Here is a 72089-nt window from a genome sequence, read left to right as displayed (position 1 = left end):
GACTATGTAAAATTTAAAGCTATAGTGCTTGATTCACAAAGTGGTGCAAACTGTTTAGCACGTGAAGTGCCATTCGCGGACTTTTGTGCGCGCAAAGTGCCGTGATTTGCGCTATTGCGGTCTTTTGCGTGCGCGATTTGTGCAATCGCGGCACTTTGCGCGCGCAAAAGTCTGTGAACGGCACTTTACGCGCTAACTGTTTAGCGGTTAGCACAACCGTGCTTAACAGTTTGCACCGCTTTGTGAATCAGGCCCATAGGCTTGCTTGACTTACCAAGGGTGAAAAGGAATAATTTGCATATTTAGCAGCGGTGCATTGTGGGTAACCACAAATGTTCACTTATAGCTGAATTATTGCAGATTTGCTTCTGTTTTAAGAAGGCAAATTACACCAAGCTTTGCTTTTTTTAGTAGGAGGGATTTTTGGTCTCTTTTATCCTCCTATATACATTCCGAGTGGTTTGGGTCACCCTGAGCTGCTTGGTTACTCTGTTGTACTGGTCCAAGCCCTATCTCATACAGCCATATCAATCCCAGCTATGTACTGATGAGGACTGAAAGTCTGAAACAGGCTGTCACATGTGGGTTTGATATGGCTGTGTAAAATTTAAAGCTATAGGCTTGCTATACACTAGTGGTTCTGGATGCTTGCTTGGCTTACTAAGGGTGAAAATGAATTATTAGCATACTAGCTGGATGCCTGGCATTGCCTGAGTATGTATTTGAATAGTGTTGGCTCTGCCCACTTTTCCTAACCCTAATACACAATTACTTAATGTCCAAGTATGTGAGCTTTGCAGTCTTTGGCATCAATAATTTGCAATGAAATAAAATTAATCTGATTGGATGTGGCTCCACCCCTTCTCTGAATTTGAACCCTAATCACCCAATGGCCTACTGTACCAGGTACAGGTGATTAACAGTGAAAGAATGGCAGCAATTAAATATTCCCCTTAAAAATCAATAGGTGGGAAAGTTTGGATGGTTGGATGTTTGGATGTTTGTTACTCGATCACGCAAAAATGGCTGAACGGATTTGAATGATATTTGGCACACACATAGTACATTACCTGGAATAAAGTATAGGATACTTTTTATTCCCATAACCAAAAAGGGGGCGGAGACAAATACAAATTTCACTGGAAAATGTAAACTGCAGCCATTCTTACACTGTTAATGGTAGGTTTCTCAAGCTTGGCACAGTTGGTCACTGGGTTACTGGGATTAATATTCAGAAAGGTGGGAGGAGCCTACAAAAGCCAATCATAATTCACCTATTGATTTTCAAAGGGAATATTTACATTGCTGCCATTCTTGCACTGTTAATGGCACAAGCCTCAAACCTGGTACAGTTAATCATTGGGTACTGGGGTTCAATTTCAGAAAGGGGGAGGAGCCACAAAAAGCCAATTAGATTTGTTTCATTCCAATGCAAATTATTGACGCCAAACACCGCAAAGCTCACAAACTTGGTAATTGAGTAAATGATTAATTGTGTGTGAGGGTTAGAAAAGTGGGCTCAGCCAACACCAGTCAAATGTATAAGCGGGCAACGCGGGGTCATAAGTGGGCAGATACAAATACAAATTTTACTGGGAAAATGTAAACTGCAGCCATTATTACACTGTTAATTGTAGGGTTCTCAAACTATGCACAGTTAATTATTGGGTGACTGGGATTAAGATACAGAAAAGTGGGTGGAGCCTACAAAGCCAATCAAAAATTATGTATTGATTTTTAAGGGGAATATATCATTGCTGCCATTCTTGCACTGTTAATGGCACAAGCCTCAAACCTGGTACAGTTGATCATTGGGTGACTTGGTTTTGAATTGATAACAGGGGGTGGAGCCACAAACAGCCAATCTTATTTGTTTCATTTTAACACAGGTTATTAATGCCAAAAACTGTAAAGCTCACAAACTTGGTCATTGAGTAATTGAGTAATAGTGTGTTAGGGTTAGGAAAAGTGTGCGCAGCAAACACCAGCCAAATACATAATCAGGCAATACCGGGTCATAAGTGGGCGGAGACAAATACACATTTCACTGAGAAAATGTAAACTGCAGCCATTCTTACACTGTTAGTGGTAGGGTTCTCAAACTTTACACAGTTGGTCACTGGGTGACTGGGATTAATATTCAGAAAGGTGGGTGGAGCCATCAAAAGACAATTAAAATCCACCTATTGATTTTTAAGGGGAATATTTAATTGCTGCCATTCTTGCACTGTAATGGCACAAGCCTCTTGCACTGTTAATCACCTGTACCTGGTACACTTGGCCATTGGGTGATTGGGGTTCAAATTCCGAAAAGTGGTGGTGCCACAGCCCATCAGATTTATTTTATTTCAATGCAAATTATTGATGCAAAAGACCGCAAAGCTCACAAACTTGGTCATTAAGTAATTAAGTAATTGTGTGTCAGGGTTAGGAAAAGTGGGTAGGGCCAACACCAGCCAAATACATACCCAGGCAACGCCGGGCATCCAGCTAGTACCTTTTAAAACACCAAAAAAGCAAAAATATGTGCAAAATAATTTTTATAGTACTTTTTAACCAACTTTTTGGTACTTTTTCCATTGCAAAGTGCTGAAAAGTTATTCTAAATTGAAGTAGAAATATTATCTCCTTGGAGAAAACTTAGGAGAAAAAGTTAATTGCATAGGGTCCCTTGACCTGTATGCATTTAACTTTTTCTCCTGAGTTTTCTCCTAGGGGATATTTTCGGATTTGTGAATAAAATGCCCTTTAAACCACAAAAAAAAAAATTACTCCAAATACTGTTGATAGCACATTATCACTACTTTTTGGTACTTTTTCCATTGCAAAGTCCTGAAAACGTATTCCAAATCAAAGTTGAATAATTATCTTATAGGAAAAAACTCAGGAGAAAAAGGTAACTCCATATAACCCAACTTATAAATAAATCACCCTTTGAACTACCAGCGAGCACATGTTGGTACTTCTTCAAGTGCTGAAAAGGTCTTAAACAGAAGATTAAAATTATCTTCTAGGAGAAAAAATGGGAGAAAAGGTGAATTGAATAAAGGACCCTTATAGGCTCCTAATTTATTTTCTGCTTGGTTATTTTTTTTTTTCTCTTTTTTGAGGGGGTAGAGGACGAAAAGTTTGATGCCCCAAAATATTGGTTGTGATTAAATAAGCAAATGCAGTCACACACACTCTCTCGCCCATGCAATTTAATTAATTGCTTATCCCAAATAGTATTGCCAGTTGGTAGCCTGAAATTATATAATTTCCAGAGTAATTTTCCACATGTCAAATAAACAGCCAGCAGGATAATAATGGCTTAATCTGTCAAAAATTAGACAAAGAATTACTTTAGGTCAGTATTTTTCCTCTAGTTAATGAATATATTAAGTCACTTTTAGAAGAAAACCTTTAGAAACACTCCAGGGCTAAATACATTCGAGAGTTGCCTTAACATGAAGGCTACATAATCTTTTTAAAGGGCTTAGCGCTCTTTCCATTAGTCTTGTATTTTTAATTACAGCACAGGACAGAAATACAACAATGGTGAAATTGCCGACTAGATAGAGAAGTTCTTTTTTTTCCCCTTTCAGGGGATTTTACATAACCAAGTTCTCAGAAATGTTCATTTCCGAATCACGCAATATGCTTGTTCCACTTCCATTAAAATATTTCTTTTTCTTTATAGCTCCTCTGAAATTATAATTTGTATTACTTTTTTTTCAAACTACTTTCCAAATCCAATTACGCTTGCCCCCCTTTTTTAAATGTCACTGATAAAATGTGTATAATTTTGCAAGCACTCAAGCATGTATTTTGCAAGCAGTCACGCTCGTGGCAAAGTAAAAAGCAAGCTACAGGATTATTTTTTTTATTTTTTTTTTTAACAGTTATTCAGGAAAATGTATGCTATTACTCCTTTACACAGGGTAATAGCAATTTACATATTTTTTAAACAATATTGCTACAAAACAATCTATTTTTTTCCCATTTGATTTTAATTCACATAGTACAATCATAGTTTATTGTGTTAGGCAGACAGAGCAAATACATTATAGCTAACTTATACTGAGAGATTGTGAAAGCTTAAATTGCTGGCTTCATTCTACTAAAACAGCTAACTGCCTGGCTGTCAGGATGATGTTTTGGATTCAGTCGTTTCCGAGTTGCATGCCTCCAGCAATCAGGCAGCTAGTTCAAGCAGAGTGGAGTAAGAACACCTGAGCTGCAGACTCATTTTGTGAAGCAGTTTGTTTTGCGCATGGTGCTCAGTGGCAAGCACTGAAACTAGGTGCCCCACAGCAATAATGTAATACTGCATGTTGCGCGCAAGGGTGATTTGGGGCTCTGATGGTTGCTGGACCCCAAATTAAATCTCCCTTGGAGTTGTAACAACTCAGATAGGGAATAGTATTTACTGTATATTCTGATGTATAACCCTCGAAAATCTGAAAATTCTGGGGTCGGCTTATATGCCAGGTGTCATTGATGCCGGGTGATACGCCCTAATCTGTTACTGTCTCTCATATCTCATTGCTGAGGACTGTAGTGAAGCGGCGCAGGCGCACATGTGTGAGATCTGAGAGGCAGAGAAGGAGGTAAATAGGATACAAGGGTGGGCCAGACGTGTGAAAGAGGCGTGTTCTATGAGCACAGCGTGATCTATTCTTCCATACCGCTCTGATAAACAGGTAGACAAGGAGAGCTGACCAATCCACTTAGGGAGAGGGAGACCAATCCAACCAGTCCGTCGCCTATATACTGTTATATGGGTACCTCATACAGTACAGCACCAGTATCTGTTCATACATAGCACCAATCTATGATTTTTTTTAATTTTTATTTGGTGTGCATTGAAAGAGGGGTAGTCTTATCCCAAACTCTATATTTTAACTGGAAAAGTTGGGGGTTGTCTGATACGCCGAGTCGTCTTATACACCGGAATATATGGTAATGCCACCAGGGAGTTTTGCGGCAGCAGTGAGAGACATCATTCGCCCAAAAAACGGGCGACACATACATATGTACGCTCACATTGAGCTAATCATCCCAAATGTAATAAAATCAAATGATATCCAATAAGAGCCAGGCCGGCTACAAAGGATTCTATAAATGTCATACACAATGATAGCTTTCAGAATTGGTTTACATTGGCCTTAATTCACTAAGCTTTACCAAACACTTTATTAAACGTTTGATAATTTACCTCATGGGTAAAATCTAATTTTGAATTCATTAAGGTGTTATAGATTTATTGAACGTTTTATCGATAAAACATACAATAAATATATAACACCTTAGTGAATTCAAAATTAGGTTTTACCCATGAGGTAAATTATCAAACGTTTGATAAAGTGTTTGAAAAAGCTTACTGAATTGAGGCCTATGTGTCCTTGTACAAAATACGTCATGATTGGGGATGGCCGGAAATGCCGGTTTCCGGTTCTCTGGAAATTCCGATTTCCGCCAATGCTGATGACCTATTCTGCGGATTTCCAATTTCTGTTTTCTGAATTCTGACTTTTCCGAGGAGTCTTTTTTGTTTTTGGTAATGTTTCGCATTGTCTGATTGGCAAAATACTCTCGAGTTGACCTTGAGTTCTGAGTTCTGTGATTGGGCTAAAATTACCAAGTTGTGGTAATGCTGTATTTCCACAGAAATCTGATTTCCGATTAGAAATGCGGGAGTTTCAATTCCAGGAAAACCAAATGAACCACCTTAATCACGGTAGTGTTTTATGCTTCTTAAAGGGGCACTATGGCGAAAAATTGTAAATTTTAAAATATGTGCAAACATACAAATAAGCAGTATGTTTTTTTCCAGAGTAAAATGAGCCATGAATTACTTTTCTCCTATGTTGCTGCCACTCACAGTAGGTATTAGAAATCTGACAGAAGTGACAGGTTTTGGACTAGTCCATCTCTTCATAGGGTATTCTTAGCAAGGCTTTTATTCTTTATAAAGATATTCCCTAAAAAGGATTTGAGCAATGATGCTGGCCAGCTTCCCTGCTCGCTATGCAGTTTTTTGGCAGTTAAACAGAGCAACTGACATCCACTAAGTGCTTTTGAAAATAAATAAATCCCTGAGAATCTCCCATGAAGAGATGGACTAGTCCAAAACCTGTCACTTCTGTCAGATTTCTACTACCTACTGTAAGTGACAGCAACATAGGAGAAAAGTAATGTATGCCTCATTTTACTCTGGAAACAATGTACTTCTTATTTGTATATGTTTGCATATATATGTATTTTTTTTTACAATTTTTCGCTATAGTGCCCCTTTAAAGTCAAATTGCAAAAACATATAGTAGAATGTAATAAATGATTCAGGATTCTTCAAATTTTACGTTAAATATCCTGATTTCAAGAAAACAAAAGTCATGTCATCTGATCAAATGAACCATCTGCAAATACAGTAAATGGAGAAAAAGTAGAAGTTGAAACAGATTTCATCTTCCTGGGATCTAAGATCTCTGCAGATGGTGACTGCAGTCATAAGGTTAAGAGACATTTATTATTTGGAAGTAACGCAATGGCAAGTTTGGACAAGACACTAAAGGATACAGATGTCACTTCGCCATTTGCCAACAAAGATCAGGATAGTTAGAGCCATAGAGGACCCATAAACTTTTCCTTCTGAAAGGAAATACTTTTTCATTTTCTCTTTAATTAATAAATGCTGACATACTTACCTGGGATGTGCGGCAGCTGCAGACAGAGCTTTCTGGAAAAAGGAGCAAGCGGCTGGGTTTGTGATGTGAGAAAGACGGAGTCCTCAGAGGACTGGAGCGTACAGCAGAAAGAGGAAAGAGCAGTTTGGTAGCAGGATCAGGTGAGATCTTCACTGAAGGTGTAGTGTAGTGTCCCAGGGGGCAGCAGGGGTTAGAGTAGTGTGTAGTGTAGTGTATTGTAGTGTAGTGTAGTGCTGTGTAACTGGTGGGAATCAGGTGTAAGTGTAGTTTAGTGCAGTGTAAGTGGGGTGGGGGGATCAGGGGTTAGTGAAGTGTAGTGTAGTTGTTGGGGGAAGCAGGGGCTAGTGTAGTATAGCTGGTCGTTATAGAGAGACAGTTTGGGGGGAAAAGGTCCATTATACACCTCTGCACCATAGTCACAGCAAGATTCATATTTTTTTTCCCCCTGATTTATTAACCTCTAAACCTAGGTGCATTTTATAGCCTGAAAAATAGGGTAAATAGACATTTTAGCAGTATGTATCTTACTGGTAAAATCTACATTTTTGCAGGAAAATGTTCCACTGGAAAATGTCTCCGCTGTGCCACCGTCAATGGTATTGTCAGGGATAAACAGTGTACTGCTTTTTGTGAATAAAATTGTCGCTTTTATGTTGTGGTTCCCGCGAACAGCATAATCAGGTAAATTGCTGGCTTTAAACATTAATGTTGCATCGTGAGTCGTGATCTTTCTTTCGTTGTGTCAGGGGCTTTATTTTTTTCTTTTCACAAAATAAACTTGCATAAATAAAAGATCCCTTCGGTTCTGATAATACAAGATTGTACAGAAAAGCAACATAAAGACTTCTCCTTTCCCCTCCAAAAAACATGAATACCAAGTAGCATAGTTGTCGTGCAAAGTTCCACGGATTAAAAGAGGCTCATTTGAAACTCATATAAGCCTTTTCTTCTCCTGGGAGATGTCACAGACCTTAACCGTTATTTTTTTAGTAGCTCTGCATCAAAGCTCCAGGGCTGTAATTGGTGCTTTATCAGAAGAACAGTAGTTGATGGTAGGATAAAAAAATGAATGCTACATGGCACGTACTATAAAAGCTTAAAATGAAAGTCAAGGAGCAGATTTAATGGCTTCTTATTTGTATCTTTAAGAAAGTCACTAGTCAGAGTTACAGACTGCCTTATCTCGGTAGCAGCTTTAGCACATAAAATAGGATGTAGTACATGTACAAAGGAAGTTCAGAATTTTCTAAACTCGAATTGTTCACTTTTAGGTGGTACTGTTCTGCCTTTTAGTTACTGCACCGACTTATTGACTTATTCATGTAGGTATATAAAGGGAAGGGTCACCAATAAGGTATGTAGGACCGCACTCCAATGATGCAGGGGTCAGTGTGCTTCGGATCTACCCGTGTACCTCCTGGGTCTATCATGCAATGTCTCCAAGATGATCCGGCACAGCTCTTTTACCAAAATTGCTTTAATGGATCTTAAAAGACAGACATAAAAGCTGCAGAGTGCCACAGTTATGGTTTGTAAAATGTTTCTCAAATTCCACAGAAAAACATCCTTCAGATGATGCCGTAGCGAAACCGGTTGGGTGAGCGTCTGGTTGGCGGATTGACTGTGTCCTTGACATTTCATGTGTTCTTCACTAATCAGGTCCCTGTCATAAGGGCCTGGAAGTAAGTGATGTTTTTGTGTACTGGCTTCTGTTGTCTTTTCTGTGTGTACTAGCTTTTTATGAGGAATTAAATTAAATTGAATTTATCCTAAAACAGTGCACACTTAGAGTTTTTTTTATTTTGATCCCTATGCATTACTTATATCATCTGTGATCATTGGACATAATGTGATAAAAGGAATGATTAGCTGAGGGAATTAGAATCACCTGTTCTACCATTTGAGACATATATATACGTGCAGACCTTGATCGCATGGTAAGCCTGCTCTCTAAAGGGTGTTTGATGTGCTGAAGCTATTGATACATTTTGAAGAGGGTCTTATATTAAGACTTGAGTTTTGGCAGCTTTATGGACTCTTGATCTCCAGCACAAATACTTATTTATTGTTTTTGTAAAACGTTTCTGTCAATCACTGTCTGACCTTCTCATTGCCTTGTATAATAGAAATTTGAATCTAGGAGGAGCAGGCCTATTGCAAAATAGCTTCATGTATTATACCACCTTGCAACCAATTTACTCGTGTGTAAATTATTTTTTTAAAATTGTATTTGTAGAATAAAAATACCAAACAAAACTAAAAAAAAACCTAATTCTGGTGTGTCACCCATCTTTCCTGGGTGCAAGGGTATAGTTAAAGTGGACCCAAATTAAAAATACAAGATTTCAGAAATAAAATCTATTTTCTAAATTATAATAATAAATAGCAGCCTTTTTTCAGCTGCATGATGACAAATATAAAATATTTTACATTAATTGGAGGAAGCCCTCCCTTCCTTTCAAATTGCCTGGACAAAATCCGGCAAACTGGTGGAGTAGGAGGTGTCCGGCAATGGAGGAATTGCTAATGGCTGCCACCTGTATAAGCCTAGTTATGAAAAGAGAAGGGTGAAAAGCATGCACTGAATTGCTCATAGGCTGGAAGGAGTGTTTATTTATCTTTGTATGTGTCAGAGTGGTGCAACTAAATATTTTTAATTTAAAAAAATGTTTGGTTTGGGTCCGCTTTAACTGCTTTAAAAACTACACAAGACTCAGTGTTTGGGCATTGTGTAGTCACAGTTTCTTTTTATAGTAGATATTAATAGTTGTGTACATCACTGCATGAATGAGGCAGGACCATTGCTAAGATCCCAAAAGACCTATGTACAGTTCTATTCTTGCATAGATAGTGAATGTGTTCCTTTTTTGTTTTTCTCACTGTAAGGGTAAGAATTCAGCTATGCAAATGACAGATCACCTCCAGTCAGACCTAAACAGAATATATCATAACTCTCACTGATAATTTATTACAAGCTATAACACGTTTGCCTGGCAGAGAATATCTTTTGAGTGCAAAAGTGTGAAAAAGTTAAAAAGGTCAAAATTGTGGCTCTGGAACATTAAAAGATTATGTCATTCAGCGGAGACTATAAAACATGCGACATACGTTTTTAATTAGGAGTGTAAGGATATAATTGTTTATCTTATCAGTTTATTTTCAGTTCAGGCTTGCGTTAACAGCAGAACAGCAGAGCAGCAGAACTTTGGTTACGTGAATAAGGTGTTGTGGGCACCGCCATAGGAGCACATGTTAATAGCCATGATCAATGTCTATGGGCTTGATTCACAAAAGAGTGCTTTGTTTGCGAAAATCGCGTTTCCGCGCGAAAACCGTTATCATTTTGCGTGAAAATTCACGATCGCACGAAATGTGAACATTTGCGTGAAAATGGCCGTGCTATCAGTTAGCACTCTTTTGTGAATCAGGCCCTATAAATGAAAATTTGGGCACTGGAGGCACCTGAAGAAATACCGAGTTCTGGGCCTGCCCGCTATGCAAGCTGCTCGGGGAGGTAATAAAATCATGTGTCAGGTGAGACAACATACACACACACATACATACACACAGACATGCACAGACACACACGCACACACACATGCACACACACATATAGACACACACATGCACACACACTCCCTCACACACACACACATAACACACACACACAGACACACACATGCACAGGCACACACACACACACACACACACACACACACACACACACACACACACACACACACACACACATACACGCACACATATAGACACACACATGCACAGAAGCACACTCACGCATGCACAGACACACACTCACGCACAGAAACACACTCCTCACGCATGCACAGACACACACACACACAAACACACATGCCTGCCCGCTATGCAAGCTGCTCGAAGAGGTAATAAAATCATGTGTCAGGTGAGCCAACACACACACACACACACATACATACATATACACACAGACATGCACAGACAGACAGACACACACACACACACCATATACGCACACACACACACACGCACGCACGCACGCACACACAACACACACACACAGACACACACATGCACAGACACACACAGACACACACACATACATACACATACACACAGACATGCACAGACAGACAGACACACACACACACACACCATATACGCGCGCACACACACACACACACACACACACACACACACACACACACACACACGCACACGCACACGCGCACATACACACACTCCCTCACACACACAACACACACACACAGACACACACATGCACAGACACACACAGACACACAGACACAGACACACACACACACACACACACACACACGTATACACACACACATGCACAGAAACACACTCACGCATGCACAGACACACACTCACGCACAGAAACACACGGACACACACACACAAACACACACACGCACAGACACACACACACACACAGACACACACAGACAAACACACACACGCACAGACACACACACCAGGGGCTTGATTCACTAAACCAGGATATGACAAATAGCACACCTTATCAAAGATATCACACCTTATCAACGTTAACACACCTTATCAGAATAGCATAGTGAGTGCTAAGAACCCACAGGGGCTCAGGGCAGGACGATACTCTGAGAAGGTGTAATATCTTTGATAAGGTGTGATATTTGTCATATCACGTTTTAGTGAAGCCCCATATACGCACACACACACATGCACAGACACACAGACAGACAGACACACACACACACACACTCACACACACATGCACAGACACACACACACACACACACACACACACACACACACACACACACACACACATCACTTAAAGGACTTATGAGGCCAAAATGGCTAAAAAAGCCAAGTACCTGCAAGATGTTTAAATGCACGGAGGACGCCGTCCGCGCCCTCCGTTCAGTTCTGCCGGGTCCCCTTCCTGAAATCGCCCCCGTGCCGATCGCGACCCAACAGGCCGGGTTGGGCTCTCATGCCGCTCCTAATATGGCTGCCAGAGCTGGCTGCCGCTGCGCAGTCTGCATTGCCGTGAGTGCAGCTGCGCAGCTCTAGCGCCAGCCCCCCCCGAACCACGCACTGTTTTTTCAATAGGAAGAGTGTCCTGACACATCAAACTTATTGGGAATTTCACAACAAAAACAATGGTGTGCTTGGTTTTAACATAACTTTATTCTTTCATGAGTTATTTACAAGTTTCTCTTTGTTTACAGCCATTGACATGTCGCCGAGATTAACATGTGAGGAGTGGATAGAAATTGTGTTGATGTCTGGTGAACGCACTAACCGGGTCATTGCAGCAGATTTCAATGCAAGATCCCCTACTAGACAACCCATCTCCCATGTTACAGTTAGCAAACTGCTTGCTAAGTTTCGTGAAACCGGTTCAGTGTTGGCTTTGCTAAAATATGGACACATGAAATCTGTCACTAATGAAGAAACATCCGTGGCTGTCCTAGCTTCATTCAGCAAGAGCCCACAGCATAGCACTCGCCGCATGTTACTGCAGAATGACATTAGTCTAACATCCCTTCGGCGGATATTAGTCCGTTTCAAATCCATATCACAATCACGGCTTATCCGGATTTTAGGACTGCCTGGCCGGATTTATTCGAATCCGTGATCGGGGGTACCAGAGCAACACTAGCAGTAGAGTGTTGTACCGTGTTAGCCATCAAGAATTCAGCTAAGCTGGGTAAATGTTGTCAGTCAGTATATGCAAGAACCAAGTCCGATGATGGCTTATTAGCCGAAAGCTTACTTTTTATTTATCTCTAAGTTAGCCAATAAATGGTATCATACTGATTCAAAACTTCTTGCTTTTCATAAATCCAACAAATGCAAGTAGCTCATCATGTCCCCAAAAGATAAGATCAAGTTGAAACTTTCCTCCCTGGACTGGGCTATTTAGTCCATCCAAGGATTTATTACTAAATTTCAATCACCTTTCCCAATTATGTGTCCCTCACAGTCTAACAGCTTTGTTGCTAACATTCATATCCCTACATTCATATCCCTAGGCTTTAGCCTATGACAGCGGATTACCCCTGAGTCTGCCAGGGGAACAGCTGTGTCACACGGGTGTTCCCAGTACAGCGCTGCCATGGATCACAGCGATGTACAGCAATAAAAAAAAGCTGTGATCGCCGCTGAGAGACTGAAGGCGGAGCTCTGTTATTCATGCGGAGATGCGCGCAATCCCCTGCAATCCCCGCCCTCAGCCATTCACTTGTGGAGTGGTCCTGGGGCTGCCGCTGCGCTCAAGCCAATTGGCGTGGAGCGGTCGGCAAAGGGTTACATTTTGCGTCACTTCATTTGAAGCAATGTTACCCAACCACCAACAACTCCAAACTCCAATATGTCAGAATTCTGCTTCAGCTGTTTTTAATTTTTACCTACATTACTATCACTAGCGTAACAATAGGGGAAGCAGCCCCTTACCCCGCGGGGCCCACTCATGGCTATTTTGGGGGGGGCAGGAGGGGTCGCAGCAGGAGGGGAGAGCTTTGCACATCAGCGGGGAGGGGGGACGCCCCCCCCCCCCTCGATCCCTCACCTCGGGCTCTCCCCTCTGCGCTCCCCTCCTGCATCTAACCAAGTGCCAGCAGCGGCGGCAGCAGCTATAATCACCTCGGAGGTTGCCGATCTGCATGGGCTTCACACTACTTCCTGTTAACAGGAAGTAATGTGAAGCCCTTGCAGAGCGGAGACCTCCGGTGGTGAATGGAGGTGATTATAGCTGCTTCTGCCGCCACCACTGCTGACACTTAAATATATGCAGGAGAGGAGCGCAGAGGGAAGAGCCCGAGGTGTGGGAGGCGGGGGGGGGCGTTCCCCCTCCCCGCTGATGTGAATAGCTCTCCCCTCATGCTGCAACCCCTCCTGCCCACCAAAACGGCCATGAGCGGGCCTCAGGGTGGGGTGGGGGGGGCATGCTCAAATTCTTACAGGGGGGCCCGGGGACTTCTTGTTACGCCCCTGATTACTATACAGAATTCCATTAAAATCTGTCTGTCTTATTCAAGTGAATAAATATCGAATTAGCATGCAAAATTATGTAATTATAATGATTTTTAGCTCTTTAGTTTTTAATAAAGCCGCACTTGTCTTGGAGGAAAGTTTCTCTGTAGCGTATGCTTCAGTAAGCATGTGATGATGATGTTTTCCCATCTCTCACTGCACGGGAGTTATAAACGGGGGACATTTTTGTCATAGATGCTGAATGAAAAGTGAAAATTAGAGCAGCAAATTGGTCCATGAATGAAGGGAAACACATTATAAGACAGCTAATTTGCTATTTCCACAAGTTAATGGAGCAGCCCCGATCCCATGTGTCATTCTCTCTTCTCCCGCATTAAATCATTGGAGCACAAGAAGCTCTCACAATTAAATGTGCCCAAAAACTATAATTGTCTTGCAACATTGAAAAGACATATTAGCTAATGAAAGGCAACAGCTCAGTGGAAGATGATTGGGATGATGATAACACAACATATAAATCAATGCATTGGATGCAATGGTCTTACTGTGTCAGGGCTGATTCTGGCCTAGTTGGCACCCCAGGCAATGCATCTCCCCCCGTCCCTCGCACCGATAAATCAGATATCTGTGATATGCAGATTTTTTTTGGATGGGTGGAACACTCTCTTTCCAAGTTAAAAATGGATAAAGTTTGTGTTAGCATAAAAGTAGAGCAGCGCTCAGGCCATGGCAATTCAGTTAGGGGATAAACAAAAACAATGTTACCTCAGCGCAAAGGACAATATCGGTGGTAACACTCGCCGCTGGTCGCACAATAGAGGGTTACAGTACCTTATCCTGTAGTGTTCAGCGCATGGATCAAACAGACATGCACTGTATATAGATGTATCTTGCTGTAATCCCAACCAATCCACGCTGCACCGGCAAAGGCAGCGTATGCGGTGATCAGCTGAAAAGCTTCCTCCTATCGGATCTGCATGTCAGAGTGGTTAGCAAACTGACTCCAAGCTGGGTAATAGGCTGACAGCGCTTCCTGGCTTACTGTGCTCTCTCTTCTCTCTCTCCACTAACCCTGACTTTTTGATCCATGCGCTGAACACTACAGGATAAGGTACTGGAACCCTCTATTGTGCTGACCAGCGGTGAGTGTTACCACCACCGATATTGTCCTTTGCGCTGAAGTAACATAGTTTTTGTTTATCCCCTGACTTTTGGGCCTGGAGCCGGCCCCTACCTCTTAGCAGCAGAAAGATCCATCATTGTGCTACTCTGTGTTGTTTTTTCAGTTATTAACCCTCCTGGCAGTCTATTAAAAACCGCCAGGGGGCAGCGCTGCCGTTTTTTTGTTTGTTTTTTTTTAAATCATGTAGCGAGCCTAGGGTTCGCTACATGATAGCCGCTGCTCAGCGGCATCCCCCCAGCCCCTCCGATCGCCTCCGGCGATAGGCGATCAAAGAACGTGATTTCCTGGAGGGCTTCCCCGTCATGGACGTCGTGACGTCTAAGGGAGACCCGATCCACCCCTTAGCGCTGCCTGGCACTGATAGGCCAGGCAGCGCAGGGGTCTGGGGGGGGGGGCTCTTCGGCGGCGCGGATAGCAGCGAATCGGCACGGGGCGGCGGCGATCGGTGTGCTGACACAGCTAGCAAAGTGCTAGCTGCGTTCAGCAAAAAAAAAAAAAAAAATTACGCAGATCGGCCCAGCAGGGCCTGAGAAAACCTCCTGCGTGGCTTACCCCGAGGGTTACCGCCAGGAAGGTTAAAGGGCTACAATCTCTGGTGCCAGTGCTGACAATGGTAAGACTTAGTGATGATCAACATTTTTCACAATTACTGCCATATGTTATAACAATTTTAACATTCAATTAATTTTATGTAATCAATTTATACTTTTGCATAATTACACATAATGTTGCATAATTGTGTGCGGACTTTCGTTGTTTATCATGACCAAAATGAAAACATATGTTAAAGAGAATCGTAGAAATGGAACAGAGGCACATTATCAGAGCTGCTTATTATACTGATAACACTGATTATTTTACTCAAGTTAATGTTCATATACGTTTAGTAATATTTAGTAATATTCCATCAAAGTAGAACTAAACTATGAATTTCCTTTCTGCCCAAAAAGATTAGCCACAGCATGATAGCATTTATGAGGGAAAAAAATCTTCATTACAATGTATGGAAATCCTAAAAAACCCTGACGTTTTACTTGGTTTCACATTTGCCGGAGGCACTGGAAGGGTTAAGCCTCAGTGTTTACCTATGTTGGTAAAGCTCTCCTGCACTATATTCACAGATGCTGCTAAAAATAATTAAACTAGGTTCTCTGCCTATACAAACACAGAATAAAGAAAAGTGAATTTCTTCAGTAACTATATATTTCTAAAGACTTTTCATTGTGTACTGTGCAAGAGTTCGCTTTAAGATATGCAGTGAAATCTGTGTATACCTGTAAGTAAAATCCATCCGTTTAATTTATACAGAATGGTTCTGTACTTCTCACCGTCAGTTACAGATGAATAGCAGAGTTCCCCCATTTTTGCTGTTCGACCACATTCTGCTATTCTGACTCAAAATCTGGAATACAGCAATGAAATCTCTGTTCTGGTTTCTGGTGTCAACTTTCAGAGTTAATTGAAAAGCCCTCAAATATGCTATCATCACCAAATTTTCTTTGCATTTCAGAGCCAGTTTTGGAACCTACAAAAAAAAAATGTACAAAGTCCTTCAGTTTTTTGCAACCCTTGATTTCAAACTTTTGGTGACAAAATACATTTTTTCATCCACAGCAGGGTCAGATTGTAGAGCATTCATGCTCATTAGCTTCACCATACTTCAATTTAAAATAGTATTTCCCTCCACAAAAGCTGGTATTCCTAAAAGGATCCAGTTCCATTGTGCCAGTCTGCCAGAGGCTTCATGGATCCACTTACAGTCTAGCATTCCAGTTCTGGGTCCTTCTAAACATGTTAAACCAATGCTTGTCGAAAGTATTTATTGTGGCCATGCGCCTGATGGGTGGCAATCCTGACCAGGCACGCACAAAAAAAAGTCTGCACATGCCCAGTGGAATAAAACTGCTCATGCATGGCATTTTACCTTCGTGCATTAGCACTTCCTTCTACTGGTCATGTATGGACCTTACTCACGGCCACGCATGACACGTACGAATACATTCATACACAGATAGGAGCGTGGATTGAAGAAAAAGAAGAAGGTCCTGAGCAGCAATGAAGAGTTAGAAGACAATCAGGGCAGCTTATGGGTCGTCCTGAGACTTCTCAATACTGAGGTAAGTATTCATAATTGAACCCCTTCCTTGTAACTTGCTTTAATGTTTTCAAGGTTATTGAACTAGAGAACTTATAGTAAAGTTTTACAAAACATTCACTCTGGCCAGAGAGAGCCAGCAAGGGCACAAAAAAACACAAGTTCAAGTGCAATATAATCAGTTTATAATCATAGTAAAAGATGCAAATGAATGTTTTTATTTTTTTTTCTCCTTTTACTTTCTGTTTATAGCCATAACGATGGAAATTATTTATTCTAACGGCTTCAGAAACGGCAGATTTTATTTATACGAAATCATTCTAAATGAGTTGAGATGTTACATATTCAGACAACTGCAAAATGAAACAAATTGGCCCATCGCATTTGCATTAGTGCTGCTCAATCGGAATCAATATCCTTGACACGAAAGGCTCTTCACGGGACAGAAAGATCGTGTCTCAATGAATGCGCCATCATGAACACACTCAATGAATGTGCTTCATTTTTAAAAGCTTAATGACAAGCTAACAATAGTTGAAAAACATTTTGATTTGATGAAATGGAAAATCAAACCTACTTAGCATGCGCTGGCCCTCTTCAGTAAACAAGGTATGATTTGCGGCAATGAAGAGGGGGACGTCATAAATCTGACGGATTAAAAATGGACAAAGATTAATTAATGCAAGTGAAAGATCAAGAATGTGTTTTTCCAAACAGCAATTAGTTTGATACACTGTCACAACAAGCAAACTGAAGAAAAAATAATAATATAAGAAACTACTTTTCTCTTGAGTTACTTGTCTCATTCTCCGAGGCTGACAAGTTAGTCTTCAGCTTGTCAAGGAGAATAAAAATAAGGGTATACAAGATTGACTATCAGAAGCTAAAGACTCCTAGTCCTAAATCGTTTGGCATTGTAAAGCACCTGGCAATACTTAATCTTAAAGGGATACTGTAGGGGGGTCGGGGGAAAATGAGCTGAACTTACCCGGGTCTTCTAATGGTCCCCCACAGACATCCTGTGTTGGCGCAGCCACTCACCGATGCTCCGGCCCCGCCTCCAGTTCACTTCTGGAATTTCTGACTTTAAAGTCAGAAAACCACTGCGCCTGCACGCCCGTGTCCTCGCTCCCGCTGATGTCACCAGGAGTGTACTGCGCAGACACAGACCATACTGGGCCTGCGCTGTGCGCTCTTGATGACATCATCGGGATTGAGGACACGGCAACGCAAGTGCAGTGGTTTTCAGACTTTAAAGTCTGAAATTTCAGAAGTGAACCGGAGGCGGGGCCGGAGCATCGGTGAGTGGCTGTGCCAACACAGGATGTCTGCGGGGGACCGTTAGAAGCCCCTGTTAAGTTCAACTCATTTTCCCCTGACCCCCTACAGTATCCCTTTAAGCTAAATGTTATCCCAATGTTTGAAATTTCTTTGGTCGAAGAAGGGAAAGAAAATGAGCCTATCAAAGGCACCAGCCAGACTCAATTTAAATCCTTTCCAGTATGAGTCTTATGTGTGATTTTTTTTTTCTCGAAAAACGTAGAGTAGGGGAATTTAGCTGGATGATATACGGTGGGGTGCGAAAGTTTGGACAACCTTGTTATGATTTTCCTGTATAAATCGCTGGTTGTTACGATAAAAAATGCCAGTTAAATATATCATATAGGAGACACACACACAGTGACATTTGAGAAGTGAAATGAAGTTTATTGGATTTACAGAAAGTGCCCAATAATTGTTTAAATAAAATTAGGCAGGTTCATAAATGTGAGCACTGTTGTCATTTTATTGATTCCAAAACCCTTAGAACTAATTATTGGAACTCAAATTGGCTTGGTAAGCTCCGTGATCCCTGACCTACATACACAGGTGAATCAAATTATGAGAAAGAGTATTTAAGGGGGTCAATTGTAAGTTTCCTTCCTCTTTTCGTTTTCTCTGAAGAGTAGCAACATGGGGGTCTCAAAACAACTCTCAAATGATCTGAAGACAAAGATTGTTCACCATCATGGTTTAGGGGAAGGATACAGAAAGCTGTCTCAGAGATTCCAGCTGGCTGTTTCCACAGTTAGAAACATACTGAGAAAATGGAAGACCACAGGTTCAGTTCAAGTTAAGGCTCAAAGTGGCAGACCAAGAAAAATCTTGGATAAACAATAGTGACGAATGGGGAGAACAGTCAGAGTCAACCCACAGACCAGCCCCAAAGACCTACAACATGATCTTGCTGCAGATGGAGTCACTGTGCATCGTTCAACTATTCGCCGCACTTTACACAAGGAGATGCTGTATGCGAGAGTGATGTGGAGGAACCCTTTTCTCCGCCCACAACACTAACAGAGCCACTTGAGGTATGCTAAAGCACATTTGGACAAGCCAGCTTCATTTTAGAATAGGGTGCTGCGGACTGATGAAACTAAAATTGAGTTATTTGGGCATAACAAGAGTTATGCATGGAGGAAAAAGAACACAGCATTTCAAGAAAAACACCTGCTAACTACAGTAAAATATTGTGGTGGTTCCATCATGCTGTGGGGCTTTGTGGCCAGTGCAGGGACTGGGAATCTTGTCAAAGTTGATGGATGCATGGATTCCACGCAGTATCAGCAGATTCTGGAGACCAATGTCCAGGAATCGGTGACAAAGCTGAAGCTGTGCCGGGGCTGGATCTTTTAACAAGACAATGACCCTAAACACTGCTCAAAATCCACTAAGGCATTCATGTAGAGGAACACGTACAACGTTCTGAAATGGCCATCTCAGTCCCCAGACCTGAATATAATTGAAAATTTGTATGTCAGCCTCCATACACCTTTTACTTTAGTTGTCCTTTAAAATGTTAAATGCACTTGTATTCATATGTATAAAATGTACAGTTACTTAATTTTCCTGTGTTGGTGATGATATATTTTGTGTTAGTTGCCAATAGGACCATGACATTTTTAGTGTGCTGTTATCGACAATTTGGTGATTTTCACTTTTTTTAAATTGTCCAAAATAATACCTTTTTTTCTACTCTACTTCCCCCTTCCTATTTTATTTTTTTTTGTATCTATTCTCTGTAGTACAGATAATTATCAATATGCAAATCACAAGCTCACTTAGAAATAAATGATGGTAGAGAAGTAGAGGACATGGTCAAACTGAGTCTAAGTGAAGAATATAGCTGCCACCTGTGCTACTGTGGGATGTCTTCAGACTATAAACCAAAAGAGAACTGTCAGGTCTTCGGATCTTACCAATGCTGCAGCTGCCAGCAGCGTGTCCGTGACTTCCGGGTCGTCTGCTCGTATGGCTAGGGATGACGTCAGCTGCGCTCTGGCTGGGCTTCCTATGCATAGAGTGGAGGGTGGACGCACGCGCTGTCAGCGTCACTCCTCTTATTCACTCAAGAAGCGTGTCAGCTGACAGCTGGTCAGCTGACACGCATGGGTCCACCTCCGGATCCGGATTGGCCAAGCGGTTTGGGAGCGGGTTCTCCTGCTTACCCGGGCTTCTTAAGCGCTGCTTTGACCCTTGCTCACTGTCTGCTCTAGCTAACACTTTACAGTGAAGGCTTCAGACCTTAGTCAGTTCGTGTGTGGCTTGAACCGACAGGACCTCGGGGATTCCATACTAGATCAGCTTATTATTATATTGATTACTTGTGTTTGACTTCTGCCTGTTTCTCTGACTTCTCTTTGCCTGCCGATTCTGTACCTTTGCCTATCTGATCTGTTGCCGACCTCTGCCTGATTATTCACTTTGTTTTTGCCTGACGATTGTGTACCTTATCTGTCTGATCTGTTGCTGACCCGATTTGTTTGACTATTCTCTGTACCTGTATTCAGTGTTAGTACTGCCTTCTATTGACACTGTCTGTAGACACTTCCCTTTCCTGGGAACGTCTATAACTGTCTGTCTGCTAGTGCCCTCACACACTAGCAGATTGTTACAAGAACATGTCTTTCTATTTACAAAAGAGATGTACATAGACATTAGAAGGTTGATTAATTTTTCTGACTTCTGTCTTGATATCTTAAGCGACACTGCAAACCTAGCCTATATTTATTTAAAATATTACTGCAGGGGTGGAATTCAATTCATATGACTGCAACCCTATACAACAACAACAAATAACATTTGTAAAGGGCTTGTTTTCCCCGTAGGACTCAAAGTGCATAAGCATGGCTCAGACCAATAGTTGGTTGATTTGTTAATTGCGGTACAGAGCAAGAACTCTATAAGTCTGGAAATTCCACGCTAAACAAGTGGCTTTTCAGTGTGGATTTGAATAACTCCAGGGAAGGGGCTGTCTTTTCTGGGTTTGGTAGGGATTTCCAAAGGGTAGGGGCGGCATGACAGAAAGCTCTGGCTCCAAAGGTTTTGAGGTGCTCTCTGAGAGTGACCGAGTTTATGAAACCTGCTGATCTGAGGTTGTGAGAGGTGTGGTGCAGTTTCAGTAAGTCCTTCATTTAAATACAACTGACCCAACCTTTCAAAAGCCCTCACTACAGTCCCTAAAGGAGAAATGAAAATTAGTACCATTTACAAGTGAAACTTGAAAAATTGGTGCAATCATGCAAAAGTCCATTTATTTCAGTAATTCAACTTAAAAGATGAAACTCGTGAATTAAATAGACTCATTAATTGCAAAGCAAATTGGTATTTCAAGCCTTTATTTGTTATAATATTGATGAGTATGCTTATTACAGCTTATAAAAACCCAAATCAAAATCTCAGACCATTGGAATATTATGAAAATGTTCAATATTCTAGGCTTAAAGTGTCAGACTCTAATCAACTAATAAATCCAAAACACCAGCAAAGGGTTCCTATTTCATATATTAGTTTCACCTTTTAAGTTGAAGTACTGAAATAAATAGACTGTTGCACGATATTCAAATTTTTTGAGTTTCACTAGTAGTTCAATAAAATGAGATCATGTTTTTAGGAGATTTCCAGCTTAAACGGGCTTCAATACATCCCGGAACCATCAATTATCAACATGTTGCAGTACAGAATTCCTACATGCAATATCAAATTCTTCTATTGGTGTCTCTATGGTTCCATCCTCACCCATTGACCACATGGATGATCTTATACTCTCTACAGCTTGCAAAGATCAGCCTGTGAATGGCAGCCCTAATTTAGTTTCTTGTTCTTCAAATGAATTTAACTGCACGTCAAAGTGCACAATAGTCTCCTTCTACCTCCGAAAATATGGAATCACAAATACATAATCAAAACTGCAAATGAGCAACGTCCATTCACAAGCATGGCAATTGCTTCCTGCTAAACACATTTTGGATTGTGACCAAGTAATTGTGTGGAGCTGGTCTGCCAGACGCCAGCGTGTATCTATCGCATCTACAAGTGAAAGAGGTATATTAATGAAAGCAAAGAGCTATTAATCAGTATGAATGGGATGGCTGCTTATCTCGAGAGTAAGTAATCATTGAAAAGACATTTTTCGAACTCATTTTTCTAGCGGTGCTTTATCAAGCAGCCTTCAAGGTTTCCTGACAATTTAACGAGAACACTCAGGAATTTATTTTAATCTCTGTCTCTTTAAGTTAGTTTCAAAGATTTTTAAGTTTTGGACCATTTTCAGGAATGATTAATTTACTGTGCCCTCGGAAAATCCTTTACTGTTGACTAAGGCGAGATAAAATAAAGCAAAAACTGCTATCTGTTCAGCCATGGACAAGGGCAATCAAATAATCATTGAAGGCATCCAGTGCCAGGAAGCAGGAAATTGTAAAGCATTTTGGTAATCAAAGACTACAGTCCAGTAGGAATAAGATAACAGAACTGCTGAGCCGTGTCTCGGTCTGGGTTACTAAATTTTGAAAATGTTTTGTGATCCTAAAAAACACGAAGGCTTCACGGTTTCCAAGTGCTGCCACTTGCTTGTGATCTGAGTTAAAGTTGAATTCCTGGCAGACAGCTGAATACACTGTTGAAAAACAGTTTATCAGAAATGTCTCACCTGCTAAAAGATTTGCAATTCTCGGTAGGCAGTCCCATGTCTCAAATCTCCTAACCAAGTAAAAACCAACACCTCCTTGTTGGATGATGTAGAGCTTTTAGATATACATCGTGAACAGGGCCGGTTCTAGCTACAATGGGGCCCCGGGGAAAAGTAACTTTGCCCCCCCCTCCACACACACCCCCAACCAAATCACCCCCCGGCCCCAGGGCCCCTGAGCCAACTTCCAGGCCCGATCAAATACACTCCCCCTTTTCCCAGTCACACAATATCATTAGGTGTCCATGATCTGTCCCCTAGCATTTTTATGGTTAATCTTCTTCTTTATCTATACAGAATAGAGACACAACATCCCCACTGTCATGGGTCGCCATAGATGGATTGGTGGAGGCGCACATTGGAGGGTCCCCACAGGCTCTGGAGGCCTGGGGCAATTTCCTCCTTTGCCTCTTTGGAAGCACCAGCCCTTATCGTGAACCCAATGTTTTGGAATCTTTCAGGATCTCTTTATCAAGGCAAAATAAGGTCAAAGCCCAAGTCTGCAGAAACCTACAGCACACTCTGGTAAAGGATTTTCCTATTGGATGTAAGGACACCTCTAGGCACTTGCCAAAGATCAATGTGCTGTTTGAGAGGCAGCAGGCTGCAGCCACTCAAAACATGCACATTTGTTTTCAGAGAGTACATAGAGGTTTTAGAGGGCCATGGGCAAAATTAATGTGGGGCCCTTTTTATTTTCATGCTGTACTGACAGTATACTTATGAGTTGTGACCTTTACGGTTCCTGTCTTGTGGATCCTCTAAGGAACTTAGGTCCAGTGATGAGCGAAAATGCTCATATTCTTTTCGTATTCATTTTTTTGAAAATAATGTAAAATTCGACTTTTGAGAAAATGGCATCAAAAATCATTTTTAAACTATTAGCTTGTTTGTGATTTTCAACATTTTTCACATTAAAATAAATGATTTTCACAATATGCATGAATTTTCACATTAAAATAATGATTGTTTATATTATTTGTAAATTTTCGCATCGGAATGAAAAAAGTAATTTTCTTACTTCTTATTTCCATATTACAAAAATACAATGTATTGAAATCAAAAATTGAATCTTTGATGCAAAAATTACTTTGGTGAAAATTTGCAAGCAATACAACTTGCGTCCTTAGGAATTGCCCAGTTTGACCCTGTGGAAGCGCCGCCCCAAACATCATTCTGTCCTCTTTTCCAGTAGCTAGCTTCCAATGGAGAGAGCACTCTTCAAGGCAGTTGATTTTCACTAGTAGCTCATAGTTCAATTATAGTGCTATCATACTGCCAATAACTCCATTTGCAAGGACTAACCATCAAAATCGAACTCCACATTAGGTGATTGATGTCTCCATTGAGCCATGCCATTAGTGCAAACTTATGGACTAACTCAAATGCCTTATTCAAATGCAGCACCACTGTGACCCATTGGCCCATGAGTGTCCAATCTAAGACAATCACATAGTAATCTAGCAAGGTGGGTATGCTAACAGCGTCTAATAGAGCACAGTATTGCCCTTCTTGGTCTACCAAGCTTCTTCCCCATGTTGAAATTAAAAACTACCTAAGTCTTCTGGCCACAAGAAGGCGCAGGGAGTATTTTTTTGCTTTTTACTGTGGAAAACAAGACCTTACTCTACATTTCATTTTTCTTCTGTCCTCCGGTGACAACATTTTTTTAAAGGCTTGCATGTTAATTAAAGTTCAGGAATGCTTACATTGAAATACCAAGGTGCAACAATTCATAATCAGGGTAAAAATACTTAAATAATGTCATCTACATTTATGTCTGTGCACATCTAAGGAACACCATCAACTTTTGCCTAAATCTCCTTTTCAGCTTAACTGACAAACTCCCAAAACCGTTGTTTTTTTCTGCTCAGCTGCCAAGTTATTTATTATTATTAATATTTTGTATTTATAGCGCTGACATCTTCCACAGCGCTGTACAAAGTATAATGTCTTGTCACTTAACTGTCCCTCAGAGGGACTCACAGTCTAGTCCCTACCACAGTTATTTGTCTATGTGTGTATCGTGTAGTGTATGTATCGTAGTCTAGGGCCAATTTAGGGGAAGCCAATTTATGTATCTGTATGTTTTTTGTTTTGGGGGGAAGGAAACCAGAGTGGCCAAAGGAAACCCACGCAGACATGGTGAGAACATACAAACTGATTAATCAGAATAGGCTAACTTGCCTGTTTAGCGCTTGCTCCTTTAAGAAATCATCATGTACATTAGCAATAACATGTGAGAATTGCTCCCCATAAACTAAAGTGACCAGCTGTGTAAACTCCACACTTGGTAACCAGCTGTCCTTTACTTTGAGCCAAATTTAACAATAATTACCCAACAGCATGGATATGCCTTTCCTCTTCATCCCAGCAAAAGAGCCAGATTTTTCTTGAATAAAAATCAACTGGAGACATTTCACACAAAACATCTGTTTCCATAAGTGTTTAGTTTACCCAGAAAAAGGATTGGGATTCGGACTTGTCTAAAACTGCAGCAGAAATTTTCTATCTCTCATCTTCCAAAAATAAGAAAAGTCTGCACTTGCTATTTTAAACATCAGACAGTTCAAGTGAAAAAAAAATGTTACTAAAAATATAAAAATAAAAGTATTAAATTGAAAGCCTAACTACATAAGAAGACTGCCAGCCAATGCAGCAATGTGTTCATTAAAATCAGTATGTTCTTTTAAATCCAGGCAGTCAATTTTCTGATCTGCAGGAGAATGCGTTGCTGTGTCCTCATCCTGTGCATATCGTTTCTCATCCCTCCTTCCTCCAGCTAAAGTTAGGTGTGTAATCTTGCTTTATATTCTTGGAAGAGACAGAACATGTATAAGGCTCCCTGCACACTGCATGCATTTCCGATTCCGATTCTGCTTTTTAATCAGTTTTTACCTCCGATTCCGATTCAAATTTTTAATCTTTACTGCATGCTGCTTTTTTGATCCGTTTTTCTGTTGAATGTATTCAGGGAAAATCGGAATTGAAAATCAGAAACGGAATCGGAACCGGAATCGCAAAACGGATTTGCAGTGTGCAGGTAGCCTAAAGCCTCGTTCACATTGCTTTCCGATCGCATTAGCATTCCCGTTGTATGTTTTTTGAAGCTATTTTTTTTCCCTTTCCGGCGATTTCTGTTCGTTGTACATGTTTGGTAAGGATTTTAGTAAGCATTTTCGCAGAGCGAATGCATTTTTTTCACCTCCTGACGTCAGTGAACTCTTTGATCCAGAAAATAATAAATACAATGTATTTATTCTTAAAAATGCGAATGTAATCACAGCACAAAGCAATTTTGTGAGTGTATTGCATTTTTCCTATACCTTACATTGTAGCAAAATTGCCCTGAAAATGGTCCATGCAGCGTTTCTCTAATCGGAAAGAGGATAAACTGGCCTAATCTGAACTAGTGCATAGAATAGCATGGTGTAAGCTTTTTCAGGGCAATTTTGAAAAATTGCAGGCGCTTAAAAAATCCAAAATGCCTCCAGTGTGAATGAGCCCTAAAAGTTGATTTTAGCACTGGTACAGGTGTTGGACTATGTTAAGGTTAACCTTTCCTGAAGCCTATTTTTACATTCTACCCTTAAAGAGGAACTTTAGCAAAAAGAGGAAAAAAATAAATCAATACATTACAAAGTGAGAAGTTAAAGAGAACTTGTAACATAAAAAAGTTCCCTTGGGGGGTACTTTCCTCAGGGGGGAAGCCTCTGGATCCTATCAAGGCTTCCCCCATCCTCCTCCGCCCCACGGTGGTTTTGCTAGATGTCTCCAAATAGTGGGCATGTAAATATGTACCTTTCCGGCTCGAGCGAAGGTGCAGTAGGCATGGGCGTAACAATAGGGGATGCAGCCCATGCACCCGTGGGGGGGGGGGGCTGCTCTAGCTATACAAGTGCAGCGAGCAGAGGGGCGGGCAATGGCAGACAAACATACCTTCCGTGCGTTCCAGCGCGGACACTTCTCACTCTAGTGACTGACGCGACTTCCTGTATAGAACAGGAAGTCGCGTCAGTCACTAGAGCGAGAAGCGTCCGGACGCATGGAAGGTATGTTTGCCTGCCGCTGCCCACCGCTCCACTCGCTGCACTTGTATAGCTAGAAGCTGGAGGGGAGCACGGAGGGGAAAGCCCGAGGTGAGGGAGGGGGGGGACCTTCCCCCCTCCCCGCCGAGTGTGGCCATAGCTTTCTCCTCATGGTGCGACCCCTCCAGCCCCCCAAAACAGCCACGAGTGGGCCCCGGGGGGAGGGGGGCCTGGGGGGAGGGTGGCCCGCTCACAATTTCTGCAGGGGGCCCGGGGGCTCTTAGTTACGCCCCTGGCAGTAGGGGCTCTTGGCTTGAGCTAAGGCGGAAATTGCCAATACCAATCGTGTCTGCTCTACTACTACTTACTGGGATGAAGGTCAATCCTTGGTAATAATTCCTCTTTAATGCTGAACCCTTCCTTATGTCTAATTCCAACAGTCCTCTTAATCTTAACTTCTTCCTAAAACCTAACCTAACATTCTGGTGAGAACTGCCAGGTGTGCAAGATGGTTTTAGAAGAGGGAGAGGCACAAGGAACCATATTGCCAAAACCAATGGATAATAGAGAAAGCAAGGGGAATCCCAGAATACTTTACTTTAGCTTTATTGACTATTCAAAATCTTTTGGGGGAAGTGTGATAGAGAGCACACTATATTAGGGTTGCTGTACAGAAAAACAAAAAACATTCAATTCAGAATAATAATGAGCATACTATTAAAAGGCACTAGAATAAGAAGACATTATAATGAAGGTCACTGTAATGGGGGGGGGGGAGTAGTGACAAACAACCACACCAGCTTTTAAAGACCATGCTACCTGCAAAATAAATTCAGGGGTTCCTGGAGATCCAAAAATTACTTGCAGGGGTTCCTTGAGAGATCCAAAAAGTATTTGCAGGGTACCTCCAGGGTAAAAAGGTTGAGAAAGGCTGGTGTAGATCCTGATAGACATGTGGCAGATTCTCATGGGAATGGGGATACCAGGCCATCTCATGGTCCCTTTGTGGAATCTATATGCAAACTAAGAAGCAACAGTTAGAGCTGAATATGAAATAACTGACTAAATGGTAAAGTAGAATGACAAGGTGTCCCCATGTGTCCCCTTCTGTCCTCCATGTGTCCCCCCACATGTCCCTCTCTGTCCCCATGTGTCCCCTTCTGTCCTCCATGTGTCCCCAACATGTCCCCTTCTGTCCCCATGTGTCTCCTTCTGTCTCCCATGTGTACCCTTCAGTCTCCCATGCATCTCCTCCCCTTTCCGATGTGTCCACTTCTGTCCCCATGTGTCTCCTCCACTCCCCCATGTGTCCACTTCCTTCCCCCATGTGTCTCCTCCACTCCCCCATTGATTAGGTTAGCCATGCTGCCGTTGCTTTCATTTATTTGGGTGGAGCAGAGGAGGACACAGGGGAGTAGAGAAGGCATAGGGACAATGCAGGAAGTTGTATTGGGGGGGGGGGGGGGCTGTTCGTAAGTCGAGGACTCCCTGTTTTTAGCATATAAGATGCAGTGACTTTTTCTCCCCATTTTGGGGGAGAAAAAGTCCAACTTATAAGCCAACAATTATGGCACTTACAGTATATACACACTAAGATTTATTTAAAGAGGAACTCCAGTGAACTGAAAAATGTAATAAAAAACTGCATCATTTTTACAATAATTATGTATAAATTATTTAGTTAGTGTTTGCCCATAGTAAAAGCTTTCCTTTCCCTGATTTACATTCTGACATTTACCACGTGGCGACATTTCTACTGTTGGCAGGTGATGTCAGAGGAAGGAGATGCTGCTTGCTTTTTTTTGGTTGGAAACAGCTGTAAACAGCTACAGTATTTCCCACAATGCAAAGAGGTTCAAAGACAGGAAACGGTCAGGAGTCAGGACCATGGTCCTGACATCACACTGTGGGAGGGGTTTCACCACAATATTAGCCATACAGACCCCTCCCCCCCCCCCCCCCCCCCCCGATGATCTGTTTCAGAAAAGGAAAAGATGTCTCATGGAAAAGTGGGTATCAGCTACTGATTGGGATGAAGTTCAATTCTTGGTTACAAATTCTCTTTAACTCACATGTGATACCATGCACACATACACAAAAACAGTTTAAACTCAGCATAGCGACTGAAATTTAGATTTAAAGAAAACAGAGTTTTTTTTATCTGCCGACTCTATAATTCTTGTTTCACTGCACTATGTTGAGAGCAAGTTAGAGTGTACTGCAGTAGCAGCAGCAATTCCCCAGACGGTATGTGAAAACACCACTAAGGTGGTGGAGATCATGTTAAATTTCCCATAATGAAGGCAGAATAAATACCCATATGGCCAGGGACCACCAGCAGGCCAATAACTTTTGAAGGGGAATTATTATAATTGCACTGAAGAGTGTAATTCCCCTAACTGTAGAACTATGTATCACAATTTGTAAAACCTACACAGACATTTAGAGACCTACAGGGAGAAGCTGGTGTTGCGGCTGTAATAGTGAGAAAAGGCATCTTGGTCTGGCCGGCTTAATTTGGAGGCGTATTTGTGTTTTATGCTTGCTGCTAATGCTTTATAAAATAATGAAGGCCGCTAGAAGCAGTGGACAGTGCCAGTGATGCAGTTCTGCAGATAAAACAGATTTTAGACCTACTCTAAACCAGGGAAGTAACTAAAAATCACTAAGCCCCCCTGCAAAACTTTGAATGCCCCCAACCTCTCCCCACCTTGCTTTCTGCACAGGTAAACAACTGAGATCCAATGTTATTCAATTGGCTAGTGCACACTTGAATGTGTTTTCCCCATGCAGATAAAAACAGACAGCAGTGAAGCACTACACGCATTTTTGCAATCAATTACATTAGCTTCTGTAATAAATGTGCATGCTTTCATACATACAGACACACGTGGTGTGCAGAAAACGCATACAGAAAACCAACAGACGAGTGTGCTCCTAGCTTCAGCTTATTACACTCACTCTGTCCATCTCTGATGGAGCAGAACAGGCTCTGCAGCCTTCGCCAGCATGACTACAGTACAGAGCACTTGGGGAGAGGTAGAGAGGTTGGGAGCTGAGCTCTGTACACAAGACCCTGCTGAACACTGAATAGGGGCTGTCTACAAATCTTTGTCTGCAAAACTGTGCATGATTCCTTCTCAGTGGCTAAGCAGATGCAGTCATTAGAACAATTGTGCAGAGAGCAGAAATGTTTTTTCTCTTTGTGCCCTTAGTTATCAGTCTCCCCCATGGAGCCCCCTGGGGCTTCTGGGCCCAGGGCCGGCGCTACCATAGAGGCAAAGGGGGCAATTGCTCCAGGGCCCCATAGCTTGTAGGGGCCCCCAGTGGCTACAAGAGGAAACATTTTTTTCAAAAAGACCTTATAGTTTTTGAGAAAATCGATTTTAAAGTTTCAAAGGAAAAAAATACACATTTATAAACCCGCCATCTTTAATGGTTAATAGAAAATCCACCTTAAATGCTAGAAACCCTAAATTTGTAGGGTATGTTAAGGAGATCATTGGAAATAAGAGGAAAAAACTATTTTTCAAAAAGACCCTATAGTTTTTGAGAAAATCAATTTTAAAGTTTTGAAGGAAAAAAGTATACTTTTAAATGCGGTAAATGTCACTTTTAGTAGCAAACCTAACGGTAGTGTAATTTTACATGCATCAAAAGAAAGAGCAATACATTTCCTGACGGGGTTTCCAGGGGGTCCATACGCAGCCAGGGATTGCTATACAGCCGCAATATGGCTGTATGAAGATCCCTGGCATTTTTTCCTATTTTCCCCCCAAAAATTTTATGTTTAGAGTGTGGGAATTTTTAAAAAAAAAAAATTATGTGGGGTCCCCCCTCCTGAAACTTTTTAAACCCTTGTCCCCAATGCAGGCTGGGGTAGCCAGAATGTGGAGCTCCTACCGATTGAGGCTTCACACCCTGACTACACCAGCTGCAAAAAAAGGTCCCTTAATGCCGATTTTTTTGTTCCGGGGTATCTGTTGGGGGGCCCCCAGGTTTATTTTGCCCTGGGGCCCCATTGCTGCTTAAACCGGCCCTGTCTGGGCCCCCTCCGGCTGCATTTCTTGCAGGGTCTAATGTTGTATGCTGTAAACACAAATTGCATTTGATAAACATAAACAACGCAATTATTATTGCAAGCCTGATATCAGTCTCATCTCTTCATCCTTCACTGCCTTATTTAGCTTGAAAGTGCCTAGATTTCTATGGGTAGAGAATGAAAGACAGGGCTCACTCTGTTTGGTTCTGCAAATTCCAATAAGAACTGGCAAAGAAAATATCACGGGCTTAGATCCACATGTAAAAGTAAAGTTCATTGCAATGAACAAGGGATATGCAAAGAACAAGATAAGCTCAATTACAAACATTTTTTTTCTGAAAGAGGTTTATTTGAAAGATTGGTTGTTTGACAGTCCTAGTATAGGAAAGTGTCAGTTGTGACAACAAGCAAATCCTTTTAGGCACTGATAGGTAATTACCTGTGTTCCTCTCTTATCTCTTATCTTTCATGTTAAAGTTAAAGTGGACCTGAACTCATGCATTTGACCCAAGGAAAACACAGATTAATCCACCCTGTTTGTGTTTAGAGTGAACAGCCTGTCTAATTCCCCCTCAGCTGCAGTGGTGGGCCGAAATTTCGCCTATGCAAAATTTTGCATCAAAATTTGCAATTACGCATCATATTGCAGAATTTCAGGGAAATCGGAATTGATTTCTTATGTAATAGTAATATTTCATAATTTTGTGTAATTTTTTGCATAATTTTCATGAAATTTTGCCTACTTTTGCGCCGAATTTAGTGGTTAATAGCAAAGCCTCCATACATGCTATTGACACTAAAAGTGCTGCATATGTTAAAAAGCATAGTCAGTACAACTCAACAAAAAAAATTTCGACAAGACCTTGTACTTTTTGAAAAAAATTGATTTTAAAAATGCATAGAAAACATTTTTTCTTTGCATTTTTAAAATCAATTTTCTAAAAAACTATAAGGTCTTTTTGGAAAATACATATGTAGCAATTGCTAATGGTGTTAAATATAGTTGTATAGTTTATAGTTGTTAAAATGGTGTTATAGCATGTATGGGGACTTGGCTATTCACTGCCAAAGTCAGCACAAAATTACACAAAAATTACGTGAAATTTTATGCGAAATTACGAATGACTATACAAAATCAAATGTACAAATCGTAATTACGTATATGTGAAATTGCAAAAATTTACACAAAAATTTGCGTAATTGTAATCAGCTGATTTCAATCATCACTACTCAGCTGCAAGTAATCACAATTGTAGTTTCATCTCTCAGCTGGGTCAGGAAAGGAATCTCGGTGACTGAAACTGCTGCTAGGGGTTGGAAGAAGCCCCAGGTGAGTAAAATCTGTTTAACCACTTCCCCTCCCCCGGGACGAGTAACTACGTCCCTGTGAAATGCCACAACTATGTGCAGGGACGTAGCTACTACGTTCTTCCCCGATGCGCATTCCCGCTCGCCCCCACGCTCGTTACCGCCTCTAGGTAGCCGGTAGAGCAATGAATGGAAATTCCCATCCATTGATCGAAATCCCCATGTGAATAAACACCGCCGTCTAGTAGACGGCGCCACCTTCATTTATAAAGACCGTCCACACAGTGCTTCCAGTTTGTGTACTAATGGTACGCATACTGAAGTCACCTACGAGGACATCTTGTATCCAAATTGTAAAATTACATCTACATGGGAAAAAAACTCTTCGAGGTGAAATGATTAATCCATCTTGCCTCAGAAGTCCTTTAAAGGGATACTGTAGGGGGGTCAGGGGAAAATGAGTTGAACTTACCCGGGGCTTCTAATGGTCCCCCGCAGACATCCTGTGTTGGCGCAGCCACTAACCGATGCTCCGGCCCCGCCTCCGGTTCACTTCTGGAATTTCAGACTTTAAAGTCTGAAAACCACTGCGCCTGCGTTGCTGTGTCCTCGATCTTGCTGATGTCACCAAGAGCGCACAGCGCAGGCCCAGTATGATCTGTGTCTGCGCAGTACACTCCTGGTGACATCAGCGGGAGTGAGGACATAGTAACGCAGGCGCAGTGGTTTTCTGACTTTAAAGTCAGAAATTCCAGAAGTGAACTGGAGGCGGGGCCGGAGCATCAGTGAGTGACTGCGCCAACACAGGATGTCTGCGGGGGACCATTAGTAGCCCCGAGTAAGTTCAACTCATTTTCCCTCGACCCCCCTACAGTATCCCTTTAAGACATAGTAAATGCTAGGAGACCCACTGTTGGAGATGTTCTAAAATGTAGTCATGCCCCTAGACCTGGCCACAAAAAGGGAGGTGGGGTGGGGATCCTCCTCTCTGAACACTGCTCCTTTAAGCCACTCACACCACTGCCCGCACTCTCACTCTCATCCTTTGAAGTTCATGCTGTGCGTCTCTACTCTCCATACCACATTCAGATTGCTGTTATCTACCACCCGCCCGGTCCAGCCTCTACATTCATTGATCACTTTTCAGCATGGCTTCTCCAGTTCCTCTCCACTGATATACCCTCTATCATCATTGGAGATTTTAATATACCCATCGACACTAACTGCCCTACTACCACCAAACTGCTCTCTCTCACCTCCTCATTTGACCTCGCCCAATGGTCCTCCACTTCCACCCACAAAGACGGCCACACTCTTGACCTCGTCTTTACCCGCCTCTGTTCTATTTCAAGCTTGCATAACACTCCTCTTCCCCTCTCAGACCACAACCTTCTTACCTTCTCAATCAATTCTTCTCTACCATCAACTCCTCCAAAACGACACCATACAGTCATGCGCAGGAACTACCGCAACCTGGATCTGAATACCCTGACTGAGGCCTTGCAACCTCTAAGTACTCTGTCATCCTACACTGACCCAGAGGCAGCATCCAGTTACTTATTTAGTGTAGTGTCCTCTGCCATGAATTCAGCTGCCCCAATCACCACCACCTGCCCCCGCCAAACTAACAGGCAGCCCTCGCTCACTGAACAAATCAAACAGCTGAAAAGGCGCTCCAGGGTGGCAGAAAGGTGCTGGAGAAAGAGCACTTCTGCAGAGGACTTCCACCACTACAAACAAACTATGCAGGAGCTCAGGGATGCCCTCACATCTGCTAAGCAGTCTTATTTCTCCTCGCTCATTTCCTCACAGTCCCACAACCCAAAACAATTGTTCAACACCTTTAACTCCCTACTTCGTCCCCCACCTCCTCCCCCTACCACATGTCTGTCCGCTGACGACTTTGCATCATACTTTACAAGCAAGATTGATAAAATACGTAATAGCTTCAACATGCACCCACCTTTACCAGCTCAACCATCACCTGTAGATTCCCTCTGTCCGACTGCACCCTTGCCCACTACTAACTGCCTTCCCCCCGATCCACAAGACCACTCTCCCACTCTAATACCTTTCACCACACTCACTGAACAGTGTCTTTCCTCACTAATCTCCAAAGCACATCTCACTACCTGTGCCCTGGACCCCATTCCCTCCCATCTAATCCCCCAGCTTTCCTCCTCCCTTAATCCCGCTCTAACAACTCTATTCAATCTTTCTATCTCCACTGGCACTTTTCCTTCCTTATTCAAACAAGCTATCATCACACCACTTATCAAAACTTATCCTGTCTTGCTCCTCCCCATTGCTTCTAAACTGCTGGAACATCACATCTATTCAGAATTGTCTGCCTTTCTCTCTACCAACTCCTTACTTGACCCCTTTCAATCTGAATTCCGCACACACCATTCCACTGAAACTGTCCTCACGAAAGTTTCTAATGACCTACTGGTAGCTAAATCCAAAGGCCAGTTCTCCATTCTAATACTCCTTGACCTTTCTTCTGCCTTTGACACGGTTGATCATGCTCTGCTTCTGCAGACACTGTCATCTTTAGGAATCAAGGGACAAGCACATTCCTGGATCTCCTCTTATCTCTCTGGACCCTCTTATACTGTGTCCTTCTCTAACACCAATTCCTCCCCACACCCACTGTCTGTTGGTGTTCCTCAAGGCTCTGTTCTTGGGCCAATTCTTTTCTCAGTCTACACTCGTGGCCTGGGACAACTAATTAACTCTTTTGGCTTCCAGTATCACCTCTATGCGGATGACACCCAAATCTATCTCTGAGCTCCTGATCTGTCATCACTACTATCTAGAGTCCCCAACTGTCTACATGCCGTTTCTGCATTTATGTCCTCCCGCTTCCTCAAACTCAGCATGAGTAAAACGGAAATTGTGATTTTTCCACCATCGCTATCTACAACCCCACCAATTGCAACCATAATGGTAGACAACACCCCAATAACCTCAACCACTAAGGCCCGCTGCTTGGGGGTTATACTTGACTCAGAGCTCTCCTTTAAACCTCACATTGCCTCATTAACCACCACCTGCTATTTCCAGCTAAAGAATATATTCCGTATCCGTCCCTTCCTCACACAAGAGGCCACCAAAATGCTTGTACATGCCTTAATCATTTCCCGCCTAGACTACTGCAACACCCTGCTCTGTGGTCTACCAAAAAAAAGGCTAGCACCTCTCCAATCCCTACTAAATTCAGCTGCCCACCTCATTCACCTCTCCACACGCTCTTCCGATGCAGCTCCACTGTGCCGTTCTCTCCACTGGTTACCCATTACCTAGAGGATCCAGTTCATATTTCTGACTCTAACATACAAAGCCCTCCGTGAGTTGTGCCCTCCATACATCTCATCACTAATCTCAAGATATTGTCCCTCCCGCAACGTCCGCTCCTCCCAAGAAATTCTCCTGGCCTCTAAGCTGATCACCTCCTCTCATGCTCGCATCCAAGACTTTACACGAGCATCACCCCTCATCTGGAACTCTCTTCCACAGCCTGCTCGTCATGCTCCAAACCTGGACATCTTCAAACACAATCCTAAACACACCTTTTCAGACAAGCTTATAACATTCTATAGCCCTTATTTACTTATCTGACACAATGTAATCAGAGGCAAAGGGTCACTGCCTCATCCATCCTCCACCCCTTTACCTAGTGTGTCCCCCACTACCCATTAGATTGTAAGCTCGCAAGGGCAGGGTCATCCTCCTAATGTTTACCGTTTTTGTCACAATATTTGTGCTGCTTGGAACTCTGTTGTACATTTTGTTAGTGTATCTATGTTGCCCTTGTCATCTTTTTGTGCTTTGTAAAGCACTGTGGAATATGTTGGCGCTATATAAATAAAAAATAATAATAATAAAATAATAAGCCTGCTTTACAAATTCCCACTTACTACATTCTCAGGTAGAGTTCAAGTGTTATTTTTGATATTTGCTTAGCTTGTTTTCTGTAAAGAAGGTAAGCTAAGACTTCTGTAAAGTAGGCTCAGAATGCTTGTTTTCATTGCAAAGTGGAACTAGTAAGCATAATAATAAGAATAAGAATAAATATATGTATATATACAGGTCCTTCTCAAAAAATTAGCATATTGTGATAAAGTTCATTATTTTCTGTAATGTACTGATAACCATTAGACTTTCATATATTTTAGATTCATTACACACAACTGAAATAGTTCAAGCCTTTTATTGTTTTAATATTGATGATTTTGGCATACAGCTCATGAAAACACAAAATTCTTATCTCAAAAAATTAGCATATCATGAAAAGGTTCTCTAAACGAGCTATTAACCTGAATCAACTAATTAACTCTAAACACCTGCAAAAGATTCCTGAGGCTTTTAAAATTTCCCAGCCTGGTTCATTACTCAAAACCGCAATCATGGGTAAGACTGCCGACCTGACTGCTGTCCAGAAGGCCATCATTGACACCCTCAAGCAAGAGGGTAAGACACAGAAAGAAATTTCTGAACGAATAGGCTGTTCCCAGAGTGCTGTATTAAGGCATCTTAGTGGGAAGTCTGTGGGAAGGAAAAAGTGTAGCAGAAAACGCTGCACAACGAGAAGAGGTGACCGGACCCTAAGGAAGATTGTGGAGAAGGACCGATTCCAGACCTTGGGGGACCTGCGGAAGCAGTGGACTGAGTCTGGAGTGGAAACATCCAGAGCCACCGTGTACAGGCATGTGCAGGAAATGGGCTACAGGTGCCACATTCCCCAGGTCAAGCCACTTTTGAACCAGAAACAGCGGCAGAAGCGCCTGACCTGACCTGACCTACAGAGAAGCAGCACTGGACTGTTGCTCAGTGGTCCAAAGTACTTTTTTCAGATGAAAGCAACTTTTGTATGTCATTCGGAAATCAAGGTGCCAGAGTCTGAAGTCAGACTGGGGAGAGGAAAATGCCAAAATGCCTGAAGTCCAGTGTCAAGTACCCACAGTCAGTGATGGTCTGGGGTGCCATGTCAGCTGCTGGTGTTGGTCCACTGTGTTTAATCAAGGGCAGGGTCAATGCAGCTAGCTATCAGGAGATTTTGAGCACTTCATGATTCCATCTGCTGAAAAGCTTTATGGAGATGAAGATTTCATTTTTCAGCACGACCTGGCACCTGCTCACAGTGCCAAAACCACTGGTAAATGGTTTACTGACCATGGTATTACTGTGCTCAATTGGCCTGCCAACTCTCCTGACCTGAACCCCATAGAGAATCTGTGGGATGTTGTGAAGAGAAAGTTGAGAGATGCAAGACCCAACACTCTGGATGAGCTTAAGGCCGCTATCAAAGCATCCTGGGCCTCCATAACACCTGAGCAGTGCCACAGGCTGATTGCCTCCATGCCACGCCGCATAGAAGCAGTAATTTCTGCAAAAGGATTCCCGACCAAGTATTGAGTGCATAACTGAACATAATTATTTGAAGGTTGACTTTTTTTGTTTTAAAAACACTTTTCTTTTATTGGTCAGATGAAATATGCTAATTTTTGGAGATAGGAGTTTTGGGTTTTCATGAGCTGTATGCCAAAATCATCAATATTAAAACAAATAAAAGGCTTGAGCTACGTCAGTTGTGTGTAATGAATCTAAAATATACTGTATGAAAGTCTAATGTTTATCAGTACATTACAGAAAATAATGAACTTTATCACAATATGCTAATTTTTTGAGAAGGACGTGTGTGTGTGTCTGTCTGTGTGTGTGTGTGTGTGTGTGTCTGTGTGTGTGTGTGTGTGTGTGTGTCTGTGTCTGTGTCTGGTGTGTGGTGTGTGTGTGTGTGGTGTGTGTGTGTGTGGTGTGTGTGTGTGTGGTGTGTGTGTGTGTGGTGTGTCTGTCTGTCTGTCTGTCTGTCTGTCTGTCTGTCTGTCTGTCTGTCTGTGTGTGTGTGTGTGTGTGTGTGTGTGAAGTTTGGTTCTTTAACCACTTGCATACTTACAGACTCTGGCCCCTTAAAGTATAACTGTCAGGCATAAAATAAAAAAATCAATTCTTTATTTTTCCCGGTAAACAAGAAATAAGAATGCTAACCAGGCAATCCAAAAGTTAAAATCACTTTTCTTGTTGATAAATGATCATTACCCAGTTTACCTGACTCTTCTTTGGTACACACAAAATTTGGTACACAAAGAGGAAGTTGCAGGGCATGCTGGATTGTCCTTTTTTGCTTCTCTACTTTCCCCCTTAGATTAAAGGGATACTATCGATTAACATGTTTTTTTTCACTTGAGATAGGAAATGTTGGGGAAGTGCTGCTAAGTACTGGTGTATATGTTTCACTGCTTTTCTATTTGTTTACTGTTATCTAGTTCCTTTCACATTTTTGTCTGATGGCAGTCTGCTGAAATTTTGACAGCAGACTCAGCCACGAGGGGAGGGGGAATTCCCTCACAGTGTATCAGTTAGCCCTGTGTGTGCAGAGATCTAAGTCAGAGACAGGCATAGCTTTCTCCCACAGAGAGCATAGGACATTTATCGTATGTGCAACATAAACATTTGTAATACTGTAGTGTGTGAAACCTGATACCTGTTTTCAAATAATCTGCTTCAATATTACACTGCTCTTAGCATGTCACACAGCAGGGATTCATACCTCTGCAAATGAGACATTCCAAATGTAGCTAAAATCTACACACAATGAATTACAGCTTTTGCCTCTGATATTTAACATGAAAAGTAGGAAAATGTTAACACAGCTACTTAGACATTATTTGTACTTTGTCATTTTAGAACACTTGGGCATTGATAGTATTCATTTAAGTAAACAGCCTGATGCCTCTTTCCCTCCTGTTTTCCCCTCCCACACCTCTGTTCCTCTCTGATTGGCCAATATTTCTCATGCTGAGACAATGCACTTTCTATAGTGAAGGTCGGGCAATGCATACACAATCAGGCAGAGGAGAGTAAAGAAGGAAATTACTTCAGGATTGGCTTCAAAATAGCCACAGTTAAAATGAGAAATGCTAAGAAGGATTTTCTCTTTTTTTGGTGTAGAAAAATCACTAAAATCAAAACATGGACAGTACAATGCATCTGTTATATAAGCAGAGCAAGTATTTATCTACTTATATATGTGTTTTTGTGTTGTTGTTTTTCTGAGATAGTATGGCTGACAGCTCCTCTTTAAAGGGAACCTGAGGACTCAAGGGCAAGATTAGCTGCATGCTTGTTTCAGGTATAAGATTTAGACCCTACTGACCAGAAAGATCAGCAGGACTGCCAGGCAACTGGTATTGTTTGAAAGTAAATAAATATGGCAGCTTCCATAGGTCTCGCACCTTGGGTTCCTTTTAAGGATCAGATACTTTTTTTCTAAAATCGAGCTGTGATCACTGTGATTGACGGCAATAAAATTTGCTCCTGACCAGCACACAGCGCTCCGCTGTCATTATGTCAGCAGAGCGATCAGGCCGCAGCAATGTCAGAGTGCAAATGGTGAGAGCGACGGTACTGCGAGGTGAAAGAGATTGAAATCTACACCCTGGCAGGGATAACGGCTGCCAAGCAGAGAGCAGATCTGGTAGAGATCAAAGCAAGTATGAGGTCACTGTACTCCTCAAAAGAAAGCACAGAGACAGTGGGAGCCCAAATATTGCAATATGTTACTAAGTCTAACATCTGTTTAAAAAAAAAAAAAAAAGCAAGTGATACTCACAAAGGTGGGTTGCAGGAAGGAGCGCTGTGGGTGCCCAAAGTTCCACTGTGTACCGGCAATTCAATGGGCCTCTATGGCAGCACCCTAAAATTGTGGTGGGGACGGTTAAGGTTAGCCATGGGGGGGAGGGGTTAAGGTTAGCCACAGCAGTAGGAATATTAAGGCAAGCAGTGGGGTGAGTGGTTAACGTTAGCCATGGGGAATGGGTGGGTAAGGCTAGACATGGGGGGTGGTTAAGGTTAGTTGTAGGGGATGGGCGAGTAAGGTTAGGCATGGGGATGGGTGGTTAAGGTTAGGCATTGGTAGTGGAAGGGTTCAGTTTAAGAATAGGTTTAGGTTTAGCTGTATTAAAATATCGGTATTTCATTCTGCTATACTGATATTTTACTATTATTTTTTACCACTTGAATAGTAGAACACAGTGGAATCTCATTATAGTAAACTGTTCTATAGTAAACCTCTGGATATAGTCAACTCAGTTAGTAGGACCCAGCAAATGTGTCTGTATAAACCTACAATGTATGACCAATTGTGATATAGATAATTTCTGATATAATTAACGACTTTTACTGGTCCCCTGGAGTTTACTATAAAGGTATTCTACTGTATCAATTTTTCTATATTCTATCAGCTTTTCTGGGTGCTCAAATTTCCATGCACCCTTTTTTGACGTATGCAGTGAATATTCTCTTTTTCCACCTAAGAAACATCGCAAAAAAGTACGGGCTTATACCTCCAGACAATCTTTCAACCCTAGTTCATGCCTTCATCACATCACAGCGCTCTTTATACAGGCCTTCCAAATAAAGACCTTCTCCACCTGCAATTAGTACAGAATGCTGCTGCAAAGCTGTTAGCAAACCAAGCCCGCCATTGCCACACACTCAACACCGATCTTTTGCTTACTCCTCCACTGGCTACACATAAAATGGAGAATCCTCTTCAAGTTTGGCATACTAACATTTAATTACTTTATCTACACAATTAAAGGAAACCAGAGCTGATGAAACACAAAAGTTTTATAAAAACCTGGGGTTTTCTCCAGACCCATAAATTCGGATCGCTCGCACGCCGCCATCCTCCACTGCCCGCAGCTCCGATACCGTGTCCCGTTACTTCAGCCAGTCGTGGCCAGTCTGATATAAGAGATGTGCGCCCCTTGCGTAACTCTCCAGCAGGTGCACTTCTCCTGCGTAGACTGGCCCCGACTGGCTGAAGTGACAGGATCTAGTACCAGAGCAGGGGGCAACAGAGGACGGCGGTGTGGGAGCGATCCGAGTGTATGGGGGCTGGAGGAAGCCCCAGGTATGTATAAAACTTTTGTGTTTCATCAGCTCTGGTACACTTTAAGACTGTACTGAAAGATTAGTTGCAACTGCATCACACTTCCTACAACCTCAGATCAACTGGATCTAAAACTTGGTCACTCCCAAACCTTTGGAGAAGGAGCCTTCGGTCAAGCTGTCCCTACGCTTTGGAACTCCTTGCCACACCCAATCAGGACACCTCCATCCCTGAAGGCATTTAAAGAGACACTGTAACAAAATGTTCAGCCTTAGTTCTTCTATCCTATAAGTTCCTTTACCTGTTCTAATGTGCTCTTGCTTACTGCAGCTTTTCCTAATTGCACAGTGGCTGTGTTATCTCTGTTATATGATCTAATCTGTTTTCTTCTGTCGGCTCTGTCAGGCTAGGCTGGAATGTGTGGAATGTGCAGGGCTGCTTGTGATTGGATAGAAGCGATACACACCCTCTGCAGGCCCCCTGCAGGCTCTTGTATGACTCACACACTCTGCTTATGTGAGCCTATCACAAGCTGGTTAGTTTGTTTGTAAACACTGCCTAAAACTGGCAATTACAAGCCAGGATTGCAGCAGAGAGTGGCAGAAACAGCACAGAGGGGCCCAGGAGAACATAATGAATAGAATGGTATGCTTTTTGCTGTAAAAATTTTAGAGTACAGATTCTCTTTAAGTCCAAACTGCAAAGCCACCTGTTTAGTTTGGCATTTATGAACACTCCCGTGTAACACAGTCGACCCTACAACTATGTATTGATCTGAGACATATTTATGCACTGGGGAGAAAAGCACTTTACAAATGTTGTAGCATTGTATTGTATTCTATTGTATATTGTATTGGTAATCAAAATATTAGTATTAATATGTTTTATTGTTTAGCACTTATATCTTCCACAGTACTGGACCAATGATTGACATGCAGTGCATAACACATGGAAGTACACAAACTCGGTTAAAGGGATACTGTAGGGGGGGTCGGGGAAAAATGAGCTGAACTTACCCGGGGCTTCTAATGGTCCCCCGCAGACATCCTGTGTTGGCGCAGCAACTCACCGATGCTCCGGCCCCACCTCCAGTTCACTACTGGAATTTCTGACTTTAAAGTCAGAAAACCACTGCGCCTGCACGCCCGTGTCCTCACTCCCGCTGATGTCACCAGGTAGTGTACTGCGCAGACACAGACCATACTGGGCCTGCGCTGTGCGCTCTTGATGACATCAGTGGGGTCGAGGACACGGCAACGCAGGCGCAGTGGTTTCAGACTTTAAAGTCTGAAATTCCAGAAGTGAACCGGAGGCGGGGCCGGAGCATCGGTTAGGGCTGGAACCCACAAGAGCGGTTTTGTGAGCATTTTGGCAGCGCTGCGATACGCTAGCGTTTTGCCAAAACGCTCAGCTAATGCTAATGGATGGGGCAACTTCCACAGGAGCGTTTGCGTTTCCCAAAATCGCAAACGCAGGACATGCAGCATTTTTGGAGCGTTAGCGCTTCAATGTTAAGTATGTAAGCGCTGCGCAATCGCTGTGCAAACGCAATTGCGCGCGTTTTGTGAGCGTTTTCAAAATTCAGAAAGTACCCAGAAGGCTTACAGCTTCCCAGAATGCTATAAGATAAGGTTTCTGTTTCCTGTTGACGGCTTGTGGTACAACGGAAGTGCGACAGAGCTGCAGGCTGTGTGAAAAGTGGCTTCTTCAGGGCAATGTCTCGAAAAAAATGGTTTACAACGGAGGATGTCATCTCCAAAGTGCAGCCACATGAAGTTCTGTACAAGAAAACGAGCAGAGACTACAAAGTGAACCAGCTAGCCAACGAATTATGGGCAAAAATAGCAAAGGAGCTGTATGAGGAGGCTGGATTGACATGGAATATGCTGTCACCCAAACTTCAGGATACGAAAAGTGAGTACCTTTTGTATGTATAAATGATGTCAAGAGTCCCTCTCTGTCTGTCTGTCTGTCTGTCTGTCTGTCTGTCTGTCTGTCTGTATATATATATATATATATATACACACACACACACACACACACACACACACAATCGATTGATGATGTTACATTGCCTTCTTTTTGGATAGTGTGTGAGGTTGTAATGGAGCAGGTGGAAGTTATTCATGCACAATGATGTCCTATTTATCCCGCACACAATTATGTAGGACACATGCAGCCTTTACAATTGTCACAGCATTTGCAGTGTTATAATGGTTGTCCTGCCCGGTTGATACTGGTAGTGCAATGACACATATGTATGTACAATAGCGCGAAACCTGTCACATATTTTAATACTGTTTTTATATTATTTTACAGTACAACAAGTGAAAACTCGCTGGAAGTCCATAAAGGATAACTTTAGAAGGGAGCTGCTGGAAGAGAAAGTGGAAAGCAAAAGTGGTTCGGGGGCATCCAATAGGACAAAATATAGCTTCACTGCAGAACTAGCATTCTTAAGACCATGTATGGAATTGGACGAGTAAGTGTATAATTATTTTTGAATATTCTTAACATCCATTCACTTTCTGTACAGGCCAACACACACATCTCTCAACACATTTCTTGTTCACACTTGCAATACTTAACAACCTTTGTCCTTCCATAGGACACAAGATAACATGCCGGCTGATCCTGTGGTGACAGTTGATGACGAAGATGCAGAAGAAGACAGGGGAAATACTACTGTATCTTTATTAAGCACCTCAGACACACCAAGTGATGATATGTCTCATAGTAGCAGTGCTACTGTATTGTCTCCTGCGCCTCCTACTACCTCCACTACAAAACAGACCAAACAAATAAGCAGAGGAAGGCGACAAGGTGGAGGTGGCAGATCACAAAGCAGTTTTGAAAGTGGTGTATTAAGTTCTATGCAGGAAGCTGTAGGTGCTTTACATCATGCTAGCTGCGATCACTACAATTTTGCTGTAAGTCTTGTCCCATACATGAAAAAAGTACCAGAGGATAGAATTTTAGATCTCAGACAGGCGATCATAGATCTAGTTAAAAAAGCTATCAAAAATACACCCTCTACCTCTGCTGAACAATCACAGAGCTCTTCTTCATCCTCAACACCCTCACCATCCCCTCCAGTGGCAATTCCACCATATCACAAGCAAGCACCATATGGCACCTTTCCATACCATCACAGCTATTATCCGGCTGAAAATGAGTATGCCTACCAAAATTATCCATATAGGCCCCAAAGCAACATGGGCTATTTCCCCCCTTACCAGGGACAACCAACCAATAATGAGCCAACCCAAGAACCACTGTTATATACAGATATTGCACCAAGAAGGCCTCAACCAACAAGTGACAATACTGGCCCAAAAGCACCATGTTTTATGGATTTGCTATCACGAGATGAAAATTAGTTATGTGTAAGGAGTTTGACACAATCGCTATGTGTTTACAATGTTATTGCTTTGGCCTTCATGGGCGTACATATGACGCCCATGACTTTTTTTTTTTTGGATGTTACTGTTCTATTATTTATTAATATAACATTGTAATAGCAATCAATACTGTATATATGACATCGGGCACAATAATTAGTGTCTTGAAAGCCATGGTTATAAAAAAATAACATATGTTAACGTACATATTGGTACACAAAACAATGTTTGACATGGAAGGACAACTGAAGTGAGAGGGATATGGAGGCTGCCATTTTTATTGTAAACGAATCAATGCCAGTTGCTAATAATCTGCCTGTAACACTATTAACCATAGCCCATAAACACACAAACAGCATATCATGGATTGATGACCTTAATATCAGACTTCAGTACAGTAGCTGCATGGTTGTTTATTGTGTTATTCAGATACTACTGCAGCAGGGCTGCCAGACAACTGGTATTGATTACAACAAAATAAATATGGCAGCCTCCGTATACCTCTCACGTAACTTCAACTTTATTACTGTTGCAATGTTAAACAGATATCTTTCTTTCTATTATGCATGAACAATCGATATGAACAACAATTACTACTTTATGCAAGCATGCAAGTAAGCATGCATGTTATACTTCCTGTAAGGCCACAAACTGCTGGTTTGTTTACAACTTTTCTTGTACAGTTGTTACAGTAAACTGAACTCCTGTTTTAGTGATTGTGTTAGTTGACATGACATTAAAAAGAAGAAGAACATATTGGCCTGTTTTATTTTTTGAGTGTATTTCCAGCTAAATTATACGATATATTGATGACATATATTGAGTAACCATTGTCAAGTGTGTTTATTCCATTAGTTACATTATGTCATTTCTCACATGGTGACAGTTTCACTGCTGGTAGGTGATGTTCCTAATCCTTTTTTGTTTGCACATTGCAAAGAAAATTAAACAGCTATTGCCCACAATACAGCAAGGTTGACATACAGTAAACTTCACAAAGTAGCTACTTTTCTTGCTTCTTGAGGGAGGGGTTTCACCACAATATCAGCCACAATATCAGCCATACAGCTCCCCCTGATGGTCTGTTTGATAAAAGGAATATATTTCACATGTAAAGGGAGGTATCAGCTACTGATTGGGATAAAGTACTATTCTTGGTCTGTGTTTCTCTTTAAATCTTGGCCAAACCTGACATCATTTGAAACAACCAATAAAATAACAAAACGCTTTGCTACAATCGCTAATCGCAAACGCTGACAAAACGCTCATCATTTTGCAAAAAACGCTCCAAAAAACGCCAGAAAACGCTTCAGTTATCGCTGGTAAAACGCGCATACCAAACGCTAGTGCTTGCGATTAGCGATTGCGTTGTGCAGTGGGTTCCAGGCCTTAGTGGCTGTGCCAACACAGGATGTCTGCGGGGGACCGTTAGAAGCCCCGGGTAAGTTCAGCTCATTTTCCCCTGACCCCCCTACAGTATCCCTTTAATAAAGACAAAAACACAACACAACAAAGTAGAGAGAAAGGTAATTTCTAAGAGAACAAGGCAATGCTTTGATATTAAATAAACAATTAACTGCAGCACCATTAATGTAGTTCACGTACTGGATTGCCCTTGTGGCCTTCAGCATGCAGTAAGAAAAGCCAGAAAATGGAAAACAAGAACAAATGAACATATTTACAACATAAACAAGGGGTTTAAAGATCACATTGTTTCCGGTTATTTTAGAGTATAACACAATACGAATCTGAATAGCGTGAAAATGTTTGCAGCACAGAAACGTTTACAGATTCGTTGGGAGGTGGTGTGATAAAGAAGCAGGGGCGCTTCTAGCCTTTTTGTCACTCCAGGCAAGAAATCCTGTGGTGCGCCCCCTCCCCCCCCTCCCCCCCCCCCCCACACACACTATAAAAAATAAATACACATATTATCCTATATAATAATTGGCAAGTGTCTCTGTGTCCCATGTCCCTATGTCAGTGCTTTTGCGCTACCGCCCATGTGCCACACTGACAGCCGTTGGGACAGGACGAGGACAAGCAAAAGGGCCGGGTGGGCGCATGCGCGCTGACATGCCGCGGTGACAGACCTAGAGACGTTTTTAAAAGGGCTTAGGTCAACTAATAGAGGATATAAAGCATAACTATGAAATGGGGCCCTAGGCAAGATAACACATTTTGCCCTTCACTGATGGTCACCTAGCTTATTTAGGGAGATTTGGTGGGGGCTAGCAATCGCCAGGCCCCTAAACTCTCTCCAGGTCCTGGGCAACTGCCTAGGTTTGCCATACAGCACATGCTGAAGCTATGCACCTCAAAAACAGCACCCTCACTACAAGTCCCAACATCATGTCCCCACAGAACAATTTAAGGTATCATGTCCTTTACATTTCAGGATCAGATTATCAAGTAAAACGGTATTCATTTCAGAATACTTTTTCACAAGCATTATGGCATATGCAAATATGTTACCGCCTGTTAGGATAGGACTGAAGTGGTTATATCATGACATTGAAATGCTACAAAATTAATGTTTTAATCCTGTCCCCCACAGATCAAATGCAGATATCCTGCCCCTCCCCCCCTAGATCAAATGCAGATATCCTGCCCCCCAAAGATCAAATGCAGATATCCTGCCCCCTACAGATCAAATGCAGATATCCTGCCCCCCAAAGATCAAATGCATATACCATGTCCCCCCAGATCAAATGCAGTTACCATGTCCCCCCAGATCAAATGCAGATATCCTGCCCCCCCCCAGATCAAATGCAGATATCCTGCCCCCCCATATATCAAATGCAGATATCCTGCCCCCCCTAGATCAAATGCAGATATCCTGCCCCCCAAAAGATCAAATGCAGATATCCTGCCCCCCACAGATCAAATGCAGATATCCTGCCCCCCAAAGATCAAATGCAGATACCATGTCCCCCCAGATCAAATGCAGTTACCATGTCCCCCCAGATCATATGCAGATATCCTGCCCCCCCCACCCCGATCAAATGCAGATATCCTGTCCCCCACAGATCAAATGCAGATATCCTGTCCCCCATATATCAAATGCAGATATCCTGCCCCCCACAGATCAAATGCAGATATCCTGCCCCCCCTAGATCAAATGCAGATATCCTGCCCCCCATATATCAAATGCAGATATCCTGCCCCCCAAAGATCAAATGCAGATATCCTGCCCCCCCCCCCCCCCCTAGATCAAATGCAGATATCGTGCCCCCCAAAAAATCAAATGCAGATATCCTGCCCCCCACAGATCAAATGCAGATATCCTGCCCCCCACAGATCAAATGCAGATATCCTGCCCCCCACAGATCAAATGCAGATATCCTGCCCCTTAAAGATCAAATGCAGATATCCTGCCCCCCAAAGATCAAATGCGGATATCCTGCCCTCCAAAGATCAAATGCAGATACCATATCCCCCAAGGATCAAATGCAGATACCATGTCCCCCCAGATCAAATGCAGATATCCTGTCCCCCCCCCCCCCCCCCCGATCAAATGCAGATATCCTGTCCCTCACAGATCAAATGCAGATTTCCTGTCCCCACAGATCAAATGCAAATACCCCCCCCCCCCGCCCCCCCTTAGATCAAATGCAGATATCCTGTCCCCCACAAATCAAATGCAGATATCCTGTCCCCCCACAGATCAAATGCAGATATCCTGTCCCCACAGATCAAATGCAGATATCCTGCCCCCCCCCCCCACCCCCGACCAAGTGCAGATATCCTGTCCCCACAGATCAAATGCAGATATCCCCCCCCCCCTTAGATCAAATGCAGATATCCTGTCCCCCACAGATCAAATGCAGATTCCATGTCCCCAAAGATCAAATGCAGATATTCTGTCCCCCACAGATCAAACGCAGATATCCTGACCCCTGTGGGAGGCGTCAAGGTGAGAAAGTTCACCTGTGGGTGCTGCTGAGAGGTGTGAGAGTTCATTGTGGCTGCTGCTAGGGGAAGAGTGCGGTTGAGGCAGATATGGGGGTGGGGGTGGGAGGTGGTCACTGCGGTTGCTGTAAGAGTAGGAAAGGGTTACATGGTGCTCCCAAGGTGTGGGGAAATGTCACTGGGTGTTTGGGGGAGGGGGGGTTGTACGCAGAGGTCACAGGATACTGCTTGGGGTAGGAAGAGGTCACTGGGTGCTGCTAGAGGGAGGGGTCACTGGGTGATGCAGAGGAGTGGATGTAGGTCACTGGGTGCTGCTGGGAGGGGGGGGAAAGGTCATTGGATACTGCTGGGGGGTAGGAAGAGGTCACCGGGTGCTGCCAAGAGGTGGAGGAGGACACTTGGGTGCTGCTGGGCGGAGAGGTCACTAGGTGCTGCTGGGGGGTAGGGGGGAGAGGTCACTGGGCGCTGCTGGGGGTAGGGGGGAGAGGTCACTGGGGCGTGCTGCCGTGGGTGGTGGGAGGTCACTGACTGCTGCTAAGGGGGTAGAAATCACTGGGTGCTGCTGAGTAAAGGGAGGAGGTCAAAGGGTACAGCCTGGGAGTGGAGGGAGAGGTCACATGGTACTGCTATGAGTGTGTGTGTGTGTGTGTGTGTGTGTGTGGGGGGGGGGAGTAAGGGTACTATTAGGGGGTGGAAGGAGAGGTTACTGGGTGCTGCTAGGGAAGGGGGAGAGATCACAGGGTGCTGTCAGGTGTGAGATTGGAAGGTTACAGGGAGCTACAGTTTTTAGAGAGGCACCACACAATATTGCTGGGCTGCCACACACTATTGCTGTGGCAGGCTTTTACTGGGTGTGAGCAGTACATTTACCGGGTGGGGAGGTGGAGCCTATGATGGAAGGGGGCGGGACTTCGCGGCAGGGGGCGTGGCTTCGCCCGTGACTGGCGATTGGCACTTACTGTTAGCAGCATGATGTGCAGATCAAAGGGCCCTCCTGCAGGTCCACTGTTTAGAAGTACGCTCCACTTTATAGTCACGGGAGCCAGGCTGAACGATGCCTGCAGAGCGCCTGCTCCTCTCTCCCTTCCCTGCTTTACAAGCATGAAGCATCCTTCCCGCTCTCCACTCCTCCGACAAAACGTGCAGAGGGCGGAGCCTAACGATCCTGCAGGCTCTTCACACCCTCTTCACTGATTGGCCGGCGGCAAGGGTAACAAATCCATCAGCGTGAGAGGGGAAGTGTAATGTATGCACGCAGCCTGCAGAAGCATGCAGCCAGCGTGAGCCCCAGCCGATGGAGCTCTCCTGGCTTATAGTGTTGTCCGGATCATGAACGATTCGGATCTTTGATCCGAATCTATTTTATGAGTCGATCATCCGAATCATCAAAATGAGTGATTCGGATCGCAAAAGGGGCGGGGCCAGGAGCGACACGCCCCCTATCAGCGGGCAGCGGGGTCTTGGAAGCAGAGCAGAGATGGTTGCTCTGTTGGAAGGGAGGCAGCCTTGCAGGGAGACAGGTAGATGAGAGAGAGGGGACATGGGTGCCACTGCCAGATATGTGTAGAGCACACATACTGGCTATAACGTGCTGCCCATTATAGGCTGTCTGTTCCGTAGTTGTACACAGTGAACACATTGGAAGCTTTTGGCTCAGCACAGCTCAGTAACTTTGCAGACAGTGTGATTGAAAGGCAATATAATCCTCCTGCACTCGGCACTAAACAGCTGCACTTATCTTCTGGGAATGCTTTCTTTCACTGTGCGACCTTTTCTTTCAAAGTGTACAGATGAACATATAGGTGAAATATATGTAAAGCATATGACTTCAGCATGTGGGTATTGTGTGCAAACATTTCTGCTCTCTGCTCGTCCCTCCTCCCTTCTCTGTCCACTCCCTGCCCTCTGTCCATCTTCTCCCCTTCTCTGTGTGTCCACTCCCTCCCCTTCTCCTGTCCACAGACCTGTCCTGCTGTTCATTTCACCCCCGAATGCTTCCGGTAGTAAAATGATCCGAGATTCGGATCAAAGATCCGGATCTCTTCAATGATCCGATTCGAATCATCCGGATCATTGAAAAGATCCGAACTTCCCATCTCTACTGGCTTAAAGAGGCCATGCCATAAGAGGGTTAAAGATTCAAAACAGATCGCCCTTTGACCTTTGTGACGCTCTAGGCACAGAGCTGTACTGCTTATGCTCAGAAGCGCCCCTGTAAAGAAGCAATCACAGAGAAAATAGGATGGGTGTATACATTATAAAAATTTGGCTTAAATCTCAAGATCATTCTAATTTATAATAGAATATCCGGTAGTAATGGCAGGAAGTATCCGTGAAATATCTGTATATTTACCAATTTTCTACTAATGAGTTTATTTAATAAAATATCAGTTATCATGCTGATATCTCCCTACTCACACAACCCCCCCCCCCCCCCTGTTGGTGTCTAACCTTAACTCCCCCAAGTGGTGCCTAACCTTATAGAGAAACCGTGACCGAGAATTGAACTTCATCCCAATCAGTAGCTGATACTCCCTTTCCCATAAGAATTATTTTCCCTTTTCACAAACAGATCAGATCATCAGAGGGCTCTGTATGGCTGATATTGTGGTAAAACCCCTCCCACAGTGTGATGTCAGGACTAGTGTTGGGCGAACAGTGTTCGCCACTGTTCGGGTTCTGCAGAACATCACCCTGTTCGGGTGATGTTCGAGTTCGGCCGAACACCTGGTGGTGTTCGGCCAAACTGTTCGCGTTCGCCCGAACTGCCAAATTACTAGCCGAACAGGGCCCCTGTTCGGCCGAACAGGGCCCTGTTCGGCCGAATACGGCCCCCCTATGGGGTCGCAGGCATAAGGGGGGAGCATGCCCCGATCGCGGGGGGGGTCGGAAATTCCCCCCACCCCCTCCGCTAGCGCTCCCCCCTCTGCCCGCTTCCCCATACAAAAGTTGCAAGAAGTACCTGTGTCCGGGTGGTAGTGGGTGGCTGTCTGGCTGGCAGTGGGCGGCACTATGCAGTGACTAAATGAGGAGGAGGAGTCCGGAGAGTGACGCGTTGAGGGAGGCCGGGCAGCGGGCGGTTCAGCAGTAGTACTGCTGAACCGCCCGCTGCCCGGCCTCCCTCAACGCGTCACTCTCCGGACTCCTCCTCCTCATTTAGTCACTGCATAGTGCCGCCCACTGCCAGCCAGACAGCCACCCACTACCACCCGGACACAGGTACTTCTTGCAACTTTTGTATGGGGAAGCGGGCAGAGGGGGGAGCGCTAGCGGAGGGGGTGGGGGGAATTTCCGACCCCCCCCGCGATCGGGGCATGCTCCCCCCTTATGCCTGCGACCCCATAGGGCCCCTACAAGCGGGATGTTCGGGGAGTTCGGGGTTCGGCCCGAACATGCCGAACATTGCGGCCATGTTCGGCGAACTTTCCCGAACCCGAACATCCAGGTGTTCGCCCAACACTAGTCAGGACCATGGTTCTGAACTCAAACTGTGGGAGCCTCGTTGCATTGTGGGAAATAACAGCTGTTTCCAACTGCCAACAAAAGCAAGCAGCATGTCCTTCCACTGACATCCTCTGCCAGCAGTAAAAATCTCACCATGTGATAAATGTCAGAATGTAAACCAGGTAGAGAAAATGTTTTACAATGACTAAATCATTTATACATAATTATTGTAAAAATTAAGCATTTTTTAATTACATTATTTTCACTGGAGTGCTTCTTCAACCTCCCTCCCCCAACTAACCTTACTGCTAAATAGCAAATTAGCTTGCACCTTTTTTAACTCATTAGCAGCCACATATAGCTAAGCTATAGGCGCACTGCAGTGCCAATTTATTTATTTTTAGGCGCTGGGCAGCCTTCTCCAGCCCGGCAGGGTATGCAGAGCGGCACAGGGAGCTGTCATATTTACCTATTCCAGGCAAGCTTCTCCTCTCCTCCACCGGTGGTGCTGCAATGCTGACATTCTTTTTGGAGTTCCGACCACATGATATGACATGTGATCAGAACCCAGGGAATGGTGTCAGCATTGCAGAGCCGCCCGGTGGTGAATGAGGGGTGATGGAAGAGTCTCCTTCATCACCCCTCTTCCACAGCAGGATGGCACCACAACACTGACACCGTCCCCTGGGTTACAATCACATGTCATATCATGTGATCGGAACTCCGAAGAGGATGCCGGGAGTGCAGCGCCACCAGTGGATGAAGAGGTGACGCGCATACAGTTGCCTGGAACGGGTAAATATAAATCAGCTCCCTGCTCCTCTCTGCATAGCACCTTGGCATGCATTATCTATATTGAGATAATGTATGCAGGACTGCCAATAGGTTAAAAGACAACTGAAGTGAGTGGGATGTGGAGGCTGCCATATTTGTTTCCTTTTAAACAATACAAGTTGCCTGACAGCCTTGCTGATCTATTTAGCTACATTTGTGTCTGAATAACACCAGGAACAAGCATGCCGCTAATCTTATCAGATCTGACAATAGGGTCAGAAACACCCAATTTGCTGCATGCTTGTTCAGGGGCTATGGCTAAAAGTATTAGAGGCAGAGGATCAGTAGGACAGCCAGGCAACTGGTATTGTTTAAAAGGAAATACATATGGCAGCTTCCATATCTCTCTCTCATTACATATCTCTCTCTCATTACAATGAATGGAAATTGTAATGTGTTTGTGGTAGTAGTTAGTAATAAGTAGTTAGTAGTTAACGTAGTGAGTAAAATATCATTATGAAATACTGATATTTTACTATAATACAAAATATCAATATTAAATACCAATATTTTACTATGGACAAACCTTCTTCTCCCTGTGCCTCCTATCCCGTATGCAGTGAGCTCCCCCTGCCGCAGAGTTCAGGCAGCCGCCTCCACCTGTCCCTCTGTCGCAGGGCCGGATTTGTACTCTTTACCGCCCTAGGCCACTGTCACCAGCCGCCCCTCTTCAGTATAGGTAGCCAGATGACCCCTCCCCCTTCCCTCCAGTATAGGTAGCCTGATGACCCCCCCCCCCTGTATAGGTAGCCAGATGACTCCTCCCCCTTTCCCTCCAGTATAGATAGCCAGATGACCCCTCCCCCTCCCCTCTAGTATATGTAGCCAGATGACACCTCCCCTCTTTCCCTCCAGTATAGGGAGCAAGATGACTGCCTTAATCTCTCCTTTTCCCTCCTCCCCACCTTTCAGTATAGGTAGCCAGCTTGGCCTTCACACCACAGCAGCCATTTGTTTCACTCATTTTTCTTTCCGTCTCCAATGCTGCCCAAGTCCATAGCCGCTGGCCACAATGCAAACGTGCACAGAGAGCAAGATGGCTGCTGCACAGGCGGCTAGCAGCAGAGTACCACGGTTAGGCGCTTGCCTGGTCTCCCTGCATTGCAGGATTTTGCAAGCTTGCAAATGCTGCACCAGTTTAGCCTGGTGCTTTGGTGCCCTTCCTCCTGTGGTGAAGTAGGCCATGGCCTTGGTGGCCTTGGCCTAAATCCAGCCTTATCTGTTGGGTAGGCTAAGCAGCGGCAGACAAGAGGTATCATCCTCCCTCCTCCTCATCCTGTCTGTCTACATTAGCCCTAGTGAGCAGGACAGACGGAGGGATGGAGGCAGCTGCCTAAGCTCTGCTGTGGGGACCGGACTCTGTGGGGGAAGCTCCAACACAGGAGCAGAGCAGAAAAAATGTTCACATGCAGCAAGTGGACTTATGGGCGCCGCCATAGGCACCAGTACATAATAGCGGCATTTGGGTGCCTGCAATACCCAATATATAGTGGGCGCTGTATCAGTAGTGTTGGGCGAACATCTAGATGTTCGGGTTCGGGCCGAACAGGCCGAACATGGCCGCGATGTTCGGGTGTTCGACCCGAACTCCGAACATAATGGAAGTCAATGGGGACCCGAACTTTTGTGGTTTGTAAAGCCTCCTTACATGCTACATACCCCAAATTTACAGGGTATGTGCACCTTGGGAGTGGGTACAAGAGGAAAAAAAATTTAGCAAAAAGAGCTTATAGTTTTTGAGAAAATCGATTTTAAAGTTTCAAAGGGAAAACTGTCTTTTAAATGCGGGAAATGTCTGTTTTCTTTGCACAGGTAACATGCTTTTTGTCGGCATGCAGTCATAAATGTAATACATATAAGAGGTTCCAGGAAAAGGGACCGGTAATGCTAACCCAGCAGCAGCACACGTGATGGAACAGGAGGAGGGTGGCGCAGGAGGAGAAGGCCACGCTTTGAGACACAACAACCCAGGCCTTGCATGAGGACAAGAAGCGTGCGGATAGCATGCTTTGTACCACCATGCAGTCATAAATGTAATAAAGATAAGTGGTTCAATAAACAGGGACCACGCGGCAACGCTAACCCAGCAGCAGCACACGTGATGGAACAGGAGGAGGCGCAGGAGGAGAAGGCCACGCTTTGTGAGACACAACAACCCAGGCCTTGCATGAGGACAAAAAGCGTGCGGATAGCATGCTTTGTACCGCCATGTAGTCATAAATGTAATAAAGATAAGAGGTTCAATAAACAGGGACCACGCGGCAACGCTAACCCAGCAGCAGCAGCAGCAGCAGCACACGTGATGGAACAGGAGGAGGCGCAGGAGGAGAAGGCCACGCTTTGTGAGACACAACAACCCAGGCCTTGCATGAGGACAAAAAGCGTGCGGATAGCATGCTTTGTACCGCCATGTAGTCATAAATGTAATAAAGATAAGAGGTTCCATAAACAGGGACCGGCAACGGTAACCCAGCAGCAGCAGCAGCAGCAGCAGCACACGTGATGGAACAGGAGGAGGCGCAGGAGGAGAAGGCCACGCTTTGTGAGACACAACAACCCAGGCCTTGCATGAGGACAAAAAGCGTGCGGATAGCATGCTTTGTACCGCCATGTAGTCATAAATGTAATAAAGATAAGAGGTTCCATAAACAGGGACCGGCAACGGTAACCCAGCAGCAGCAGCAGCAGCACACGTGATGGAACAGGAGGAGGCGCAGGAGGAGAAGGCCACGCTTTGTGAGACACAACAACCCAGGCCTTGCATGAGGACAAAAAGCGTGCGGATATAGCAGCAATGCTTTTTGCCGCCATGCAGTCATAAATGTAATACAGATGAGAGGTTCAATAAACAGGGACCGGAAACGCTAAACCATCCCAGATGTTCATCGGTCATGTTACTTGGTTGGGGTCCAGGAGTGTTGCGTAGTCGTTTCCAATCCAGGATTGATTCATTTTAATTTGAGTCAGACGGTCTGCATTTTCTGTGGAGAGGCGGATACGCCGATCTGTGATGATGCCTCCGGCAGCACTGAAACAGCGTTCCGACATAACGCTGGCTGCCGGGCAAGCCAGCACCTCTATTGCGTACATTGCCAGTTCGTGCCAGGTGTCTAGCTTCATGCCCGGTTTCAGGTCCAGCGGTGCCAGCCACAAATCCGTCTGTTCCTTTATTCCCCTCCAAATTTCCTCCCCTGTGTGCTGCTTATCCCCAAGGCAGATCAGCTTCAGCAACGCTTGCTGACGCATGCCAACAGCTGTGCTGCACTGCTTCCACGATCCTACTGCTGCTGGTGCTGGGTTAGCATTTCCGGATGAGGTACAGCTTTGAGATGCGTTGGAGGAGAAGGAGTCAGAGAGGTAGGTGCTGCTGTTGTTATCCAGCTGTTTGCGGCGTGGGCAACACCCGCGCCGTAGCAGGTGAGGAATCGCTGCCAGGCTCCACAAGGTTCACCCAGTGCGCGGTAAGGGAGATGTATCGACCCTGGCCGAACGCACTCGTCCAGGTGTCAGTGGTGAGGTGAACCTTGCAGGCAACGGCATTCTTCAAGCTTCGGGTTATTTAGCTGACCACGTGCTCATGCAACTCAGGCACTGCAGAGCGCGCAAAGTGGTAGCGGCTGGGAACCACGTAACGTGGGATGGCCACTGACATCATGCCCTTGAAGCTGTTTGTCTCCACCACTCGATATGGCAGCATTTCGCAGGCCAGAAGCTTGGCTATGCTGGCTGGCTGTTACTGCCACGGCCCGGGGGTCATTTGCTGGCAATTTCCTCTTGTGCTCAAACATCTCAGAGACAGACAACTCAACCGTAGCGCTGCACACCGAAGGGCTGTTGGTTGTTGTGTTTGATGAACACTGGGAGACCTCAAGAGCACTAGTCCGGAAAGTGACAGTGTCAGCATCGTCTGATGTTTGTGAATGTTGTGAACCACGCAATGGCTGGGCTACTGCTGCTGCTGAGGCGGGTCTGGTGGTGAGTCTGGTGAACCCAAGGGAGGCAGTGTTGCTGGTGGTACCCTGTCCTGCCGCGTTTGCCCACAGAGTGGGATGTTTGGATAGAATGTGGCGGCTCATGCTGGTGGTGGAGAGGTTGTTAATACTTTTCCCCCTGCTCAGGCGGGTCTTGCACACCTTGCAAATCGCCATGGTAACATCCTCAGTGCAGTCTTCAAAGAAAGCCCAGACTTTAACTGGCTGAGGACTCGGACCTCGTGCGTGATGTGCTGGTGCTGCTTAACCCACTGCTGGACGCTTGAGAGGTCATCCAAGTAATTATCTGGTCCTGTTCTTTTGGATCTGTGAGGGTTGTTGTCCTGGACAACATGGGCAGTATTGAGTGGGTTTTCTTGGGTGCTCCCCTGTGGCCTGTACGTGAACCGTCAGGGGAAACACCTCTTCCCTTGCCCCTCCCTCTTTCACCGGATTTCTTCCTCATTTCACTTATCCTTAAAGTACACGCTGACTGGCAGCAGTACAGTGGCAGTACAGAAATGCTATACAGTGGTGGGTGAGCGGTGTATCACTATTGTCAGCAGTGACACAGAGCACAATGCTATACAGTGGCGGGTGAGCGGTGTACTACTGTTCCCAGCAGACACAGAGTGGAAGTAAACACAATGCTATATAGTGTGGCTGAGCCGTGTACACAGAGTGGCATTAAACACAATGCTATATAGTCTGCTATATAGTCACCCCGAACAGGGTGATGTTCTGCAGAACCCAAACAGTGGCAAACACTGTTCGCCCAACACTACTGGGAGGGAACGCAGATTTTAGTACCTAAACACACGATACAACATGTTTTCCGGGGTCGGACTCTGAGGCACATACAGATGGTCCCGATCATCATCCTCATCATACAACTCTTCTCCTGAGTCTGACCCACCCACCACCTCTGCCACCCCAACATCCCCAGACACAGACCCCTCATCGTCCTCAACATTAACTTGGGATGCTGGCCTGAGCCAGACCTCCTCCTCCACATCAGGCCCCATCATCTCCTCAATGGCAGCCCTCATTAATCGCTCTGGCGACGGACTGATGGACACAACGTTCTCCTCCGGGGAGGGCTGCTGCTGACCACTGGCTGCTGGGGTGGATGTTATAGCTTGCGTGGGGCGTTGGCTGTTGCTGTTGTTGGGAGTGCTGCTCACAGCGGAGGTCTCTGGGGAACTCATGTTGAGCTCATATAGTGGTTGACGGTGAGTGGAGTATTACTGATCCCAGCAATATACACACTGACTGGCAGAGTACGCAATGCTATATAGTGTGGCTGAGCGGTGTACACAGAGTGGCAGTAAACACAATGCTATATAGTCTGGCTGAGCGAGCGGTGTACTACTGTTCCCAGCAGAATCAGAGTGGCAGTAAACAATGGTATATAGTCTGGCTGAGCGGTGTACACAGAGTGTCAGTAAACAATGGTATATAGTCTGGCTGAGCGGTGTACACAGAGTGGCAGTAAACACAATGCTATATACTCTGGCTGAGCGAGCGGTGTACTACTGTTCCCAGCAGACACAGAACAGTAAACAGAATGCTATATAGTGTGGCTGAGCGAGCGGTGTACCACTATTCCCAGCAGACACAGAACAGTAAACAGAATGCTATATAGTGTGGCTGAGCGAGCGGTGTACCACTATTCCCAGCAGACACAGAACAGTAAACAGAATGCTATATAGTGTGGCTGAGCGAGCGGTGTACCACTATTCCAAACAGACACAGAACAGTGAACAGAATGCTATATAGTGTGGCTGAGCGAGCGGTGTACCACTATTCCCAGCAGACACAGAGTGGCAGTAAACAGAATGCTATATAGTGTGGCTGAGCGAGGTACACAGAGTGGCAGTAAACAGAATGCTATATAGTGTGGCTGAGCAAGCGGTGTACTACTATTCCCAGCAGACACAGAGTGGCAGTAAACAGAATGCTATATAGTGTGGCTGAGCGAGGTACACAGAGTGGCAGTAAACAGAATGCTATATAGTGTGGCTGAGCAAGCGGTGTACTACTGTTCCCAGCAGTGACACAATGACAGGGGGGACCCTGGCTAGCGTGGCTGGAGCGCGAACTACCCTGCCTGCCTACCCAAAGCTAAACCCACAGACAAATGGCGGAGATATGACGTGGTTCGGGTATTTATTTACCCGAACCACGTGACCGTTCGGCCAATCAGAGCGCGTTCGGGTCCGAACCACGTGACCCGTTCGGCCAATCACAGCGCTAGCCGAACGTTCGGGGAACGTTCGGCCATGCGCTCTTAGTTCGGCCATGTGGCCGAACGGTTTGGCCGAGCACCGTCAGGTGTTCGGCCGAACTCGAACATCACCCGAACAGGGTGATGTTCTGCAGAACCCGAACAGTGGCGAACACTGTTCGCCCAACACTATGTATCAGTGCTAGCTATATATCAAGCGCCCAAATTTCTTCTCTGGCGCCCAAAGCGCTTTAAAAGACTGCTATTTTGTTATTAGTCCACCTGCCACATGCATCATTTCCCTGCTCTGAGTTCATCGGCAACCATGCACTGTGACTCCAGAGTGAATTGAAATGCACGGATGGAGCCATAAGAAAGGAGTCTTTGCACTTCTGATGTCCCCGCAGATTGCACTGCACTGCGCTCTGGAAAACACAGCAAAATTCCTATTATTTGGATAAGAGTCCTAAGCAGCAAAGGAGCAGTAATCACTCCAGAACCCAGTGTTGGTGGCTTTAGTGGTGCAGAATGGAGACAGAAGGTGTAGATTTCCGTAGCTCAGCTACAATGTGATCAGGCACCACAAATATACAAATAATTTAGTACTTTAATTAGTATACAATTCTCTACAGGGCTGTTTTTGACCATTTTGGCACCCAAGACAAACCAACTTTTATCTCCCTACTCCAAACTAGTGAAGAGGAAGAACATCACCTATGGCAATTAGTTTTGTGTACACCAATACGAAATTTATAGTTTAAATAGAAATAGTGTTGTTTCTCCAAATAATTTTGAAAAGTATACACAAATTATTACCAGATCTTGTATACTTTCAAACCCTTCCAATTACAGCTTTGAGAAGTGTATATCCACTTTAAAAACATTACACTGTTTATGTGTTGCCTGGGTCTTTACAAGTTAGAATATTGTTCTGGACATCCAATCAGGGTTGCAACCAGGGATAGTCGTAGTCAGCCAACTTTGCTACGCTGGAACTACGTGTAGTTTTATGCAATTACGCTTTGCCAAAATACGGCTGTGAAATCAAATATTCGCTTTGTATTCATTTCGTAGACTACGCGTTAAAATATGCAATTACGCGTAGTGTGAAGCGTAGTGTATGCGGATGCTTATGCCCTTATGTGGAAACATTTATGCATTAATTTCTTTTTAAATGTTATTACTGGGAACTCTTTGATGCGTACATTCCCCTTTCCAATGCTTAATTTTGTAAGCATACAATCATACGCAGAAAAATAGACACGAGTAATGCATTCGTAGTTCACTATGCAATACACATGTAACTACGCGTAGTGAACGTAAGTTACGCATACCGGTACTTCGCTACGCGTAAATTCGTAAACGTAGTTTTGAAACTTCACCTACGAACTACGATGCGTAGATGCGAACTACGATATGTAAATTCGCACTGGCGTAGTTTCTGCTCATCCCTGGTTGCAACAACACAGTTGCCAAGTTGGATGTTAAAATGACCATCCATACTTTTCTTAATGAAAATACCAGTTGGCTATAAGAACTCCATAAAGTACAGAGTGCTAAGACTAGCTCTATGGTGCCCCCTCTTATAGTTGTCACTCCAGGCATCTGCCTGGTTTGTCTATGCCTAAAGCAGCCCTGTTTCTTTCTCTCCTCTTATTTTCTCCCAACGAGGACTTCTGCTTTACCATAATATATAGTGAGACCATGATTTATTCCGGACACTCCAGTAATGTTAATTGGGCACACACAGTGGATACACGCTTACCTGTAATGATATTTATAAGTAGGCATTGAATGTAGCGATACAGATCATTCTGTGCTGTAGGAGAGCCTCTCCTGTGAGGGGGAGGGGCTCGGGGCACTAAGGGTTATGTACTCAGACTCAGATTGTATAGATTTCACGGAATTACTTTTTTTCTTTGAAGGTTCACGTATAGTTAGCATGAAAAAGTTGGCAGAAGCGGCACATTTTTGAACCATATCAGAGGTCAGAAACAGCCTGAGGCAAATATCATTTTAAAGACAATAAGGAGCCCTGTCAAGTGCCAGCATAATTAAATTTATGAAATACAGCCGGGCTTAGTGTGTGTTTAGTTCCTAAAGATATAAATCACACACTTTCACAAGGATAACAATATTTCACAGGAAACAGCCCGAGCTGCATTAATGCAAAATACATTAATATATGTAGCCGAGAAGTGGATGTATTCTGCTGGGTCAAGCTAGGCTAATTACATTTCAATAGATTCCTAAAATAGACGGGTGATACATTATGCTCTTCATTTTCATAGGTACAATGCATTTATTTTCATCTCATCATCTGTTTGGTAGAATTTGTGTTTTTGGATTCTTCTTGTATATATGGCTATATGATAATGGCATGCAGCAAGGACATAGCAGCAGCAACCATATCAGCCGCTATGGGGTCCACCATGACACCAGGTGGGTGGCCCCATTTGCTCCTCACATGTTCACGTGCTCATTTTACTTTGTTTCTCCACCCTATGGCCAGCACACCCGTGATTTAGTCAAGTGGTGAGGGAAGAGGTGCAGAAACCACTAGAGAAGGTGTTATTTTTTATCATTATTATGTGTTTATATGGCTCTGACATACGACTATAGCACTTCCCATTGGAGCTTATAATCTAGTCCCTACCATAGTCAGTCTTTGTCTGAATACTCAACTGCAGACGCAAGAAGATGGCTCACAGTGACGTCACCCGGCGACAAGCATTCCCCGATCCTTCTTCCTTCCCGCGGGAACATGTGGCGTCATGGCACAAAACAGGTGTGAACAAGAGTTTAAACCATCGCGGAACTTTGCATGGGAGTTGTCAGGGATCTTAAAGATCTGATCTGCCATGACGGTCGTTATCAACCCACATCGCAAAGCGTTGATCACCTAACTGCACACTCGTACCCACATCGCGAGATGGCAGAAACAAGACGGCTTGTCGCTCAAAAAATTGCCACACAATCACACACAAAATTGGGACATGGGTATGGGCCTTAAGGCCAATTTTTAGGACCAATTAACTTATCTGTATGTTTTATGATGCAAGAGGAAATGTACCAAATCTTACCGGGGATAGGCCAACTTTTTGAAACCCAAATTCTGGGTGTAAAGTAGGGAGTCGGCCTACCTGCAGTTGACATCCCACCAGTCAGATGTTCAGGGACCCTCATTTGCAGAATGTGCTGCTGAACATGCTTTACAATGTATAGCTACCTTTTCTTGGTCCAATTTTCATCCTTCAGTGTTCCCGCTAGCTTTTCAAACTGGACACTAGAGCTCCAGGCTCACTGCAGTCACATGACACTGAGCCTGAAGCTCAAGTGGCCAGTCCAGAAGCAGAATGGGAGGATGCAAGCTGGAGCAGCTATAGGTATACATGCTTAATCATGCTCCACAGGGCACTCTTCACCTGCCAACATGCTCCAATGCGCTCCACAGGGGAAGCAGCAGCACACTGGGGGGTTAGCCAATTGGCGGGATAAAGATTTTGGCCTATTTTTAAGGCCAAACATGGAGGAAAGGGTCAATGTATGCACTGGTGAGCTTATCTTTAGGGATGGTCAGTGAGATACAAATTAAAATCAAGTTGATACCGCATTATGCAAATTTTGTTTGCAAATGCATGCTGCTTAAACATGAACCAAATGTGTTGGAATTGTGCTGGAAGGGTGACTGTGGCTGTGCACACTCATAGGGGATAAAAATACAGGTGGATGAGCAGCACCACCAAGAAGATAGCACATTTTTAGGTGTCACAGTCAGTAGCGTAAATATGAGGTGTTTTTATCGTTTTCTCATATGTTTGACTCTTGGACTTTTGGTAAATTTTACCTATAAAGACAAGACACTGAACATGTATATTGCGTTTTTCTTCTGGCGACTCACAGTGCCAGAGCTGCAGTCACTAGGGGGCACTCTATAGGCAGTAGAAGTGTTGGGGAGTCTTGTCCATGATCTCCTCACTGAATAGTTACTGGCTTACTGAACAGAAAGAGACAAGATTTAAACCCTTGTCTCCCTGTCAGAGCCCTTAACCAGTATACTTTCAATAATACTAAGTAGCATCTTTGCACAGTTAAAGTAGCACTGGATAGGGCCACTGTGGCATAATTAGTGAGGAACTGAGGTGGAATAAAGCTAATAAATGGGACACAAAGCCATGTTACCAGGGCCGGATTTAGGCCAAGGCCACCAAGGCCATGGCCTAGGGCACCACAGGAGGAAGGGCACCAAAGCAGCAGGCTAAACTGGTGCAGCATTTGCAAGCTTGCAAATGCTGCAATGCAGGGAGATCAGGCAAGTGCCTGACCGCATACTCTGCTGCTAGCCACCTGTGCAGCAGCCACCTTGCTCTCTGTGCACATTTGCATTGTGGCCGGTGGCTATGGACTTGGGCAGCATTGGAGACAGAAAGTAAGAGGAAACTTCTGCACTGGAGACAAGCAGAGAAATGAGTGAAACAAATGGCTGCTGTGGTGTGAAGGCCAAGCTTTCTACCTATACTGAAAGGTGGGGAGGTGGGAAAAGAAGGGATTAAGGGAGTCCTTTTGCTGCCTACACTGGAGGGAATGGGGGGAGTAGTCATCTGGCTACATATACTAGAGGGAAGGGGAGGAGTCATCTGGCTACCTATATTGGGGGAGGGTAATCAGGCTACCAATACTAGAGAAAAGGGGGAGGGGTCATCTCGCTACCCATTCCTAAGGGGGGCGGATGGTAACAGTGGCCTAGGGCGGTAAAGAGTACCGCAATCCTTTCTGTGCTACTCTCGAACTCCCCCCCCCCCCCACGCCTCTTCAGACCCTCACCCAAAATTGCTGACAATGATAAGCAGCTTATCGGTAGCTTTATTTAGGAAGGGTCATCCTTTTCAGGAAAGGCACTCATGCATAATGCCCACTCCAGCATAAGAAGCAGGAAAAACTCACCAGCAGGGACACATATCACAGTTAACCTTTCTCTTCCCTGTTTCTGCTTTTTCACATCTTAAAGCAAGCCTGAGACAAACCTAAGGAAAGAAAAATGCTTATCTTTGAAGAGGGAAGCCTCTGCCATGGAGCCTCCAGAGGCTTTCCCTGCCCTCCTCAAGATCACCACCGAACTGGCTTGAAGTTCACAGCCATGCCCCCCTCTGTGCACAAGCACCCACGCTACTAGATGAGAGGCTCTTGCTCATGGTGCAGGCGTGGCCATAGTTGAGAAAGCACAGTACGTCTATGCTCATGCAGGAAGAAAAGAGAAGGCACAGATCATTCATATCATATATCACGGTTTTCTCCTGGCAGACTCAAAGCACCAGAGCTACAGCCACTAGGATACACTCTATAGGCAGTAGCAGTGTTAGGGAGTCTTGCCTAAAGATCTTCACTTATTAGGTGCTGACTTACTGAACAGGAAGAGCCAAGATTCAAACCCTAGCCACCTGTGTCAGAGGAAGAGCCCTTAACCAGTACACTATCCAGCCACTGCTGGGTCATGGCCACGTAACATATCTAAAAAGTTCTTAATGCATATTTTTGGGGGGCCTGGGCACTGTAACGGTGGGGGCCAGACAAACATGGGAATATTTCTGTTTGTTTTTTTTGGTTTTTTTTTGTTTGTTTGTTTCTACCTTGGGTTCACTTTAAAGAGGAATGCGAGTGAAAATAATAAAAGAAAAAAGTGCTTCATTTTTACAATAATTATATATACATGATTTAGTCAGTGTTTGCCCGTTGTAAAATCTTTCCTCTCCCTGATTTCCATTCTGATATCTATCACATGGTGACATTTTTACTGCTGGCAGGTGATGCCAGTGGACGGAGATGCTGCTTGCTTTTTTGGCAGTTGGAAACAGCTGTAAACCGCTATTTCCCACAATGCAACAAGGTTCACAGACAGGAAACTGCCAGGACCATGGTCCTGACATCACACTGTGGGAGGGGTTTCACCACAATATCAGCCATACAGATCCCCCTGATGATCTGTTTGAGAAAAGGAATAGATTTCTCATGGGAAAGGGGGTATCAGCTACTGATTGGGATGAAGTTCAATTCTTGGTCACGGTTTCTCTTTAAACAAGTTTTGGCAGGAATTTTACTTTAAAGCAAGGAAAGAAAAAAAAACTAATTTAGTAACAATTGAAAAATTAATGTACTAATGCTATGGTATTTTTAAATTATCATTGTAGCATGACCAAGTTTTCCAGTCATATTTTATGAAATGGCCACAATATTTATATTTATGCTTTTCCGTTGCTGTCAGCAAATGTAATTTTTCTCCATAAAAATTTATGACAGCCTAGCAGATGTTGAATTATTCACAAGATATATTAGTCTAGAACGGGTTGATGGTCTGTGGATGAGCATTGATAGTGTATTATGAATTGCTAGTCATGGTACCTTGCTTAAAACGATCATATTATTTTTAAACACCAAGTTAAACTTGAAGAATAAGAACATTTTTAAAGTTTTCTTTGCGTATACTTATGAAATGAGCCTAGTCTATAATGAAAATGTGAGGGTCATCCAGAAAGAAACAATTGTTATAATTTAATCAATTAAATAAGGATTTTATTTTATTTTAAACACACAAAAGCTGTGCTAACTGTTAGCACGCCTGTGAAAACCCCCTTAGCACGTAAAACTTTACGCAGGGCGCTCCGGTCGAAGTGCCTATTAAAGCCTATGGGACTCAGCGTGCGCATAGGACTTTGCGCGCTCAAAACTTTGCACGCGCGGTACTTTGCGCGCGATCTGATTGAGAAAACCGGTGCTAACCTACTTAGCACTAGTGTTGGGCGAACAGTGTTCGCCACTGTTCGGGTTCTGCAGAACATCACCCTGTTCGGGTGATGTTCGAGTTCGGCCGAACACCTCATGGTGTTCGGCCTTTTAAGTTCGGGTTCGCCCCGAACTTCTGTATGCCCCCGAACAGGGCCGAACAGGGCCCCTGTTCGGGCGAACAGGGCCCTGTTCGGCCGAACAGGCCGCAATACGGCCCCCCTATGGGGTCGCAGGCATAAGGGGGGAGCATGCCCCGATCGCGGGGGGGGTCGGAAATTCCCCCCACCCCCTCCGCTAGCGCTCCCCCCTCTGCCCGCTTCCCCATTCAAAAGTTTCAAGAAGTACCTGTATAGCGGATGGCCTGGCAGTGGGCGGCACTGTGGAGTGAGGAGGAGGAGGAGTCCGGAGAGTGACGAGTTGAGGGAGGCCGGGCAGCGGGCGTGAGGTCAGAGAAAGGGCGGAAGTTCCGCCCTTTCGCTGACCTCACGCCCGCTGCCCGGCCTCCCTCAACTCGTCACTCTCCGGACTCCTCCTCCTCCTCACTCCACAGTGCCGCCCACTGCCAGGCCATCCGCTATACAGGTACTTCTTGAAACTTTTGAATGGGGAAGCGGGCAGAGGGGGGAGCGCTAGCGGAGGGGGTGGGGGGAATTTCCGACCCCCCCCCGCGATCGGGGCATGCTCCCCCCTTATGCCTGCGACCCCATAGGGCCCCCAAAATAGGGATGTTCGGGAAGTTCGGGGTTCGGCCCGAACATGCCGAACATCTCGGCCATGTTCGGCGAACTTTCCCGAACCCGAACATCCAGGTGTTCGCCCATCACTACTTAGCACCCTGGTTAGCGCGCCTAAAGACTTTAGACGTGCTAAGTAGGTTAGCACTGCATAGTTAATCAAGCCCCATTTCTATTGGATATTTCTCCACACAATTACCTTCTGTATATAAAAAATGTGTCATCTCTTTTAACAAAATTTTAAATCTTATTGTTGCAGCATCACCCTCCTCACCTGCAAGGAATCGGGAGGGGGGGGGGGAGCGCTCATGTTAATGCTGATAAACAAACAATTACCGGTGTTCTGCAGTCTCATAAGCCATGCAGACTCAGCGCCGCGCTGCGCAATGCTATGATGTGCACCCAGTGGCTGCCAGACCCCAAATTACATCTCCTTCTGAGTTGCAACAATTCAGAGGGGAAAAGTATTTAACGCCACCTCGGAGTTTAGCGGCAGCAGGGAGAGCCATTATTCGGCTATTCCCGAGACAAACTTAGCAGTGCCCACACAATATATACTCCATGCAGGGACAGAAGAGATTATCCTAGCACATGCAAGAAGACCTTGCTAAAGGGTTTCACTTGCTAGATAAACCAGCGGTGGCTGGATAGTGTACTGGTTAAGAGCTGTGCCTCTGAAGCAGGAGACCAGGGTTTGGATCTTGGCTCTTCCTGTTCAGTAAGCCAGTACCTATTCAGGAAGGAGTCCTTGGGCAAGACTCCCTAACACTGCTACTGTCTACTGAGCGCACCCTAGTGGCTGCAGCTCTGGCCCTTTTTTTCGTCCACCTGGAGAAAAGCGTGATATAAATGTTCTGTGTCTCGTATAATGAATTTTGCCCCTGAAAACAGATGTTAAAAGCCTATCATGCTTATCATGTTTATATGTAAACTACTTGCAATTAACTTTTTTTACACTTAGGACTATGGCAGAATGTAACAGAGACTTCTAGCAGCTACAAATCTTGAGTGCAATAGCTATTCAGAGCATCTGCTAATAGCCAGCAGAACATGTAGCTGCATGACCAACTGCACATGTGGTCTAAAAGTAGCTTGTGCACCATACACATTGGGGATGAATTCCAAAAATCATTTTTAATGAAGGTAAAACATTTTAATAGAAATAGTTTTCTTCAATTTTCAGGTTTTTTTAAAATTTATTTTATCATGTGGATTATGCTTTTCGGATGGCCTATGGGCACAAAATGTGCAGTAATTCATTTTTTCTCCTGAGTTTTCTCCTAGGTGATATTTTCACACCTTGTTACCTTTTAAACCACCAGCAAGCAAGAAAATACTTAAAATAATTTTGATAGTACTTTTTCATCAACCTTTAGGTACTTTTTCAATTGTAAAATGCTTAAAGGGAACCTGAGATGGGGTTAATAAAGAAAATATACATACCTAGGGCTTCCTCCAGCCCCCTCTGGCCTGATTGCTCCCAAGCCATCCTCTTCTGCCTCTCCTTTCGCCCATAACAGGCCCCAGAAAGTCCTTTCTGTCCGGGCCAACTGCACATGCACGGCTCAGGGCACGCCCCCAGTGTGCCTGGGCAGACTGTGCCTTCGCCAACTGGCCACGACTGGAGGATTTTCCTTGGCCTGTTGTGGGCGAACAGAATGACAGAAGAGGATGGAGTGGGAGCGATCAGGCCAGATGGGGTTGGAGGAAGCCCCATGTATGTATATTTTCTTTATAATCACCCATCTTAGGTACACTTTAAAAGTTATTTTAAAGAAAAGATGAACATTATCTCCTAGTAGATAACATTATCTCCTAGGAGATAACTTTTAAAGGTTGGTGTTCAAATTTGGGTCACCTTTAACTTGGACCTAAATCTGGCTATTTGAATTGCTGACCAGGAGACAGCATTATTAAAACTTGGCTTTTTTAGTGCCATTCCCATAATCCCCAGCAGCCCATATGGTTCCCTTCTTCACCTCCCCTATAATGCCTAGGGCCCTTCATGTGAAATTTTATGCAAAAAAAATTGTGTAAGAGAAATTAGCACAATATCATCATCAATGATAAAACTCCACTTGCGCCCATTAAAATTTTATTATTCAGGTTAGAAATCCTGGAACTTGTAAATGTGTGCAGTCTCTGCTGCCATTGCTTGAGTTCCCAATCACGAGACTTGCATCGGTCATGTGATAAGGGGGCTGTTAAATGGCAGCAGAGAGATTGTACTATGATGCACGGTGGAGACCCACAGCACTGGAAGCAGGTAGGGAGTGTACCATATTTTTTGGACCATAAGACACCCCTAGGTTTAGAGGACAAAAACCAGGGAAAAAACATATACTTAACCTAGTGCATCCATGATGAAGGGGCATCTTGTGGATTATGCCCCCTTTGTACCTCATGCCCCCTTGTACCTCTTGTGTCTCCCTGTGTCCTCCTATGTCCCCCTTGTGTCCTCCTGTGTCCCCCTTGGGTCCTCCTCTGTCCTCCTTGTGTCCTCCTCTATGCCCTTTTGCACTATTGCACCCTACATACTCTGCATGCAGAAGGGAGGAAGAGGGTCCCCCAAAGCCCCCTGCAGTAACGAGGGTCGAAGGGACTATTGTTATTCCCGTGCCTCTGTGTCCTTTCTGTGCCACTCTGCATCCTCTCCTCTGCAGTCCCCTCACTCTGATTTGCAAAAATGTGTTTTAAATGGTGGAAAAAATGTAAATAGAAACTCATGGGCCCAAATGCAATTCACTTTTTCGCCTGAGTTTTTTTTTTCTAGGTGATATTTTCACACGTTGTGTGATTTCTGATGCATTGATTGTCTTTTGATCCCTTTTGCTGTGTATGCCTTTATTGTGTAACTCTGCTAGTGGATTGTATCATTGTTTGGGCTACTATCTGTTGTTCAGAGCCCATTGTGTGTATTTTACATGCTACCTTCTTTTGTGTTCACAATATAACAACATTTAAGCATCTCAATTGCTTGGTGTGCCAGTTATTTTTTGTATATAGGATATTTTCACACTTTGCCATAGAAATCAGCGCTGAAGCTCCACTTGTGCCTTATACAATTTTATTTTTCAGGTTAGGCATCCTGGAACTTGTAAATGTGTACAACAGAGAGTTCCCTTCCATAGCGGGAAAGTCAAGGTTACACTTCATGTATTTTCTATTGTCAGAGACAAACACACAAACTCTGCAGGTGGAAAAAGAAAACCCATTTATAATATATGATAGAAAAGTACGGGATAAATAATGCGGCTTTCTTTTGAACGCAGCGGCACCACATCATTAACAGGACGTTATAATGAAAACCCCTTTTCTGCCCGAAGTCTTCTTTAATATTACTATTTCATCACAACAAGCCTCCTGTATATCACAATGCATACACGAGTCCATTTATATCAATTTATTGCACCCACATAGTCTTTTATGCTTCGTATCTGGATCATAAACCATGCAATCAACAATGAAATAGTGCCTATAAAACCAATCTTTACAAACACCTCTAATACAAATGGCATTGTTCCTGCCAATAATACAACTTATCACTCAATGCATGTTACATCTGTAACGTACATTAGCAGCTCTTGTCAAGCTCCCAAAGCGCCATCAATCTGAGATTCCTGGGGAGTTAATTAATGAAAGTATAAAAGTCATAATACATTCAAAGAGACATTTAAATTTATAACAATGTAGTTTTTTTGTTCTTTTTTTTTCCACAAGTGCATAATTTATACTTCTTTTATATCCTTTTCAAACTACCATTCTTTTACTGTAAACGTATTTAGTAGATTTAATTTCCCTGCCTTAGCTTTACTCATTCAGATAGATAATATTTAGCTTTAAGAATGTATTTAATGGTATGTGACCCAGCGAGATCTAATTGTATTTATGTAAAATGTGACAGAAGTATAACTCAAAAAAGGGGGGATTGTTTTACTTAAACGCATTGTCGTGTTACGGGGTGATTTCATTTTATGCGCATTTTGTTTAAAATTAGTATACTTTAATTTTTTTACAGAATGATTGATTTGAAAGCTTAAGAGCGTTTCATTTACCATTATATATTTTCTTTTTTTTTTTATAATAAACACCAGAGATAAGTTAAAAAGAATGGAAAAAAATAATCTTACGCACAAACTTCTACTGATACAGGAAGAGAAAGACGTTGATGCAATCAAAGCCAGCAGATGCCGCTAATAAATAAGCTGGAGGCTGGATAATAATCAACAAGCAGACTGAACCTAGCCATAAAAACCTATAGACCACAATTTTCCAAAACGATTGATTCCTTTCTGAAAAGAATAGATTCCGAAGGAAGCGATTACTACCGTACACTGCACATCCATTTCCTGTAGATTCCAGCAGGGAAAATTGATCGAACTGCAGAGTTGCACTGTTCAATATGCAAAACTATATTCCATTGATCTTCCAATGCTCCTGCCCCGCCTCTGATTATTTTCCATTTTCCATCCTGTCCGATCAATTCTTTCAATTGATTTTTGTTTAAAATGGATTAAAAAAATTAATCAGTCTTGCATTTTGGGGAATCGATTGAGAAAATCAAGTGTATGACCACCTTAAGGCTTTGATATACTTAATTTAAATTACTATTCTGGTTAGTGGGGTGTTTTAGTTTCCAAAAGTGGCTTTTAGAACAATACACACAGGAAATGGGAGCTACACTCATTCTGCTTTGGGTCCAGGATTTTAAAGGGCAAAGCAGGTGTGGTCAATTTATATACAAATAACCATTAACCTTCAGCACTCAAAACACTCAAGCAAGCTGGTACACTAGTAGCAATAAAAACTAGATTGCAAAATTGTATTCAGTTGCACAAATGGAAGATATTAGCTTCCAAAATGGATTTCATGCGACAACATTCTGGACTAGACCCTTTCGCTAGCACCCTCCGTAGAAGAGATCCCTACTCTACCTACACCAGGCAGCAAGCAAGCACAGTTAACACTAAACACATTTTAACTGAAATCATTTTCAAAATGCACTGCTATGGAGAAGGAAAAAATGCGTACCAACTGATTAAGTGTAAGCGGTGCCTTACAGCTACTAACCTCTCTTTAGTTGATTCATCAGCAAAGGTTTAGCTTTGTAAAGTTATATGACAAGGTTGGCATTGCAACAGAGAAGATGGAATTTAAGTGAAGAATATAGACAACAAACCCTACTAGACAGACCCAGGAACCCTTAAAGGGCACCTTAAAGAGAACATGAACTGAAAATAAAAAGTCAAAATAACCATACACAGGTCATACTTACCTCCCGTGTAGTCTACTCCTCAATCTCTTTCTCCTCTCCTGCGTCCCATTTGTCCACTGTGATCAATGGAATTCTTTGTCCTCCATTTTAAAAAATGGCCATTACCCCATAACAGCTTCCTGGTAAGCATACTGTTAAACTGTAACATCGCCCACTTGAGCCATAGGGAAACATGGACATTACTTGGCACATCAGTTGTAACTG

The sequence above is a fragment of the Hyperolius riggenbachi genome, chromosome 1, assembly GCF_040937935.1.
Source record: "Hyperolius riggenbachi isolate aHypRig1 chromosome 1, aHypRig1.pri, whole genome shotgun sequence".
NCBI classification, from domain to species: Eukaryota; Metazoa; Chordata; class Amphibia; order Anura; family Hyperoliidae; genus Hyperolius; species Hyperolius riggenbachi.
This window is presented reverse-complemented; position numbering follows the sequence as displayed.